This window comes from Rattus norvegicus, chromosome 3, assembly GCF_036323735.1.
Source record: "Rattus norvegicus strain BN/NHsdMcwi chromosome 3, GRCr8, whole genome shotgun sequence".
In the NCBI taxonomy this organism is placed as follows: Eukaryota; Metazoa; Chordata; class Mammalia; order Rodentia; family Muridae; genus Rattus; species Rattus norvegicus.
This window is the reverse complement of record NC_086021.1, coordinates 10,187,722-10,259,810: the sequence shown is the minus strand read 5'-3', so window position 1 is coordinate 10,259,810 and position 72,089 is coordinate 10,187,722.

The following is a 72,089-nucleotide window of genomic DNA, read 5'->3' as shown; positions in this document are numbered from 1 at the left end:
TTTGCATCGATATTCATAAGGGAAGTTGGTCTGAAGTTCGATTTCTTTGTTGGGTCTTTGTGTGGTTTAGGTATAAGAGTAATTTTGGCTTCATAGAAGGAATTTGGTAGTGCTCCATCTGTTTCAATTTTAGAATAGATTGGATAGTATTGGTATGATGTTCTATGGAGGTCTGATAAAATTCTGCACTAAACCTGTCTGGACCTGGGTACTTTTTGGTTGGGAGACCTTTAATGACTCCTTCCATTGCCTTAGGAGTTATGGGTTTGTTTAACTGGTTTATCTGTTCCTGATTTAACTTCAGCGCCTGGTATCTGTCTAGGAAATTGTCCATTATTAATCTGTAAGTGCGCCAACACATACACAAACACACACACACACACACAAACACACACACACACAGAGGACAAAGGACAACTTGTGAGGGTCAGCTCTCTCCTTACACCATGTGGGTCCTGGGTATCAAATTTAGGTTGTCATACTTGGGACAAGCCTGGGTCAAGCATATTCAAACCATGATGATGCCTTTATCACTATAGCCTAGTTTTTGCTTCCTGGAATATACAGATTGATTCAGGATACAAGCTCTTGTCCCTACTCTCTTCTTTCAAGATTTCAAGTTCAGTCCTAGCTTATGCCTGGCTGTATGGTGGCTATGATCTTTCTTTTGGCTCCTTCCAGGCAGAGTCATAGAGCAGGATCAATAACAGCTATAATCATAGAAAGATTATTTGTCCTTAACATTTATGGTTTCATGTCAGAACAGGATTCAATGTACAATGGTCTTAACACTCTTCCAGGCAAGCCACACATCCAGGGAGGGACTGATGTGAGCAGATCCACACTGAGTTGTAATATCCTAAATCTGAGCATGTCCCTTTGGGGACTCACTGAATTCGCCTAGAAATTTTGATTACATTCGTGAAAATTTTTCTTGATCCCGAACAGTCCACTTATTACTACTGCGGCCTTGGGAACTTCCGAATTCACCATGTTACTCAGATTCGGCTCAGGAAATTTTGATAAATCTTTAAGTACACATATTACAAGAGCCTGCTAATGGGAATAACTGAATTCACAAAGAAACAGTGTTTCAGTTCATTAAAACGTTGCTCTATCTTGAATAACAAGCTTTTTACATGCAAATCGTATTTGGAACCTACTGAATTCACCATGATACTTAGATTCCGTTCCATAAAATTTTGCTATATATTGAAAAGCACACTCATACAAGCATATCCCTTTGGGAACTCAATGATTCGCCTAGAAATTTTGATTCCATTCGTGAAAATTTTTCTATATCCCGAACAGTCCACTTATTACTACTGTGGCCAATTGGGAACTAAGCGAATTCACCAAATTACTCAGATTCGGCTCACCAAATTTTGATATATCTTTAAAAGTACACATATTACAAGAGCTTGCTACTGGGAACTAACTGAATTCACAAAGAAACTGTGTTTCTGTTCGTTAAAACGTTGCTCTATCTTGAATAACAAGCTTATGACATGCGAATCCTGTTGGGAACCTACTGAATTCACCATGATCCTTAGATTCCGTTCCTTAAAATGTTGCTATATATTGAAAAGCACCCTCATACAAGCATGTCCCATTTGGAACTCCCTGAATTCGCCTAGAAATTTTGATTCCATTGGTGAACATTTTTCTATATCCGAAACAGTCCACTTATTACTACTGCGCCCTATTTGGAACTAACCGAATTCACCAAGTTACTGAGATTCGGCTCACCAAATTTTTATAAATCTTTAAAGTACACATATTACAAGATCCTGCTACTGGGAACTAACTTAATTCACAAAGAAACAGTGTTTCAGTTCGTTAAAACGTTGCTATATCTTGAATAACAAGCTTATTACATGCAAATCCTATTGGCAACCTACTGAATTCGCCATGATACTTACATTCGGTTCCTTAAAATGTTGCTATATATTGAAAAGCACACTCATACAAGCATGTCCCATTGGGAACTCAGTGAATTCGCCTAGAAATTTTGATTACATTCGTGACAATTTTTCTATACCCCGAACAGTACACTTATTACTACTGCGGCCTATTGGGAACTAACCGAATTCACCAAGTAACTGAGATTTGGCTCACCAAATTTTGATAAATCTTTAAAATTACACATATTACGAGAGCCTTCTACTGGGAACTAACGGAATTCATATAGAAACAGTGTTTCAGTTCGTTAAAACGTTCCTCTATCTTGAATAACAAGCTTATTACATGTGAATCCTATTGGGAACCTACTGAGTTCACCATTATCCTTAGATTCCGTTCCTTAAAATGTTGCTATATACTGAAAAGCACACTCATACAAGCATGTCCCATTGGGAACTCACTGAATTCGCCTAGAAATTTTAATTCCATTCGTGAAGATTTTTATGTATCCCGACAGTCCACTTATTACTACTGCGGCCTATTTGGAACTTACCGAATTCACTAATGTACTGAAATTCGGCTCACCAAATTTTGATAAATCTTTAAAAGTACACATATTACAAGAGCCTGCTACTGGGAACTAACTGAATTCACAAAGAAACAGTGTTTCATTTCGTTAAAACGTTGCACCATCTTGAATAACAAGCATACTACATGTGAATCCTAATGGGAACCTACTGAATTCACAATGATACTTAGATTCCGTTCCTTCAAATGTTGCTATATATTGAAAAGCACACTCATACAAGCATTTCCCATTGGGAACTCACTGAATTCGCCTAGAAATTTTGATTCCATTCGTGAAAAATTTTCTATATCCCGAACAGTCCACTAATTACTACTGCGGCTTATTGCGAACTAACCGAATTCACCAAGTTACTGAGATTCGGCTCACCTTATTTTGATAAATCTTTATCAGTACACATATTTCAAGAGCCTGCGACTGGGAACTAACTGAATTCACAAAGAAAAAGTGTTTCTGTTCGTTAAAACGTTGCTCTATCTTGAAAAACTAGCTTATTACATGCGAATCCTGTTGGGAACCTACTGAATTCACCATGATACTTAGATTCCGTTCCTTAAAATGTTGCTCCATATTGAAAAGCACACTCATACAAGCATGTCCCATTTGGAACACACTGAATTCGCCTAGAAATTTTGATTCTATTCGTGAAAATTTTTCTATATCGTGAACAGTCCACTCATTACTACTGCGGCCTAAAGGGAACTAACCGAATTCAACATGTTACTGAGATTCGGCTCACCAAATTTTGATAAGTCTTTAAAAGTACACATATTACAACAGCCTGCTACTGGGAACGAACTGAATTCACAAATTAACAGTGGTTCAGTTCGTTAAAACGTTGCTCTATCTTGAATAACAAGCTTATTACATGCGAATCCTATTGGGAACCTACTGAATTCACATTGATACTTATTCGGTTCCTTAAAATGTTGCTATATATTGAAAAGCACACTCATACAAGCATGTCCCATTGGGAACTTACTGAATTCGCCTAGAAATTTTGATTCCATTCCTGAAAATTTTTCTATATCCCGAACAGACAACTTATTATTACTGCGGCCTATTGGGAACTAACCGAATTCACCAAGTTACTGAGATTCGGCTCACCAATTTTGATAAATCTTTAAAAGTACACATATTACAAGAGCCTGCGACTGGGAAGTAACTGAATTCAAAAAGAAACAATGTTTCAGTTCGTTAAAACGTTGCACTATCTTGAATAACAAGCTTATTACATGCGAATCCTATTGGGAACCTACTGAATTCACCAAGATACTTAGATTCCGTTCCTTTAAAAGTTGGTATATATCGAAAAGCACACTCATACAAGCATGTCCCATTGGGAACTCACTGAATTCTCCTAGAAATTTTGATTCCTATCGTGAAATATTTTCTATATCCCGAACTGTCCACTTATTAATACTGTGGCCTATTGGGAACTAACCGAATTCCCCAAGTTACTGAGATTCGGCTCACCAAATTTTGATAAATCTTTAAACGTAGATATATTACAAGAGCCTGCTACTGGGAACTAACTGAATTGACAAAGAAACAGTGTTTCAGTTCGTTAAAACGTTCCTCTATCTTGAAAAACAAGCTGAATAAATGTGAATCCTATTGGGAACCTACTGAATTCACCATGATATTTAGATTCCGTTCCTTCACATGTTGCTATATATTGAAAAGCACACTCATACAAGAATGTCCCATTGGGAACTCACTGAATTCGCCTAGAAATTTTGATTCCATTCGTGAAAATTTTTCTATATCCCGAACAGTCCACTTATTACTACTGCGTCCTATTGGGAACTATCCGAATTCACCAAGATACTGAGATTCGGCTCACCAAATTTTGATAAATCTTTAAAAGTACACATATTATAAGAGCCTGCGACTGGAAAATAACTGAATTCACAAAGAAACAGTGTTTCAGTTCGTTAAAACTATGCTCTATCTTGAATAACAAGCTTATTACATGTGAATCCTATTGGGAAACTACTGAATTCACCATGAATCTTAGATTCCGTTTCTTAAAATGTTGCTATATATTGAAAAGCACACTCATACAAGCATGTCCCATTGGGAACTCACTGAATTCGCCTAGAAATTTTGAATCCATTCTTAAAAATTATTATATCCCGAACAGTACACTTATTACTACTGCGGCCTATTGGGAACTAATCGAATTCACCAAGAGACTGAGATTCGGCTCACCAGATTTTGATAAATCTTTAAAAGTACACATATTACAAGAGCCTGCTACTGGGACCTAACTGAATTCACAAAGAAACAGTGTTTCAGTTCGTTAAAACGTTGCTCTATCTTGAATAACAAGCTTATTACATGCAAATCATATAGGGAAGCTACTGAATTCACCCTAATACTTAGATTGCGTTCTTAAAATATTTCTATATATTGAAAGCACACTCATACAAGCATGTCCCATTTGGAACACACTGAATTCGCCTAGAAATTTTGAATCCATTCGTAAAAATTTTTCTATATCGTGAACAGTCCACTTATTACTACTGCGGCCTATTTGCAACTAACCGAATTCACCAAGTTACTGAGATTCGGCTCACCAAATTTTGATAAATATTTAAAAGTTTACATATTACAGGAGCCTCCTACTGTGTATTAACTGAATTCACAAAGAAACAGTGTTTCAGTTCGTTAAAACGTTGCTCTATCTTGAAAAACAAGCTTATGACGTGCGAATCATATTGGGAACCTACTGAATTCAACATGATACTTAGATTCCGTTCATTAAAATGCTGCTATATATTGAAAAGCACATTCAAATAAGCATGTCCCATTGGGAACTCACTGAATTCACGTAGAAACTTTGATTCCATTCGTGAAAATTTTTCTATATCCCGAACAATCCACTTATTACTACTGTGGCCTATTGGGAACTAAGCGAATTCAACATGTCATTGAGATTCTGCTCACCAGATTTTGATAAATCTTTAAAAGTACACATATTACAAGAGCCTGCTACTGGGACCTAACTGAGTTCACAAAGAAACAGTGTTTCAATTCGTTAAAATGTTGCTCTATCTTGAATAACAAGCTTATTATTTGCAAATCCTATTGGGAACCTACTGCATTCACCATGATACTTAGATTGCGTTCCTTAAAATGTTGCTATATTTTGAAAGCACACTCATACAAGCATGTCCCATTTGGAACACACTGAATTCACCTAGAAATTTTGATTCTATTCGTGAAAATTTTTCTATATCGTGAACAGTCCACTAATTACTACTGCGGCCTATTGGGAACTAACCGAATTCACCAAGTTACTGAGATTCGGCTCACCAAATTTTGATAAATCTTTAAAGTACACGTATTACAAGAGCCTGCTACTGTGTACTAACTGAATTGACAAAGAAACAGTGTTTCAGTTCGTTAAAAAGTTGCTCTATATTGAAATACAAGCTTATTACGTGCGAGTCCTATGGGGAACCTACTGAATTCACCATTAAACTTAGATTACGTTCCTTAAAATGTTGCTATATATTGAAAAGCACACTCATACAAGCATGTCCCATTGGGAACTCAGTGATTTCGCATAGAAATTTTGATTCCATTGGTGAAAATTTTTCTGTATCCCGAACAGTCCACTTATTACTACTGCGGCCTATTTCGAACTACCGAATTGACCAATATACTGAGATTCGGCTCACCAAATTTTGATAAATCTTTAAACATACATATATTACAAGAGCCTGCTCCTGGGAACTAACTGAATTGACAAAGAAACAGTGTTTCAGTTCGTTAAAACGTTCCTCTATCTTGAATAACAAGCTTATTAAATGTGAATCCTATTGGGAACCTACTGAATTCACAATGATATTTAGATTCCGTTCTTCACATGTTGCTATATAGTGAAAAGCACAATCATACAAGCATGTCCCATCGGGAACTCACTGAATTCGCCTAGAAATTTTGATTCCATTCGTGAAAATTTATCTATATCCTGAACAGTCCACTTATTACTACTGCGTCCTATTGGGAACTAACCGAATTCACCAAGAAGATACTGAGATTCGGCTCACCAAATTTTGATAAATCGTTAAAAGTACACATATTATAAGAGCCTGCGACTGGAAACTAACTGATTCACAAACAAACAGTGTTTCAGTTCGTTAAAACTTTGCTCTCTCTTGAATAACAAGCTTATTACATGCGAATCCTATTGGGAACCTACTGAATTCACCATGAATCTTAGATTCCGTTTCTTAAAATGTTGCTATATATTGAAAAGCACACTCATACAAGCATGTCCCATTGGGAACTCACTGAGTTCGCCTAGAAATTTTGATTCCATTCGTGAAAATTTTTCTATATCCCGAAGAGTCCACTTATTACTACTGCGGCCTATTGCGAACTAACCGAATTAACCAAGTTGCTGAGATTCGGCTCACCAAATTTTGATAAATCTTTAAAAGTACACATATTATAAGAGCCTGCGACTGGAAACTAACTGAATTCACAAAGAAACAGTGTTTCAGTTCGTTAAAACGTTGCTCTATCTTGAATAACAAGCTTATTACATGCGAATCCTATTGGGAACCTACTGAATTCACCCTGATACATAGATTGCGTTCGTTAAAATGTTGCTATGTATTGAAAGCACACTCATACAAGCATGTCCCATTTGGAACTCCCTGAATTAGCCTAGAAATTTTGATTCCATTCGTAAAAATTTTTCTATATCGTGAACAGTCCACTTATTACTACTGCGGCCTATTTGCAACTAACAGAATTCACCAAGTTACTGAGATTCGGCTCACCAAATTTTGATAAATCTTTAAAAGTTTACATATTACAGGAGCCTCCTACTGTGTATTAACTGAATTCACAAAGAAACAGTGTTTCAGTTCGTTAAAACCTTCCTCTATCTTGAACAACAAGCTTATTTCATGAGAATACTATTGGGAACCTTAAGATTTCACAATGATACTTAGATTCCTTTCCCTAAATGTTGCTCTATATTGAAAAGCACACTCAAATAAGCATGTCTCATTGGGAACTCACTGAATTCGCCTAGAAATTTTGATTCCATTCGTGAAAATTTTTCTATGTCCCGAACAGTCCACTTATTACTATTGTGGCCTTTGGGAACTAAGCGAATTCACCAAATTACTGGGATTCGGCTCACCAAATTTTGATAAATCTTTAAAAGTACACACATTACAAGAGCCTGCTACGGGGAACTAACTTAATTCACAAAGAAACAGTGTTTCAGTTCGTTAAAACGTTGCTCTATCTTGAAAAACAAGCTTATGACATGCGAATCCTATTGGGAACCTACTGAATTCACCATGATCCTTAGATTCCGTTCCTTAAAATGTTGCTATATATTGAAAAGCACACTCAAACAAGCATGTCCCATTGGGAACTCACTGAATTCGCCTAGAAATTTTGATTCCATTCGTGAAAATTTTTCTATATCCCGAACAGTCCACTTATTACTACTGTGGCCTATTGGGAACTAAGCCAATTCAATATGTTATTGAGATTCTGCTCACCAAATTTTGATAAATCTTTAAAAGTACACATATTGCATGAGCCTGCTAATGGTAACTAACTGAATACACAAAGAAACAGTCTCTCCCTTCGTTAAAACGTTGCTCTATCTTGAATAACAAGCTTATTACATGCGAATCCTATTCGATACCTACTGAATTCACAATGATCCTTAGATTCCGTTCTTTAAAATGTTGCTATATATTGAAAGCACACTCATACAAGCATGTCCCATTGAGAACTCACTGAATTCGACGAGAAATTTTGATTCCATTCGTGAAAAGTTTTTCTATATCCCGAACAGTACACTTATTACTACTGCGGCCTATTAGGAACTAACCAAATTCACCAACATACTGAGATTCGGCTCACCAGATTTTGATAAATCTTTAAAAGTACACATATTACAAGAGCCTGCTACTGGGACCTAACTGAATTCAAAAAGAAACAGTGTTTCAATTCGTTAAAACGTTGCTCTATCTTGAATAACAAGCTTATTACATGCGAATCCTATTGGGAACCTACTGAATTCACTATGACACTTAGATTGCGTTCCTTAAAATGTTGCTATTTATTGAAAGCACACTCATACAAGCATGTCCCATTTGGAACACACTGAATTCGCCTAGAAATTTTGATTCTATTCGTGAAAATTTTTCTATATCGTGAACAGTCCACTTATTACTACTGCGGCCTATTGGGAACTAACCGAATTCACCAAGTTACTGAGATTCGGCTCACCAAATTTTGATAAATCTTTAAAAGTACACATATTACAAGAGCCTGCTACGGGGAACTAACTTAATTCACAAAGAAACAGTGTTTCAGTTCGTTAAAACGTTGCTCTATCTTGAAAAACAAGCTTATGACATGTGAATCCTATTGGGAACCTACTGAATTCACCAAGATACTTAGATTCCGTTCCTTTAAAAATTTGTATATATTGAAAAGCACACTCATACAAGCATGTCCCATTGGGAACTCACTGAATTCTCCTAGAAATTTTGATTCCTATCGTGAAAAATTTTCTATATCCCGAACCGTCCACTTATTAATACTGTGGCCTATTGGGAACTAACCGAATTCCCCAAGTTACTGAGATTCGGCTCACCAAATTTTGATAAATCTTTAAACGTAGATATATTACAAGAGCCTGCTACTGGGAACTAACTGAATTGACAAAGAAACAGTTTTTCAGTTCGTTAAAACGTTGCTCTATCTTGAATAACAAGCTTATTAAATGTGAATCCTATTGGGAACCTATTGAATTCACCATGATATTTAGATTCCGTTCCTTCACATGTTGCTATATATTGAAAAGCACACTCATACAAGAATGTCCCATTGGGAACTCACTGAATTCGCCTAGAAATTTTGATTCCATTCGTGAAAATTTTTCTATATCCCGAACAGTCCACTTATTACTACTGCGTCCTATTGGGAACTATCCGAATTCACCAAGATACTGAGATTCGGCTCACCAAATTTTGATAAATCTTTAAAAGTACACATATTATAAGAGCCTGCGACTGGAAACTAACTGAATTCACAAAGAAACAGTGTTTCAGTTCGTTAAAACTTTGCTCTATCTTGAATAACAAGCTTATTACATGTGAATCCTATTGGGAAACTACTGAATTCACCATGAATCTTAGATTCCGTTTCTTAAAATGTTGCTATATATTGAAAAGCACACTCATACAAGCATGTCCCATTGGGAACTCACTGAATTCGCCTAGAAATTTTGAATCCATTCTTAAAAATTATTATATCCTGAACAGTGCACTTATTACTAGTGCGGCCTATTGGGAACTAACCGAATTCACCAAGTGACTGAGATTCGGCTCACCAGATTTTGATAAATCTTTAAAAGTAGACATATTACAAGAGCCTGCTACTGGGACCTAACTGAATTCACAAAGAAACAGTGTTTCAGTTCGTTAAAACGTTGCTCTATCTTGAATAACAAGCTTATTACATGCGAATCCTTTTGGGAACCTACTGAATTCACCCTGATACTTAGATTGCGTTCGTTAAAATGTTGCTATATATTGAAAAGCACACTCATACAAGCATGTCCCATTTGGAACACACTGAATTCGCCAAGAAATTTTGATTCCATTCGTAAAAACTTTTCTATATCGTGAACAGTCCACTATTACTACTGCGGCCTATTTGCAACTAACCGAATTCACCAAGTTACTGAGTTTCGGCTCACCAAATTTTGATAAATCTTTAAAAGTTTACATATTACAGGAGCCTCCTACTGTGTATTAACTGAATTCACAAAGAAACAGTGTTTCAGTTTGTTAAAACATTCCTCTATCTTGAACAACAAGCTTATTTCATGAGAATCCTATTGGGAACCTAAAGAATTCACAATGATACTTAGATTCCGTTCCCTAAATGTTGCTCTATATTGAAAAGCACACTCATACAAGCATGTCTCATTGGGAACTCACTGAATTCGCCTAGAAATTTTGATTCCATTCGTGAAAATTTTTCTATATCCCGAACAGTCCACTTATTACTATTGTGGCCTTTGGGAACTAAGCGAATTCACCAAATTACTGAGATTCGGCTCACCAAATTTTGATAAATCTTTAAAAGTACACATATTACAAGAGCCTGCTACGGGGAACTAACTTAATTCACAAAGAAACAGTGTTTCAGTTCGTTAAAACGTTGCTCTATCTTGAAAAACAAGCTTATGACATGCGAATCCTATTGGGAACCTACTGAATTCACCATGATCCTTAGATTCCGTTCCTTAAAATGTTGCTATATATTGAAAAGCACACTCAAACGAGCATGTCCCATTGGGAACTCACTGAATTCGCGTAGAAATTTTGATTCCATTCGTGAAAATTTTTCTATATCCCGAACAGTCCACTTATTACTACTGTGGCTATTGTGAACTAAGCGAATTCAACATGTTATTGAGATTCTGCTCAACAAATTTTGATAAATCTTTAAAAGTACACATATTACATGAGCCTGATAAAGGGAACTAACTGAATACACAAAGAAACAGTCTCTCCCTTCGTTAAAACGTTGCTCTATCTTGAATAACAAGCTTATTACATGCGAATCCTATTCGGAACCTACTGAATTCACAATGATCCTTAGATTCCGTTCTTTAAAATATTGCTATATATTGAAAAGCACACTCATACAAGCATGTCCCATTGAGAACTCACTGAATTCGACTAGATATTTTGATTCCATTCGAGAAAATTTTTCTATATCCCGAACAGTCCACTTATTACTCTTGCTGCCTATTGGGAAATAACTGAATTCACCAAGTTACTGATATTCAGCTCACCAAATTTTGATAAATCTTTAAAAGTACACATATTACAAGAGCCTGCGACGGGGAACTAACTGAATTCACAAAGAAACAGTGTTTCAGTTCGTTAAAACGTTGCTCTATTTTGAATAACAAGCTTATTACAGGCAAATCCTATTAGGAACGTACTGAATTCACCATGATACTTAGATTCCGTTCCATAAAATGCTGCTATATATTGAAAAGCACACTATACAAGCATGTGCCATTGGGAAATCACTGAATTCGCCTAGAAATTTTGATTCCATTCGTGAAAATTATTCTATATCCCGAACAGTCCACGTATTACTACTGTGGCCTATTCGGAACTAAGCGAATTCACCATGTTATTGAGATTCAGCTCACCAAATTTTGATAAATCTTTAAAAGTGCACATATTACAAGAGCCTGCAACTGGGGACTAACTGAATTCACAAAGAAACAGTCTCTCAGTTCGTTAAAACGTTGCTCTATCTTGAATAACAAGCTTATTACATGCGAATCCTATTCGGAACCTACTGAATTCACCATGATCCTTAGCTTCCGTTCCTTAAAATGTTGCTAAATATTGAAAAGCACACTCATACAACCATGTCCCATTGGGAACTCACTGAATTAGCCTAGACATTTTGATTCCATTCGTGAAAATTTTTCTATATCCCGAACAGTACACTTATTACTACTGCGGCCTATTTCGAACTAACCGAATTCACCAAGATACTGAGATTGGGCTCACTAAATTTTGATCAATCTTTAAAAGGACACATATTACAGGAGGCTGCGACTGTGAACTAACTGAATTCACAAAGAAACAGTGTTTCAGTTCGTTAAAACGTTGCTCTATCTTGAAAAAAGCTTATTACATGCGAATCCTATTGAGAACCTACTGAATTCAACATGATACTTAGATACCGTTCCTTAAAATGTTGCTATGTATATGAGAAACACACTCATACAAGCATGTCCCAAAGGGAACTCACTGAATTCGCATAGAAAATTTGCTTCCATTCGGGAAAATTTTTCTATATCCCGAACAGTCCACTTATTACTACTGCGGCCTATTGGGAACTAACCGAATTCACCAAGTTACTGAGATTCGGCTCACCAAAATTTGATAAATTTTTAAAAGTACACACATTACAGGAGCCTGCTACTGGGAACTAACTGAATTCACAAAGAAACAGTGTTTCAGTTCGTTAAAACGTTGCTCTATCTTGAATCTCAAGCTTATTACATGCAAATCCTAATGGGAAACTACCGAATTCACCATGATACTTAGATTCGGTTCCTTAAAATGTTGCTATATATTGAAAAGCACACTCATACAAGCATGTCCCATTGGGAAGTCACTGAATTCACCTAGAAATTTTGATTCCATTCGTGAAAATTTTTCTATATCCCGAACAGTCCACTTATTACTACTGCGGCCTATTGGGAACTAACCGAATTCACCAAGTTACTGAGTTTCAGCTCACCAAATTTTGATAAATCTTTAAAAGTACACATATTCCAAGAGCCTGCTACTGGGAACTAACTGAATTCACAAAGAAATAGTGTTCCAGTTCGTCAAAACGTTGCTCTATCTTGAATAACAAGCTTATTACATGCGAATCCTATTGGGAAACTACTATATTCACCATTATACTTAGATTCCTTTCCTTCAAATGTTGCTATATATTGAAAACTACATTCATACAAGCATGTCCCATGGGGAACTCACTGAATTCGCGTAGAAATTTTGATGCCATTCGTGAAATTTTTTCCATATCCCGAACAGTCCACTTATTACTACTGCGGCCTATTGGGAACTAACCGAATTCACCAAGGTACTGAGATTCGTATCAACAAATTTTGATAAATCTTTAAAAGTACACATATTACAAGAGCCTGCGACTGTGAACTAACTTAACTCACAAAGAAAAGTGTTTCAGTTCGTTAAAACGTTCCGCTATCTTGAATAACACACTTATTACATGCGAATCCTTTTGGAAACCTACTGAATTCACCATTTTCCTTAGATTCCGTTCCTTAAAATGTTGCTATGTATATGAAAAACACACTCATACAAGCATGTCCCAAAGGGAACTCACTGAATTCGCATAGAAAATTTGATTCCATTCGGGAAATTTTTTCTATATCCCGAACAGTCCACTTATTACTACTGCGGCCTATTGGGAACTAACCGAATTCACCAAGTTACTGAGTTTCGGCTCACCAAAGTTTGATAAATCTTTAAAAGTACACATATTACAAGAGCCTGCTACTGGGAACTAACTGAATTCACAAAGAAAAAGTGTTTCAGTTCGTTAAAACGTTGCTCTATCTTGAATCACAAGCTTATTACATGCAAATCCTAATGGGAACCTACTGAATTCACCATGATACTTAGATTCGGTTCCTTAAAATGTTGCTATATATTGAAAAGCACACTCATACAAGCATGTCCCATTGGGAACTCACTGAATTCACCTAGAAATTTTGATTCCATTCGTGAAAATATTTCTATATCCCGAACAGTCCACTTATTACTACTGCGGCCTATTGGGAACTAACCGAATTCACCAAGTTACTGAGTTTCGGCTCACCAAATTTTGATAAATCTTTAAAAGTACACATATTACAAGAGCCTGCAACTGGAAACTAACTGAATTCACAAAGAAACAGTGTTTCAGTTCGTTAAAACTTTGCTCTATCTTGAATAACAAGCTTATTACATGTGAATCCTATTGGGAAACTACTGAATTCACCATGAATCTTAGATTCCGTTTCTTAAAATGTTGCTATATATTGAAAAGCACACTCATACAAGCATGTCCCATTGGGAACTCACTGAATTCGCCTAGAAATTTTGAATCCATTCTTAAAAATTATTATATCCTGAACAGTGCACTTATTACTAGTGCGGCCTATTGGGAACTAACCGAATTCACCAAGTGACTGAGATTCGGCTCACCAGATTTTGATAAATATTTAAAAGTAGACATATTACAAGAGCCTGCTACTGGGAACTAACTGAATTCCCAAAGAAACAGTCTCTCCCTTCGTTAAAATGTTGCTCTATCTTGAATAACAAGCTTATTATATGCGAATCCTATTAGGAACCTACTGAATTCACAATGATCCTTAGATTCCGTTCCTTAAAATGTTGCTATATTTTGAAAGCACACTCATACAAGCATGTCCCATTTGGAACACACTGAATTCACCTAGAAATTTTGATTCTGTTCGTGACATTTTTCTATATCGTGAACAGTCCACTTATTACTACTGCGGCCTTTGGGAACTAAGCGAATTCACCAAATTACTGGGATTCGGCTCACCAAATTTTGATAAATCTTTAAAAGTACACATATTACAAGAGCCTGCTACGGGGAACTAACTTAATTCACAAAGAAACAGTGTTTCAGTTCGTTAAAACGTTGCTCTATCTTGAAAAACAAGCTTATGACATGCGAATCCTATTGGGAACCTACTGAATTCACCATGATCCTTAGATTCCGTTCCTTAAAATGTTGCTATATATTGAAAAGCACACACAAACAAGCATGTCCCATTGGGAACTCACTGAATTCGCGTAGAAATTTTGATTCCATTCTTGAAAATTTTTCTATATCCCGAACAGTCCACTTATTACTACTGTGGCCTATTGGGAACTAAGCCAATTCAATATGTTATTGAGATTCTGCTCACCAAATTTTGATAAATCTTTAAAAGTACACATATTGCATGAGCCTGCTAATAGTAACTAACTGAATACACAAAGAAACAGTCTCTCCCTTCGTTAAAACGTTGCTCTATCTTGAATAACAAGCTTATTACATGCGAATCCTATTCGATACCTACTGAATTCACAATGATCCTTAGAATCCATTCTTTAAAATGTTGCTATATATTGAAAGCACACTCATACAAGCATGTCCCATTGAGAACTCACTGAATTCGACGAGAAATTTTGATTCCATTCGTGAAAAGTTTTTCTATATCCCGAACAGTACACTTATTACTACTGCGGCCTATTAGGAACTAACCAAATTCACCAACATACTGAGATTCGGCTCACCAGATTTTGATAAATCTTTAAAAGTACACATATTACAAGAGCCTGCTACTGGGACCTAACTGAATTCACAGAGAAACAGTGTTTCAATTCGTTAAAACGTTGCTCTATCTTGAATAACAAGCTTATTACATGCGAATCCTATTGGGAACCTACTGAATTCACTATGACACTTAGATTGCGTTCCTTAAAATGTTGCTATTTATTGAAAGCACACTCATACAAGCATGTCCCATTTGGAACACACTGAATTAGCCTAGAAATTTTGATTCTATTCGTGAAAATTTTTCTATATCGTGAACAGTCCACTTATTACTACTGCGGCCTATTGGGAACTAACCGAATTCACCAAGTTACTGAGATTCGGCTCACCAAATTTTGATAAATCTTTAAAAGTACACATATTACAAGAGCCTGCAACGGGGAACTAACTTAATTCACAAAGAAACAGTGTTTCAGTTCGTTAAAACGTTGCTCTATCTTGAAAAACAAGCTTATGACATGTGAATCCTATTGGGAACCTACTGAATTCACCAAGATACTTAGATTCCGTTCCTTTAAAAATTTGTATATATTGACAAGCACACTCATACAAGCATGTCCCATTGGGAACTCACTGAATTCTCCTAGAAATTTTGATTCCTATCGTGAAAAATTTTCTATATCCCGAACTGTCCACTTATTAATACTGTGGCCTATTGGGAACTAACCGAATTCCCCAAGTTACTGAGATTCGGCTCACCAAATTTTGATAAATCTTTAAACGTAGATATATTACAAGAGCCTGCTACTGGGAACTAACTGAATTGACAAAGAAACAGTGTTTCAGTTCGTTAAAACGTTGCTCTATCTTGAATAACAAGCTTATTAAATGTGAATCCTATTGGGAACCTATTGAATTCACCATGATATTTAGATTCCGTTCCTTCACATGTTGCTATATATTGAAAAGCACACTCATACAAGAATGTCCCATTGGGAACTCACTGAATTCGCCTAGAAATTTTGATTCCATTCGTGAAAATTTTTCTATATCCCGAACAGTACACTTATTACTACTGCGTCCTATTGGGAACTATCCGAATTCACCAAGATACTGAGATTCGGCTCACCAAATTTTGATAAATCTTTAAAAGTACACATATTATAAGAGCCTGCGACTGGAAACTAACTGAATTCACAAAGAAACAGTGTTTCAGTTCGTTAAAACTTTGCTCTATCTTGAATAACAAGCTTATTACATGTGAATCCTATTGGGAAACTACTGAATTCACCATGAATCTTAGATTCCGTTTCTTAAAATGTTGCTATATATAGAAAAGAACACTCATACAAGCATGTCCCATTGGGAACTCACTGAATTCGCCTAGAAATTTTGAATCCATTCTTAAAAATTATTATATCGTGAACAGTCCACTTATTACTACTGCGGCCTATTTGCAACTAACCGAATTCACCAAGTTACTGAGTTTCGGCTCACCAAATTTTGATAAATCTGTAAAAGTTTACATATTACAGGAGCCTCCTACTGTGTATTAACTGAATTCACAAAGAAACAGTGTTTCAGTTTGTTAAAACATTCCTCTATCTTGAACAACAAGCTTATTTCATGAGAATCCTATTCGGAACCTACTGAATTCACAATGATCCTTAGATTCCGTTCTTTAAAATATTGCTATATATTGAAAAGCACACTCATACAAGCATGTCCCATTGAGAACTCACTGAATTCGACTACAAATTTTGATTCCATTCGTGAAAAATTTTCTATATCCCGAACAGTCCACTTATTACTCTTGCGGCCTATTGGGAAATAACTGAATTCACCAAGTTACTGATATTCAGCTCACCAAATTTTGATAAATCTTTAAAAGAACACATATTACAAGAGCCTGCGACGGGGAACTAACTGAATTCACAAAGAAACAGTGTTTCAGTTCGTTAAAACGTTGCTCTGTTTTGAATAACAAGCTTATTACATGCAAATCCTATTAGGAACGTACTGAATTCACCATGATACTTAGATTCCGTTCCATAAAATGCTGCTATATATTGAAAAGCACACTATACAAGCATGTGCCATTGGGAAATCACTGAATTCGCCTAGAAATTTTGATTCCATTCGTGAAAATTATTCTATATCCCGAACAGTCCACGTATTACTACTGTGGCCTATTCGGAACTAAGCGAATTCACCATGTTATTGAGATTCAGCTCACCAAATTTTGATAAATCTTTAAAAGTGCACATATTACAAGAGCCTGCAACTGGGGACTAACTGAATTCACAAAGTAACAGTCTCTCAGTTCGTTAAAACGTTGCTCTATCTTGAATAACAAGCTTATTACATGCGAATCCTATTCGGAACCTACTGAATTCACCATGATCCTTAGCTTCCGTTCCTTAAAATGTTGCTAAATATTGAAAAGCACACTCATACAACCATGTCCCATTGGGAACTCACTGAATTAGCCTAGACATTTTGATTCCATTCGTGAAAATTTTTCTATATCCCGAACAGTACACTTATTACTACTGCGGCCTATTTCGAACTAACCGAATTCACCAAGATACTGAGACTGGGCTCACTAAATTTTGATCAATCTTTAAAAGGACACATATTACAGGAGCCTGCTATTGGGAACTAACTGAATTCACAAAGAAACAGTGTTTCAGTTCGTTAAAACGTTGCTCCATCTTGAAAAACTAGCTTATTACATGCGAATCCTATTGAGAACCTACTGAATTCACCATGATACTTAGATACCGTTCCTTAAAATGTTGCTATGTATATGAGAAACACACTCATACAAGCATGTCCCAAAGGGAACTCACTGAATTCGCATAGAAAATTTGCTTCCATTCGGGAAAATTTTTCTATATCCCGAACAGTCCACTTATTACTACTGCGGCCTATTGGGAACTAACCGAATTCACCAAGTTACTGAGATTCGGCTCACCAAAATTTGATAAATTTTTAAAAATTCACACATTACAGGAGCCTGCTACTGGGATCTAACTGAATTCACAAAGAAACAATGTTTCAGTTCGTTAAAACGTTGCTCTATCTTGAATCACAAGCTTATTACATGCAAATCCTAATGGGAAACGACTGAATTCACCATGATACTTAGATTCGGTTCCTTAAAATGTTGCTATATATTGAAAAGCACACTCATACAAGCATGTCCCATTGGGAACTCACTGAATTCACCTAGAAATTTTGATTCCATTCGTGAAAATTTTTCTATATCCCGAACAGTCCACTTATTACTACTGCGGCCTATTGGGAACTAACCGAATTCACCAAGTTACTGAGTTTCAGCTCACCAAATTTTGATAAATCTTTAAAAGTACACATATTCCAAGAGCCTGCTACTGGGAACTAACTGAATTCACAAAGAAATAGTGTTCCAGTTCGTCAAAACGTTGCTCTATCTTGAATAACAAGCTTATTACATGCGAATCCTATTGGGAAACTACTATATTCACCATGATACTTAGATTCCGTTCCTTCAAATGTTGCTATATATTGAAAACTACATTCATACAAGCATGTCCCATGGGGAACTCACTGAATTCGCGTAGAAATTTTGATGCCATTCGTGAAATTTTTTCTATATCCCGAACAGTCCACTTATTACTACTGCGGCCTATTGGGAACTAACCGAATTCACCAAGGTACTGAGATTCGTATCAACAAATTTTGATAAATCTTTAAAAGTACACATATTACAAGAGCCTGCGACTGTGAACTAACTTAACTCACAAAGAAAAGTGTTTCAGTTCGTTAAAACGTTCCGCTATCTTGAATAACACACTTATTACATGCGAATCCTTTTGGAAACCTACTGAATTCACCATTTTCCTTAGATTCCGTTCCTTAAAATGTTGCTATGTATATGAAAAACACACTCATACAAGTATGTCCCAAAGGGAACTCACTGAATTCGCATAGAAAATTTGATTCCATTCGGGAAATTTTTTCTAAATCCCGAAACGTCCACTTATTACTACTGCGGCCTATTGGGAACTAACCGAATTCACCAAGTTACTGAGTTTCGGCTCACCAAAATTTGATAAATCTTTAAAAGTACACATATTACAAGAGCCTGCTACTGGGAACTAACTGAATTCACAAAGAAATAGTGTTCCAGTTCGTCAAAACGTTGCTCTCTCTTGAATAACAAGCTTATTACATGCGAATCCTATTGGGAAACTACTATATTCACCATGATACTTAGATTCCTTTCCTTCAAATGTTGCTATATATTGAAAACTACATTCATACAAGCATGTCCCATGGGGAACTCACTGAATTCGCCTAGAAATTTTGATGCCATTCGTGAAAATTTTTCTTTTCCCGAACAGTCCACTTATTACTATTGCGGCCTATTTGGAACTAACTGACTTAACCAAGTTACTGAGATTCGGCTCACCAAATTTTGATAAATCTTTAAAAGTACACATATTACAAGAGCCTGCTATTGGGAACTAACTGAATTAACAAAGAAACAGTGTTTCAGTTCGTTAAAACGTTGCGCTATCTTGTATAACAAGCTTATTACATGTGAATCCTATTGGGAACCTAATGAATTCACCATGATACTTAGATTCCGTTCTTTAAAATGTTGCTATATATTGAAAAGCACACTCATACAAGCATGTCCATTGGAAACTCACTGAACTCGTCTAGAAATTTTGATTGCATTCGTGAAAATTTTTCTATATCCCAAACAGTCCACTTATTACTACTGCGGCCTTTTGGGAACTAACCGAATTCACCAAGGTACTGAGATTCGGCTCACCAAATTTTGATAAAGCTTTAAAAGTACACATATTACAAGAGCCTGCTCCTGGGAACTAACTGAATTCACAAAGAAACAGTGTTTCAATTCGTTAAAACGTTGATCTATCTTGAATAACAAGCTTATTACATGCAAATCCTATTGGGTACCTACTGAATTCACCATGATACTTAGATTCGGTTCCTTAAAATGTTGCTATATATTGAAAAGCACACTCATACAAGCATGTCCCATTGGGAACTCACTGAATTCACCTAGAAATTTTGATTCCATTTCTGAAAATTTTTCTATATCCCGAACAGTCCCCTTATTACTACTGCGGCCTATTGGGAACTAACCGAATTCACAAAGTTACTGAGTTTCGGCTCACCAAATTTTGATAAATCTTTAAAAGTACACATATTACAAGAGCCTGCTACTGGGAACTCACAAAGAAACAGTGTTTCAGTTCGTTAAAACGTTGCTCTATCTTGAATAACAAGCTTATTGCATGCGAACAGTATTGGGAACCGACTAAATTCACCATTATACTTAGATTCCGTTCCTCCAAATGTTGCTATATATTGAAAACTACATTCATACAAGCATGTCCCATGGGGAACTCAGTGAATTCGCCTAGAAATTTTGATTCCATTCGTGAAAATTTTTCTTTTCCCGAACAGTCCACTTATTACTACTGCGGCCTATATGGAACTAACTGAATTAACCAATTTACTGAGATTTGGCTCACCAAATTTTGATAAATCTTTAAAAATACACCTACTACAAGAGACTGCTATTGGGAACTAACTGAATTAACAGAGAAACAGTGTTTCAGTTCGTTAAAACGTTTCTCTATCTTGTATGACAAGCATATTACATGCGAATCCTATTGGGAACCTAATGAATTCACCATGATACTTAGATTCTGTTCTTTAAAATGTTGCTATATATTGAAAAGCACCTTCATACAAGCATGTCCATTGTAAACTCACTGAATTCATCTAGAAATTTTGATTGCATTCGTGAAAATTTTTCTATATCCCGAACAGTCCACTTTTTACTACTGCGGCCTATTGGGAACTAACCGAATTCACCAAGTTACTGAGTTTCGGCTCACCAAATTTTGATAAATCTTTAAAAATACACATATTACAAGAGCCTGCTACTGGGAACTAACTGAATTCACATAGAAACAGTGTTTCAGTTCGTTAAAACGTTGCTCTCTCCTGAATAACAAGCTTATTACATGCGAATCCTATTGGGAAACTACTAAATTCACCATGATACTTAGATTCCGTTATTTCAAATGTTGCTATATATTGAAAACTACATTCATACAAGCATGTCCCATGGGGAACTCACTGAATTCGCCTAGAAATTTTGATGCCATTTGTGAAAATTTTTCTTTATCCCGAACAGTCCACTTATTACTACTGCGGCCTATTTGGAACTAACCGAATTCACCAAGTTACTGAGATTCGGCTCACCAAATTTTGATAAATCTTTAAAGTACACATATTACAAGAGCCTGCTACTGGGAACTAACTGAATTGACAAAGAAACAGTGTTTCAGTTCGTTAAAACATTGCTCTATCTTGAATAACAAGCTTATACGTGCGAATCTAATTTGGGAACCTACTGAATTCACCATGATACTTAGATTACGTTCCTTAAAATGTTGCTATATATTAAAAAGCACCTTCATACAAGCATGTCCCATTGGGGACTCACTGATTTCGCCTAGATTTTGATTCCATTCGTGAAAATTTTTCTATATCCCGAACAGTCCACTTATTACTACTGCGGCCTATTGGGAACTAACCGAATTCACCAAGGTGCTGAGATTCGGCTCACCAAAATTTGATAAATCCTTAAAAGTACATATATTACAAGAGACTGCTACTGTGAACTAATTGAATTCACAAAGAAACAGTGTTGCAGTTCGTCACAACGTTGCTCTATCTTGAATAACAATCTTATTACATGCGAATCCTATTGGGAACCTAATAAATTCACCATTATACTTAGAATCCGTTCCTTCAAATGTTGCTATATATTGAAAACTACATTCATACAAGCATGTCCCATGGGGAACTCACTGAATTAGCCTAGAAATTTTGATGCCATTCGTTAAAATTTTTCTTTATACCGAACAATCCACTTATTACTACTGCGGCCTATTTGGAACTAACCGAATTCATTAATTTACTGAGATTCGGCTCACCAAATTTGATAAATCTTTAAAGCACACATATTACAAGAGCCTGCTACTGGGAACTAACTGAATTGACAAAGTAACAGTGTTTCAGTTCGTTAAAACGTTGCTCTATCTTGAATAACAAGCTTATTACGTGCGAATCTAATGGGGAACCTACTGAATTCACCATGATACTTAGATTACGTTCCTTAAAATGTTGCTATATATTGAAAAGCACCTTCATACAAGCATGTCCCATTGGGAACTCACTGATTTCGCCTAGAAATTTTGATTCCATTCGTGAAAATTTTTCTATATCGTGAACAGTCCACTTATTACTACTGCGGCCTATTGGGACCTAACCGAATTCACCAAGATACTGAGATTCGGCTCACCAAATTTTGATAAATCTTTAAAAGTACACATATTACAAGAGCCTGCTACTGGGAACTCACAAAGAAACAGTGTTTCAGTTCGTTAAAACGTTGCTCTATCTTGAATAACAAGCTTATTGCATGCGAACAGTATTGGGAACCGACTAAATTCACCATTATACTTAGATTCCGTTCCTCCAAATGTTGCTATATATTGAAAACTACATTCATACAAGCATGTCCCATGGGGAACTCAGTGAATTCGCCTAGAAATTTTGATTCCATTCGTGAAAATTTTTCTTTTCCCGAACAGTCCACTTATTACTACTGCGGCCTATATGGAACTAACTGAATTAACCAATTTACTGAGATTCGGCTCACCAAATTTTGATAAATCTTTAAAAATACACCTACTACAAGAGACTGCTATTGGGAACTAACTGAATTAACAGAGAAACAGTGTTTCAGTTCGTTAAAACGTTTCTCTATCTTGTATGACAAGCATATTACATGCGAATCCTATTGGGAACCTAATGAATTCACCATGATACTTAGATTCCGTTCTTTAAAATGTTGCTATATATTGAAAAGCACCTTCATACAAGCATGTCCATTGTAAACTCACTGAATTCATCTAGAAATTTTGATTGCATTCGTGAAAATTTTTCTATATCCCGAACAGTCCACTTTTTACTACTGCGGCCTATTGGGAACTAACCGAATTCACCAAGTTACTGAGATTCGGCTCAACAAATTTTGATAAATCTTTAAAAATAAACATATTACAAGAGCCTGCTACTGGGAACTAACTGAATTCACATAGAAACAGTGTTTCAGTTCGTTAAAACGTTGCTCTCTCTTGAATAACAAGCTTATTACATGCGAATCCTATTGGGAAACTAATAAATTCACCATGATACTTAGATTCCGTTATTTCAAATGTTGCTATATATTGAAAACTACATTCATACAAGCATGTCCCATGGGGAACTCACTGAATTCGCCTAGATATTTTGATGCCATTCGTGAATATTTTTCTTTATCCCGAACAGTCCACTTATTACTACTGCGGCCTATTTGGAACTAACCGAATTCACCAAGTTACTGAGATTCGGCTCACCAAATTTTGATCAATCTTTAAAAGGAAACATATTACTGGAGCCTGCTACTGTTAACTAACTGAATTCACAAAGGAACAGTGTTTCAATTCGTTAAAACGTTGATCTATCTTGAATAACAAGCTTATTACATGCAAATCCTATTGGGTACCTACTGAATTCACCATGATACTTAGATTCGGTTCCTTAAAATGTTGCTATATATTGAAAAGCACACTCATACAAGCATGTCCCATTGGGAACTCACTGAATTCACCTAGAAATTTTGATTCCATTTCTGAAAATTTTTCTATATCCCGAACAGTCCCCTTATTACTACTGCGGCCTATTGGGAACTAACCGAATTCACAAAGTTACTGAGTTTCGGCTCACCAAATTTTGATAAATCTTTAAAAGTACACATATTACAAGAGCCTGCTACTGGGAACTCACAAAGAAACAGTGTTTCAGTTCGTTAAAACGTTGCTCTATCTTGAATAACAAGCTTATTGCATGCGAACAGTATTGGGAACCGACTAAATTCACCATTATACTTAGATTCCGTTCCTCCAAATGTTGCTATATATTGAAAACTACATTCATACAAGCATGTCCCATGGGGAACTCAGTGAATTCGCCTAGAAATTTTGATTCCATTCGTGAAAATTTTTCTTTTCCCGAACAGTCCACTTATTACTACTGCGGCCTATATGGAACTAACTGAATTAACCAATTTACTGAGATTTGGCTCACCAAATTTTGATAAATCTTTAAAAATACACCTACTACAAGAGACTGCTATTGGGAACTAACTGAATTAACAGAGAAACAGTGTTTCAGTTCGTTAAAACGTTTCTCTATCTTGTATGACAAGCATATTACATGCGAATCCTATTGGGAACCTAATGAATTCACCATGATACTTAGATTCTGTTCTTTAAAATGTTGCTATATATTGAAAAGCACCTTCATACAAGCATGTCCATTGTAAACTCACTGAATTCATCTAGAAATTTTGATTGCATTCGTGAAAATTTTTCTATATCCCGAACAGTCCACTTTTTACTACTGCGGCCTATTGGGAACTAACCGAATTCACCAAGTTACTGAGTTTCGGCTCACCAAATTTTGATAAATCTTTAAAAATACACATATTACAAGAGCCTGCTACTGGGAACTAACTGAATTCACATAGAAACAGTGTTTCAGTTCGTTAAAACGTTGCTCTCTCTTGAATAACAAGCTTATTACATGCGAATCCTATTGGGAAACTACTAAATTCACCATGATACTTAGATTCCGTTATTTCAAATGTTGCTATATATTGAAAACTACATTCATACAAGCATGTCCCATGGGGAACTCACTGAATTCGCCTAGAAATTTTGATGCCATTTGTGAAAATTTTTCTTTATCCCGAACAGTCCACTTATTACTACTGCGGCCTATTTGGAACTAACCGAATTCACCAAGTTACTGAGATTCGGCTCACCAAATTTTGATAAATCTTTAAAGTACACATATTACAAGAGCCTGCTACTGGGAACTAACTGAATTGACAAAGAAACAGTGTTTCAGTTCGTTAAAACATTGCTCTATCTTGAATAACAAGCTTATTACGTGCGAATCTAATTTGGGAACCTACTGAATTCACCATGATACTTAGATTACGTTCCTTAAAATGTTGCTATATATTAAAAAGCACCTTCATACAAGCATGTCCCATTGGGGACTCACTGATTTCGCCTAGATTTTGATTCCATTCGTGAAAATTTTTCTATATCCCGAACAGTCCACTTATTACTACTGCGGCCTATTGGGAACTAACCGAATTCACCAAGGTGCTGAGATTCGGCTCACCAAAATTTGATAAATCCTTAAAAGTACATATATTACAAGAGACTGCTACTGTGAACTAATTGAATTCACAAAGAAACAGTGTTGCAGTTCGTCACAACGTTGCTCTATCTTGAATAACAATCTTATTACATGCGAATCCTATTGGGAACCTAATAAATTCACCATTATACTTAGAATCCGTTCCTTCAAATGTTGCTATATATTGAAAACTACATTCATACAAGCATGTCCCATGGGGAACTCACTGAATTAGCCTAGAAATTTTGATGCCATTCGTTAAAATTTGTCTTTATACCGAACAGTCCACTTATTACTACTGCGGCCTATTTGGAACTAACCGAATTCATTAATTTACTGAGATTCGGCTCACCAAATTTGATAAATCTTTAAAGCACACATATTACAAGAGCCTGCTACTGGGAACTAACTGAATTGACAAAGTAACAGTGTTTCAGTTCGTTAAAACGTTGCTCTATCTTGAATAACAAGCTTATTACGTGCGAATCTAATGGGGAACCTACTGAATTCACCATGATACTTAGATTACGTTCCTTAAAATGTTGCTATATATTGAAAAGCACCTTCATACAAGCATGTCCCATTGGGAACTCACTGATTTCGCCTAGAAATTTTGATTCCATTCGTGAAAATTTTTCTATATCGTGAACAGTCCACTTATTACTACTGCGGCCTATTGGGACCTAACCGAATTCACCAAGATACTGAGATTCGGCTCACCAAATTTTGATAAATCTTTAAAAGTACACATATTACAAGAGCCTGCTACTGGGAACTCACAAAGAAACAGTGTTTCAGTTCGTTAAAACGTTGCTCTATCTTGAATAACAAGCTTATTGCATGCGAACAGTATTGGGAACCGACTAAATTCACCATTATACTTAGATTCCGTTCCTCCAAATGTTGCTATATATTGAAAACTACATTCATACAAGCATGTCCCATGGGGAACTCAGTGAATTCGCCTAGAAATTTTGATTCCATTCGTGAAAATTTTTCTTTTCCCGAACAGTCCACTTATTACTACTGCGGCCTATATGGAACTAACTGAATTAACCAATTTACTGAGATTCGGCTCACCAAATTTTGATAAATCTTTAAAAATACACCTACTACAAGAGACTGCTATTGGGAACTAACTGAATTAACAGAGAAACAGTGTTTCAGTTCGTTAAAACGTTTCTCTATCTTGTATGACAAGCATATTACATGCGAATCCTATTGGGAACCTAATGAATTCACCATGATACTTAGATTCCGTTCTTTAAAATGTTGCTATATATTGAAAAGCACCTTCATACAAGCATGTCCATTGTAAACTCACTGAATTCATCTAGAAATTTTGATTGCATTCGTGAAAATTTTTCTATATCCCGAACAGTCCACTTTTTACTACTGCGGCCTATATGGAACTAACCGAATTCACCAAGTTACTGAGATTCGGCTCAACAAATTTTGATAAATCTTTAAAAATAAACATATTACAAGAGCCTGCTACTGGGAACTAACTGAATTCACATAGAAACAGTGTTTCAGTTCGTTAAAACGTTGCTCTCTCTTGAATAACAAGCTTATTACATGCGAATCCTATTGGGAAACTAATAAATTCACCATGATACTTAGATTCCGTTATTTCAAATGTTGCTATATATTGAAAACTACATTCATACAAGCATGTCCCATGGGGAACTCACTGAATTCGCCTAGATATTTTGATGCCATTCGTGAATATTTTTCTTTATCCCGAACAGTCCACTTATTACTACTGCGGCCTATTTGGAACTAACCGAATTCACCAAGTTACTGAGATTCGGCTCACCAAATTTTGATCAATCTTTAAAAGGAAACATATTACTGGAGCCTGCTACTGTTAACTAACTGAATTCACAAAGGAACAGTGTTTCAGTTCGTTAAAACGTTGCTCTATCTTGAAAAACTAGCTTATTACATGCGAATTCTATAGGGAACCTACTGAATTCAGCATGATACTTAGATTCCGCTCCTTCAAATGTTGCTATATATTGAAAAGGACACTCATACAAGCATGTCCCATTGGGAACTCACTGAATTCGCCTGGAAATTTTGATTCCATTCGTGAAAATTTTTCTATATCCCGAACAGTCCACTTATTACTACTGCGGCCTATTGGGAACTAAGCGAATTCACCAAGGTACTGAGATTTGGCTCACCAAATTTTGATAAATCTTTAAAAGTACACCTATTACAAGAGCCTGCTATTGGGAACTAACTGAATTTACAAAGAAACAGTGTTTCCGTTCGTTAAAACTTTGGTCTATCTTGTATAACAAGCTTATTACATGCGAATCCCATTGGGATCCTAATGAATTCACCATGAAATTTAGATTCCGTTCTTTAAAATGTTGTTATATATTGAAAAGAACACTCATACAAGCATTTCCATTGGAAACTCACTGAATTTGTCTAGAAATTTTGATTGCATTTGTGAAAATTTTTCTATATCCCGAACAGTCCACTTATTATTACTGCGGCCTATTGGGAACTAACAGAATTCACCAAGTTACTGAGTTTCGGTTCAACAAATTTTGATAAATCTTTAAAAGTACATATATGGGCTGGGGATTTAGCTCAGCGGTAGAGCGCTTGCCTAGCGAGCGCAAGGCCCTAGGTTCGGTCCCCAGCTCCGAAAAAAAAAAAGAAAAAAAAAAAAGAAAAAGAAAAAGAGAAAAAAAAAGTACACATATTAGAAGAGCCTGCTACTGGGAACTAACTGAACTCACAAAAAACAGTGTTTAAGTTCGTTAAAACTTTCCTGTATCTTGAAAAACAAGATTATTACATGCGAATCCTATTGGGAATCTACTGAATTCACCATTTTCCTTAGATTTCGTTCCTTAAAATGTTGCTATGTATCTGAAAAACACACTCAAACAAGCAGGTCCCATTGGGAACTCACTGAATTCGCCTGGAAATTTTGATTCCATTCGTGAAAATTTTTCTATATCCCGAACAGTCCACTTATTACTACTGCGGCCTATTGGGAACTAACCGAATTCACCAAGGTACTGAGATTCGGCTCACCAAATTTTCATAAATCTTTAAAAGTACACATATTACAAGAACCTGCTACTGGGAACTAACTGAATTCAGAAAGAAACAGTGTTTCAATTCGTTAAAACGTTGATCTATCTTGAATAACAAGCTTATTACATGCAAATCCTATTGGGTACCTACTGAATTCACCATGATACTTAGATTCGGTTCCTTAAAATGTTGCTATGTATTGAAAACTACATTCATACAAGCATGTCCCATGGGGAACTCAGTGAATTCGCCTAGAAATTTTGATGCCATTCGTGAAAATTTTTCTTTTCCCGAACAGTCCACTCATTACTACTGCGGCCTATATGGAACTAACTGAATTAACCAATTTACTGAGATTCGGCTCACCAAATTTTGATAAATCTTTAAAAATACACATATTACAAGAGACTGCTATTGGGAACTAACTGAATTAACAAAGAAACAGTGTTTCAGTTCGTTAAAACGTTTCTCTATCTTGTATAACAAGCATATTACATGCGAATACTATTGGGAACCTAATGAATTCACCATGATAGTTAGATTCCGTTCTTTAAAATGTTGCTATATATTGAAAAGCACCTTCATACAAGCATGTCCATTGGAAACTCTCTGAATTCGTCTAGAAATTTTGATTGCATTCGTGAAAATTTTTCTATATCCCGAACAGTCCACTTATTACTACTGCGGCCTATTGGGAACTAACCGAATTCACCAAGGTACTGAGATTCGGCTCAACAAATTTTGATAAATCTTTAAAAGTACACATATTACAAGAGCCTGCTACTGGGAACTAACTGAATTGAAAAAGAAACAGTGTTTCAGTTCGTTAAAACGTTGCTCTACCTTGAATCACAAGCTTATTACATGCAAATCCTATTGGGAACCTACTGAATTCACCATGATACTTAGATTCGCTTCCTTAAAATGTTGCTATATATTGAAAAGGACACTCATACAAGCATGTCCCATTGGGAACACACTGAATTCGCCTGGAAATTTTGATTCCATTCGTGAAAATTTTTCTATATCCCGTACAGTCCTCTTATTGCTACTGTGGCCTATTGGGAACTAAACGGAATTCACCAAGGTACAGAGATTCGACTCACCAAATTTTGATAAATCTTTAAAAGTACACATATTACAAGAGCCTGCTACTGGGAACTAACTGAATTCAGAAAGAAACGGTGTTTCAATTCGTTAAAACGTTGATCTATCTTGAATAACAAGCTTATTACATGCAAATCCTATTGGGTACCTACTGAATTCACCATGATACTTAGATTCGGTTCCTTAAAATGTTGCTATATATTGAAAAGCACACTCATACAAGCATGTCCCATTGGGAACTCACTGAATTCACCTAGAAATTTTGATTCCATTTCTGAAAATTTTTCTATATCCCGAACAGTCCACTTATTACTACTGCAGCCTATTGGGAACTAACCGAATTCACCAAGTTACTGAGTTTCGGCTCACCAAATTTTGATAAATCTTTAAAAGTACACATATTACAAGAGCCTGCTACTGGGAACTAACTGAATTCACAAAGAAACAGTGTTTCAGTTCGTTAAAACGTTGATCTATCTTGAATAACAAGCTTATTACATGCGAAAACTATTGGGAACCTACTAAATTCACCATTATACTTAGATTCCGTTCCTCCAAATGTTGCTATATATTGAAAACTACATTCATACAAGCATGTCCCTTCGGGAACTCAGTGAATTCGCCTAGAAATTTTGATGCCATTCGTGAAAATTTTTCTTTTCCCGAACAGTCCACTTATTACTACTGCGGCCTATATGGAACTAACTGAATTAACCAATTTACTGAGATTCGGCTCACCAAATTTAGATAAATCTTTAAAAGTATACATATTACAACAGCCTGCTATTGGGAACTAACTGAATTAACAAAGAAACAGTGTTTAAGTTCGTTAAAACTTTTCTCTATCTTGTATAACAAGCATATTAATGCGAATCCTATTGGGAACCTAATGAATTCACCATGATACTTAGATTCCGTTCTTTAAAATGTTGCTATATATTGAAAAGCACCTTCATACAAGCAGTCCATTGGAAACTCACTGAATTCGTCTAGAAATTTTGATTGCATTCGTGAAAATTTTTCTATATCCCGAACAGTCCACTTATTACTACTGCGGCCTATTGGGAACTAACCGAATTCACCAAGGTACTGAGATTCGGCTCAACAAATTTGATAAATCTTTAAAAGTACACATATTACAAGAGCCTGTGACTGTGAACTAACTGAACTCACAAAGAAACAGTGTTTCAGTTCGTTAAAAGGTTGCTCTATCTTGAATAACAAGCTTATTACATGCGAATCCTATTGTGAACCTACTGAATTCACCATGATACTTAGATTCCGTTCCTTAATATGTTGCTAAATTTTGAAAAGCACACACATACAAGCATGTCCCATTGGGAACTCAATGAATTCGCCTAGCAATTTTGTTGCCATTCGTGAAAATTTTTCTTTATCCTGAACAGTCCACTTATTACTACTGCGGCCTATTTGGAACTAACCGAATTCACCAAGTTACTGAGATTCGGCTTACCAAATTTTGATAAATCTTTAAAGTACACATATTACATGAGCCTGCTACTGGGAACTAACTGAATTGACAAAGAAACAGTGTTTCAGTTCGTTAAAACGTTGCTCTATCTTGAATAACAAGCTTATTACGTGCGAATGTAATGGGGAACCTACTGAATTCCCCATGATACTTAGATTACGTTCCTTAAAAAGTTGCTATATATTGAAAAGCACCTTCATACAAGCATGTCCCATTGGGAACTCACTGATTTCGCCTAGAAATTTTGATTCCATTCATGAAAATTTTTCTATATCCCGAACAGTCCACTTATTACTACTGCGGCCTATTGGCAACTAACCGAATTCACCAAGATACTGAGATTCGGCTCAACAAATTTTGATCAATCTTTAAAAGGACACATATTACAGGAGCCTGCTACTCTGAACTAACTGAATTCACAAAGAAACAGTGTTTCAGTTCGTTAAAACGTTGATCTATCTTGAAAAACTAGCTTATTACATGCGAATCCTATTGGGAACCTACTGAATTCACCATGATCCTTAGATTCCGTTCCTTCAAATGTTGATATATATTGAAAAGCACACTCATAGAAGCTTGTCCCATTGGGAACTCACCGATTTCGCCTAGAAATTTTGATGCCATTTGTGAAAATTTTTCTATATCCAGACAGTCCACTTATTACTACTGCGACCTACTAGTAACTAACCGAATTCACAAAGTTACTGAGATTTGGCTCACCAAATTTTGATAAATCTTTAAAAATACACATATTACAAGAGCCTGCTACTGGGAACTAACTGAATTCACAACGAAACAGTGTTTCAGTTCGTTAAAGCGTTGCTCTACCTTGAATCACAAGCTTATTACATGCAAATCCTATTGGGAACCTACTGAATTCACCATGAAACTTAGATTCGGTTCCTTAAAATGTTGCGATATATTGAAAAGGACACTCATACAAGCATGTCCCATTGGGAACTCACTGAATTCGCCTGGAAATTTTGATTCCATTCGTGAAAATTTTTCTATATCCCGAACAGTCCGCTTATTGCTACTGCGGCTTATTGGGAACTAAACGGAATTCACCAAGGTACTGAGATTCGGCTCACCAAATTTTGATAAATCTTTAAAAGTACACATATTACAAGAGCCTGCTACTGGGAACTAACTGAATTCACAAAGAAACAGTGTTTCAGTTCGTTAAAATTTTGCTCTTCCTTGAATCACAAGCTTATTACATGCAAATCCTATTGGGAACCTACTGAATTCACCATGATACTTAGATTCGGTTCCTTAAAATGTTGCTATATATTGAAGAGGACACTCTTCAAGCATGTCCCATTGGGAACTCACTGAATTCGCCTGGAAATTTTGATTCCATTCGTGAAAATTTTTCTATATCCCGAACAGTCCACTTATTACTACTGCGGCCTATTGGGAACTAACCGAATTCACCAAGGTACTGAGATTCGGCTCACCAAATTTTGATAAATCTTTAAAAGTACACCTATTACAAGAGCCTGCTATTGGGAACTAACTGAATTTACAAAGAAACAGTGTTTCCGTTCGTTAAAACTTTGGTCTATCTTGTATAACAAGCTTATTACATGCAAATCCTATTGGGTACCTACTGAATTCACCATGATACTTAATTTCGGTTCCTTAAAATGTTGCTATATATTGAAAAGCACACTCATACAAGCATGTCCCATTGGGAACTAACTGAATTCACAAAGAAACAGTGTTTCAGTTCGTTAAAACGTTGCTCTATCTTCAATAACAAGCTTATTACATGCGAATCCTATTGGGAACCTACTAAATTCACCATTATACTTAGATTCCGTTCCTCCAAATGTTGCTATATATTGAAAACTACATTCATACAAGCATGTCCCATGGGGAACTCAGTGAATTCGCCTAGAAATTTTGAGGCCATTCGTGAAAATTTTTCTTTTCCCGAACAGTCCACTTATTACTACTGCGGCCTATTTGGAACTAACTGAATTAACCAATTTACTGAGATTCGGCTCACCAAATTTTGACAAATCTTTAAAAGTACACATATTACAAGAGCCTGCTACTGGGAACTAACTGAATTCAAAAAGAAACAGTGTTTCAGTTCGTTAAAACGTTTCTCTATCTTGTATAACAAGCATATTACATGCGAATCCTATTGGGAACCTAATGAATTCACCATGATACTTAGATTCCGTTCTTTAAAATGTTGCTATATATTGAAAAGCACATTCATACAAGCAGTCCATTGGAAACTCACTGAATTCGTCTAGAAATTTAGATTGCATTCGGGAAAATTTTTCTTTATCCCGAACAGTCCACTTATTACTACTGCGGCCTATTGGGAACTAACCGAATTCACCAAGGTACTGAGTTTCGGCTCACCAAATTTTGATAAATCTTTAAAAGTACACATATTACAAGAGCCTGCGACTGTGAACTAACTGAACTCACAAAGAAACAGTGTTTCAGTTCGTTAAAACGTTGCTCTATCTTGAATAACAAGCTTATTACATACGAATCCTATTGTGAACCTACTGAATTCACCATGATACTTAGATTCCGTTCCTCAATATGTTGCTAAATATTGAAAAGCACACTCATACAAGCATGTCCCATTGGGAACTCAATGAATTCGCCTAGCAATTTTGTTGCCATTCGTGAAAATTTTTCTTTATCCTGAACAGTCCACTTATTACTACTGCGGCCTATTGGGAACTAACCGAATTCACCAAGTTACTGAGATTCGGCTTACCAAATTTTGATAAATCTTTAAAGTACACATATTACAAGAGCCTACTACTGGGAACTAACTGAATTGACAAAGAAACCGTTTTTCAGTTCGTTAAAAAATTGCTCTATCTTGAATAACATGCTTATTACGTGCGAATCTAATGGGGAACCTACTGAATTCCCCATGATATTTAGATTACGTTCCTTAAAAAGTTGCTATATATTGAAAAGCACCTTCATACAAGCATGTCCCATTGGGAACTCAGTGAATTCGCCTAGAAATTTTGATTCCATTCATGAAAATTTTTCTATATCCCGAACAGTCCACTTATTACTACTGCGGCCTATTGGCAACTAACCGAATTCACCAAGATACTGAGATTCGGCTCAACAAATTTTGATCAATCTTTAAAAGTACACATATTACAAGAGCCTGCTACTGGGAGGTAATGAATTCACAAAGAAACCGTTTTTCAGTTCGTTAAAACGTTGCTCTATCTTGAATAACAAGCTTATTACATGAGAATCCTATTGTGAACCTACTAAATTCACCATGATACTTAGATTCCGTTCCTTCAAATGTTGCTATATATTGAAAACTACATTCATACAAGCATGTCCCATGGGGAACTCAGTGAATTCGCCTAGAAATTTTGATGCCATTCGTGAAAATTTTTCTTTATCTCGAACAGTCCACTTATTACTACTGCGGCCTATTTGGAACTAACTGAATTAACCAATTTACTGAGTTTCGGCTCACCAAATTTTGATAAATCTTTAAAAGTACACATATTACAAGAGCCTGCTATTGGGAACTAACTGAATTAACAAAGAAACAGTGTTTCAATTCGTTAAAACGTTGCTCTATCCTGTATAACAAGCTTATTACATGCGAATCCTATTGGGAACCTAATGAATTCACAATGATACTTAGATTCTGTTCTTTAAAATGTTGCTATATATTGAAAAACACACTCATACAAGCATGTCCATTGGAAACTCACTGAATTCGTTTAGAAATTTTGATTGCATTCGTGAAAATTTTTCTATATCCCGAACAGTCCACTTATTACTACTGCGGCCTATTGGGAACTAACCGAATTCACCAAGGTACTGAGATTCGGCTCACCAAATTTTGATAAATCTTTAAAAGTACATATATTACAAGAGCCTGCTACTGGGAACTAACTGAATTCACAAAGAAACAGTGTTTCAGTTCGTTAAAACGTTGCAATTTCTTGAAAAACAAGCTTATTACATGCGAATCCTATTGGGAACCTACTGAATTCACCATGATCCTTAGATTCCGTTCCTTAAAATGTTGCTATATATTGAAAAGCACCGTCATACAAGCACGTCCCATTTGGAACACGCTGAATTCGCCTAGAACTTTTGACTCCATTGGTGAAAATTTTTCTATATCCCGGCCAGCCAGATTGTGTGTGTGTGTGTGTGTGTGTGTGTGTTTGTGTGTGTGTTCATGTGTTGGGTCATAGCAGGAAACAGGGTCGGTAGCTGGATGTCAAGAATCTCTGAAATATGAGTATTTTCTTGAGTTTCTGGGTAGAGATATGGCTGTGTGTGTCTGTTTGGTATCTGATCCCTTAAATAGAGAAGGGCTTACATGGGGAGCGTCCATCCCAAGCAAAATGGACAAATACCACTTGGTTTCCCTCACTTTGGGGGCCCTATAATTCTTTAAAGATTCATTGTGCTCATAGGAAATGGGAGAAGCAGGTCTGGGGCTGTAAGGGGGTTGGATAGACTTTGCTGGATGCAGAGGAAGAGGTGCTGCTCCTCTGTTAGCCAGCAGACTGGCCAGGACAGCATCAAGTGAACAGGCAAACCATGTTGTCATCCCTTGGGGGAACCATGGTGAATTAGGATTAAAAGCATCTCTCCTGTCCCAAGCCAGATTCCCCAGGGCCTCTGGGCCATCTCAGACACTGACTAACAAAGACATCAATATCAGAGCTGAGAGATCCACATGTGAAACTAGTCACATTCCTCAGTTTCCCCTCTGGAAGAAACAGATCAATTACAGTCAGGACCAGCTTAGGCACAGCCTAGGTTCCAGCTGCCTTTTCCAGTGCACCACTGCCCTTGTTAGTGAAGGTGATCTGGCACTGATGAGTGGGCTGCATTCTTGGGTTATGGTTATTCTAATACAACCACTTTAGGGAACATCTTTTGCTGGACATAGCACCGTAGGCATGTCCATGCCTGGTTGGTTTCTATTAATATCATTCATAAATCACAGGTTTAAGTGGATGGAGGGGTGAAAGGGTTTGTGGCTGTGAGACCACTTCACTACTGGGGACTTGGCAGGACTTAGTCTAACCTGGACTTTCTCCAGGATCCTCCCATTATTCCCTTTCCAATTAAGGTGTTAAATCAGAGAGAGAATGGGTCCAGGTGGTATCCTGGAGACCTTGGCTCTGACATCACGGAAACATCATGTGATCAGGCTGAATTAGCACACACTCGATGTTCTCATGCTCTTCTTCAAGCCAGTGACCTTTGCACTGAACCCCATGATTATTGATTAGTGAGTGAATGTAAGACAGAAAGGGGGTGGGGCTGCAGTATTGCCCTGTACAGGGCAGCCGGATGTCTTCCTGTTGGCATAGCCCACATCGGAATGACTGCGGCTCCAGACAGAGTGCCCAGGGCTGAGAATTTAAATTATGATCTTTGAATCCCTAACGTAATGAGCCATCTCCCAGCCCCTGGTGTTTTGTCTGATGAGTCTGCAAGTTGCATGTTTAATATGTAAGGAATGGGAACCATGAGGAATGGGAAAAAGAGAGTGTTTGTCTCCTCTGCCCACACTCTCTGCTCCCAGGGAGGTTGTGGCAATCGCAGGGTGCCCTCATCTTCTCAGTGAACTGGACTTCGTGGATGTTCTCAGGACCTTGGGGAGGGCCAGAGACGCTGCTTCGTTCTGCAGGATGTTTCTGACTCTTGAAGGTTCTGGATGAATTCCAGGTGAATGGATACCTTTACCTCACAGAGAGGGAAATCAAGAGGCTCGATTACTGCACCAGCATCTGGGGTCTGTGGGACCCGTGGGGAGGGCTCTGTCCTTTGTCAGCATTGGTGGGGACACTGGATACTGCAGTCACAGCCTGAGCAGTTCCTGTCCCACTCAGGGTCCTCCATTCAGGAAAAGCTGGATCCCCTACTAAACCACAGGGGGAAATCAGTGAGTTTATTACACAGAGAAGGTGACTGTCACTGTTTCTGATTTGAACATGGGCATTTAGAGAGAGCTTTATACACAATTCTGTGGCTTTTCGGGGACCATTGTTCAAAAGATATAATTTACAGCAAGGTTGAAGGATAAAGTGAAGTTTAAAAATTAGGTAAAATATAGTGATTGAATATACTTGTTTTGTATAAATTTTTTTTAGATTTATTTTGTTATTTTATATGTACCTGCACCTATGTGCGTGTGCTATATGCATATGGTACCCTTAGAGATCAGAAGAGGATGTCTGATCCATTAGAACTGGACTTATGGATGGTTGTGAGCTGCCACGTGGGTGCTGGGAATGGAACTCGGGTCCTCTGCAAGAGCAGCCATTGCTCTTTAGGACTGACCCATCTCTCTAGGCCATCACTTGTTTCTCTTCGGTGATTTTCTTTTTGTAAATAAAGTTCCAAGATGGTTTTATGAGTTACATCGTTTGGATCTAGGAATGAGAGTGGATTAGTAACAGCATGAAACCAGAGGCCATACACTTCCTGACCCTCAGTTAGAACAGTTTCAATTGTGTGTGTGCACACACACGCATACACGCGCATGCAGATTGTTTGCAGATTCCCTTGGCGGCCAGAAAAGGACCTCAAGTTCCCAGGAGATGATTTACAGGCAGCTATGAGCTGCTTAAGTGGATCCTAAGAACAGTATTTGGGTTCCCTGCGAGTTTGGAACATGCTCTTAACTGACAGGCTCTCTCTTCAGGCCCATGTGTTTCTCAACCTCGACTGAGATATCTTTAGGAAAACGTGCACTATCTCTGCAGGCATCCTTGGCCTGGTCGGTTGTGTTGATGTTTCTGATGCTCAGCCATCAGGTGACAAAGGCTAGACCCCAGAAGATACCTTCTCTCCATTTTAGCGTCACCCTTAACTCTCCAGTTCCTCTATCCTGTCTTGTTCGAACCACAAGCACAATGCTGCTTCCTCCAGGACTCTGGAGGTGTGTTCTCGTCCGTTGAGCAAGGACGTGAGGCTATGAATAAAGGTCAGCATGAAATGTTTTGGCTGGAATTAGGGCTGGGGCTGGTTCAGGTGTGTAAATTAGAGAGAATCTCAAAGTCTCTTGAGTTGAGCCTTTTTTATAACTTAGAGTCTCTCTGTGGAGCATGTCACCAACCACACCACCTTTACCCCCGAAAGGATGGCTGAACACAGGCTTTGGGGCCGAGATACTTCTGCAAGCTGTGAGACTGTGGAGTCAAACTGCTATCGGGTCCTCAGCTTCCCAGCGTCTGTCACATGCAGCTCTTCAGCTTGACATCACAGACTGGAGGGGAAGAGAGCTGGGAGCTCATTACCATGGGTGTCTTGGAAAGTTTGGGGGTGAGTTCTGCATTAAGTAGTCCTCATTTGAATAATGAGCATATGCTATTTATTTTCTTGGAGAGCTGCTCTGAGGGAAGCAGAGAGGCTTCACCTACAGGAAGCCTGGTGGCCTGTGTGCCCGCCGCCCATCACTTGGGGGAGTGAGGGGGAGGAAAGGGTGCTATTATAAACTCTCTGTTATTGAAGGAAACACCCATAACTGGAACATTGTGGGGCGATTGTCAGCTGTTTCTGTGAGAAAAGGCCTGGGGTCAGCCAACGTCTTCTCCAGTCCTTTCAACGCTGCTCTCTGCCGTGCATAGGAGATGGTCTAAAATCTGCCCATCTCATCTCCCCAAATCATGTGCTCTTCTTCATTTTTTATGGGAATGAGTAGAATGGTGGTGAACTTGGGATCATGTGGCTACCTTAGTGGTCATGAAGGGGACTACACAGGAAAAGAGGTGTTCTCACACCAAACACAGAGATCTGCCTGATCTTGCCCTGGGTGCTTAAAAAGGATGGCATCTCTGAACCAAGAAGCAATGATTCCTCTGTACATATGGATATTTAAATCTGATCGGGGCTCATGATCTAGTCTAGGTAAAACAAGCATCCTACGTGCCTTTTCTCTATGATTTTTTTTTTTTTGCAATTGGCTGGGCAGAGTGACTTCATCTCTCATGTGGTACAGGAAAAAATGAGCCAGATTCCTCCATCTCTGTAATTAAATCACATACCTTCATGCCTTTGGCTGCACCCAGCAGTCTTCCTTCCCAGAACTACTTGCCCATCAGTCTAGGCCAGAGTTCAGAGCCATAAAAAAAAGTACAGAAGGCTCATGCCTGATTCTGTTGAGTGTGCAGCTCAAGAATTCACACATGCCGGCTCTTACGAGGCTGCACACTGGTGCTGCACACACTTAACATTATGATATTGCAGAGGATGGGAGGGGCAGTGCACACATGCCAATTTCATACTTCAGGGTGATAAAGGACTTCATGTTCTTGGGGTTTTAGAGCCACCAAGACCCAACGAATGATCTTCACGCAAACATCATGAGTCTTTTAGCAAGACTTTATAACAACGGTGTAATTATCATATATGTGAAGAGACCCTGTGGTGGTTTGAATGTGCACTGCCCAGGAAATGGCACTATTAGGAGGCTGTCCTCCTTGGAGGAAGTGTCTCCATGTGGGGGTGAGTTCTTGAAATCCTCCTCCCAGCCATGTGGGAGACAGTCTGCTCCTGGATTCTTTTAGATAAGATGTAGAACTCTCAGCTCCGTCTCCAGCACCATGTCTGTCTGCACACTGCCATGCCCTGTGCCTTGATGATACTGGACTGACCCTCTAAACCTGTAAGCCAGCCCCGATTACATGTTGTCCTTGGTCATGGTGTCTCTTCTCCACTGTGGAAACCTAACTAAGACCCCAGACTGGATAGTTCATGGGATTGCTCAAATATCCTTGGCACCATCACTCTTTTATCTTCTGCAATGGCCCAACCCAATCTCTCTCCAGTCCAGGGTGCTCCTCCAGTCTTGGTTCTCACAGCATCCCCTATACAAGGCACTTTCCCTCAGAGTCTCCTAGTGTCTACAATACCACCAGCCATGGCATCCTCTTCATTGATAGGGTGAAGTCTATTCTCGAGGATGGTCACCAAGTCTCCATGTGGTTTTGTAGAGTAGCAAAGCATCTCCAGGGACAGGGCACAGATTCTGGGGCTTAGAGAGACGGCTGAGCCACGAAGAACACGTTTTAGTCTTGCAGAGGACCCAGGTTCTATTCCCAGCATCCATATGATGGCTCGCAATTGAACTGTTAGCCAGTTTCAGGAGATCTAATGCCTTCTCTTGGCCTCTTCAGACATCAGGCAGGCACGTGGTGCACACAGTTCCCTGTAGCCAGAACATTCACACATTCTATAATATAAACACATCTGATTTTTAAAAGGTATGAGCTTTGGGTTATGGGCATGGATGATGCTGAGCCTGGATCCCAACAGCTCACTTTTAAGGGGAGGAGGGACACCAGGAGTTGGGGACCCGGTGGCTGTAGGTGAGGGAGCAGCGTATGGTCATGTCAGTATAATGCCTCCTGGTTTGGAAGTGGTCATCTCAGGGCTCTGATGGTGCCCATGAGGCAGAGGTCTCAGCACTGAGCTTGGGAACAGTCAGCACTGGGGGGAGGCGGCAGGTGAATGACTATGTCTTTCTTCAAGTACAATGAAAGAGGTTCTTTTCCCCGTGTTTTCTGTCATCATAGAGTTATAAAAACCCCTGTGGTCCAGATGATCTTAATTTGAAAGTCATTACAATGGAGATGGGGGGTGTGTGAGCTGAAAGTTCATTAAAGAAATATTTGATGAGCCAAGAAAAAAGTGCCAGAGTTAATATTATAAACACGAATAATGAGCAGGGTGGCTGCAAAAATACATAAAAGAAAATAACAACACAACACGCAGGCCCTCCTCTCTGTTGGCCCGACAGGCTTCTGACAGTGTGTCCTGATTAGTTTGTGTTAAATGGTTGAGGCTCTAGGCTTGCCCACATGGCCGATGTTGTCTCTCATCTGAACTTGACAGGATAACTTTATGTTTCTGTGTACACACATTCCTAATGCCTTAATCGCTTTAGCTGATGTGGACTCGGGTGTTTGCCAGCCAGTCAGGGATGAAGAGGCTTAATGTGTTTCTTCTTTAAAAACAACAACAAAAACAACAACAACAGCAGCAGCAGCAGCAGCAACAAACCCCAAAACAAACAAACAAAAAACCAACAAGTTTGTATTTTTATTAAAACCACAACAACTTCATATTCACCAGAAAAGTAAACTGGAATTTATGTTGTCCTGTGGGTACTTGTTCCTCTCTCTAGAGCGCTATTGTATTAGGGTTTCCAGAGAAACAGAAATGGCAGAATGAATACACATTGTCTTAGTTAGATTTCCATTGCTGTGAACAGACAGCATTGGCAAGGTAACTCTTTTCTAATTTAAGGCTTGTTTTATTTTAATGACTGATCATGTGAGGCCACAGTGAGGTCACTATGCACAGACTTGAAGGAAGCTTTATTTCTTGGTCTCTTCCTCCTTGGACAGAGTCTTGATGGTCTCCTCCTTCTTGGCCTGGAGGTGCTCCTCCCACGCGTTTTTGTACTTCCCTGGTCTTAGACCTGTGAGCCTCAGCCTGGTCAGCCTGTAGCTTCTTGCGGGCCTCGTCTGCCTTCAGTTTGAGGATCTGCTCCCTAAGAATCCATTGGTTTTTGGATACATTCCTTTTAACCTTCAGGTACAGGCTGTGATATATATGGCTGTCAATCTTCTTAGATTCCCAGTATCTCCTGAGAAGCCGGTGCAGGATCCTCGTCCTTCTCATCCAGGTCACCCTCTCAGGCACCCAAGTGTTGGCAGTGCCCTTTCCCTTCCCTATGACCATATGCCTGCCCTTCAAGGTGTGTTTCTGTCAGTGAGTCTGAGGATTGTCAGTTACAGGCTTCCAGATGATCAGTCCATCTTCAATCAGCTTCCTGATCAGCTGACAGGAGTTGGCATTGGCGATTTTATTGGTCTCATTGGGGTCCAACTGGACCTTCTTTTTACCACAGTGGAGGACACTAGAGGCAAGCCTCTTCTGTAGTCGGAGCTAAATCCCCAACCCACAACTTTTTCTTTTCTTAACTTTTATAACATTTACACACAAACACACACACATTCACACAGAGGGAGAGAGAGAGAGACAGAGAGACAGAAAGACATAGAGATAGAGAGATCTAAAGGACTAAAATATACTCCTAAGTCAAAGATAAAGGCCAGACACTTGTCAACAGGATGGTGCAGAGTTAAGTGTGGAATGACCGTGGAGCCTCCAGAAGGCAGGAACGAGAGACAGAGGCTCTACAAGGTAGGGCATCTACTCTTTTTCAATGCATTCATGACCAGGATTAGTGAATTGCACACTAGCCCCGTGTATTTTAGCCTGCAAAGTACACTTTGTATGGAGACTGACGTGGGCTCCCTTGGTTCCCTCTCACGTCTAGGATTCCTAGGAGAGTACAAAATGTTTCACCAAGTTCAGTGGTATTATACAAACTGCAGTCATGGGTCATTTCCTATGCTGTAAACTGTCTGTGGAGATTGGCACCAAAATTCTTCAATAGCCTTGAAAGGGTTTAGGTTTAACTCATTCTAGGTTGATCTGTCTTTGTTTTCCATAAAGGTTCTTTGAGTTAGATAGTGATCTGCTCCCAGGAGTGAACCAATGTCTTGAGCTTCTGAATCTTCTGAATGGTGTCCTTGGATGAGGTTTGTTAGAATGTCAACCTCCTTCCAACAGATATCTGTGCCTGGAAATTTATCCTTTATGTAGTTCTATTCCTCTTGTGTGTGTGTGTGTGTGTGTGTGTGTGTGTGTGTGTGTGTGTGTGTGTACGTGATGGTATCACAGAGAAGGCTGTCAAATCTGCCATTTATTTTTTTACTGTGTGGTGCTTTCCTATTTAAAATTGTTCTTAAGTGTCGTAAGAGTTTCCATACAAGCTTCATTTTTAGGGAGAGGATCTTCCAAATGCTTCTTCCTCTGGTCTCAAGAGATGAGAGTGAGTCATTATCATGGAGGGCTGAATGAGAGCTGCTGGTTGGGTCCCAGGGATGCTTTGGGCCCTAACTTTGTAAGCTCGGCCCTGTGCACCAGCCAGAGCCTCTGTATTCTTTGAGCCCTCCTTTGGAGGTGAAGTATGCATTGTTTGTACTGTTTGCCCTAGCACTGAGCCTCTTTTCAAATTGTTTTCCTTGCCGCCCTAGACACAGTACATTGTAAAGTCCTTCCACATGGAAAATTGCTGGCAACATTGAACGGGGAGAAGGGAGATTCACAGTAAAATACAAATGAAGAAAGCAGGAGTGACAGCCATGTATGCGATACCCTGACAGCTAAGGGGGTGCAGAAACATGCAGGTGGCTGCAGAACTTGCAAAATTTGGTTTGCACTCATTCCTCCACAAAGCTCACACAATTTAGCACCAAATATTCGGGTCCTTTGATAGCTAAATTTCTGTAAACCCTCAATTGGCCTGGGTGTGTCTTCATGTATATCTCTGCATGTGTGTGTCTGTGTGTATGTCTCTGTGTCTGTCTCTCTTTCTGTGTCTGTCTCTCTCCTTCTCTCCCCCTTCCCCTCCCCTTACCTCTCCCCTTCTCCTCTCTCTCTCTCTCTCTCTCTCTCTTTCTCTTTGTGTGTGTGTGTGTGTGTGTGTGTGTGTGTGTGTGTGTGTGTGTGTGTGTGTACGTTCAGAGATTGTCCTCAGGGACAAGTGGTAATTTTGCTACCAGTCTTTGGCAATTTTGCTGTGATAAACTCTGAAAACGGGGACGGTCCTACGAGCCAATCCCTGTTCCTGGCCTTTCCCGTACAAGTCTTCTGAATTCTCCTTTCTTGGTTTTACAGATTTCCTCTAGTTTGTTTTACCACACCGCACCTCCATGCTTTTCTTAGTTTGCTGTCATATAGTGGGAATCTCCGAAGTTTCAAACTCACTACTTGTGCTCCATTCTTCTGCCTGAGAAACCACATAATCTGGAAGCTTGTGCTAAAACTGGACTCTTAAAAGTTACTAGTTATTAGAAATTGTGTTTAAATTTAAAAACCATTTCCTCATTTGTGTGGGCTCACCGACACGTGTAGGCAGTGCTTACTGAGTGATCATGGCGCCGTACACTTCCGACCTCACACAGACTCTGACAAGGATTACTTCCGGTGCTGTGTGACTTATTTCTTCTCCTTCCAATGAAGGTGCAGACTTGAGCCATTTCCGGTGTCAGCACTGAAATGACATAGTTCCGGTTTCTCACAGGCTTCCGGCATCTAGGTTGAGTCCTTGACATGGGACATCTGCGCCACGACACAGGGTTCCGTCGGACTGAGCAACAGGGATCTCTGATTCGGATTGTTTTCTCTGCCCAGAGCACATGGATTAAATTCGCAGACGCCATGAGTCTATAGTGGCTTCTGTGAACTCTGTGTGTTATTATCTTTTCAAATCCTCTTACTTCTTGGCCGAGTCGCTGACAGCTGCCTCGCTCTGTGAACTGGCTGCCGTCGTTCTACTACAGCGATTTGATCGATGTGTCGCCTTCATTTATTAGCTCTCCTACCTCCATTTTCTGAGAAAGGCTACGTCCCTCTATGCGCATGGCTTCAGGTGTTGGACGCTACCTCTTAGGAGGTCTCAGGCCCTTCCTTTGAGGCTCTGCATCCCTGCAGACAAGGTGCTAAAGTCTTTGAAACAAAATCCAGTAACTCCACGGTGGCTTTTTCATGCCTTTTGAGAAATCCGAGGACAAGTCTTTCCACTGGCAGCTATTTACACACGTTACACTTTTTTTTTTTGGTTCTTTTTTTAGGAGCTGGGGACCGAACCCAGGGCCTTGCGCTTCCTAGACAAGCGCTCTAACCACTGAGCTAAATCCCCAGCCCCACACGTGACACTCTTAAGTCGAGATATCCAACCTGCGTTTTCATCCTAATATCAACAAACACATGAGTTACCGGTAGATTTATGCAAAGAATCAAGTATGAGTTTGGACACTCCTTTGTCTCTCTCTCTCTGGAATACAATTTTTCCCTTTGAAAGCTAAAATTTCTAATTTTATTCAAGTCCATTAAAAATCCACATTATTCTTAATTTTTTGATGGGAATGACTTTAGTTATCTACAGAGTGACCTGCTCCACCCCCCTCTTTCCATGACTAAAATGAAGGCTATTTTAAAAACAGTCTGCCTAATGGAAACCTAGTTTTTTTTCTTTTGTCAAATATTATTTCTTGACTTCAGGATTTTTTTTTAATACCAATAAGGCACCAACTGTTCTCTAGATGTCTCCCCTCCCCCATATTACTTTATTCTTTGGTAAACATGGGGTGAGCCCCCTCTATGCTCATTATCAAATGCTTCAAATTCGATTCGTGGACAAAAGCAACCTACCGTCTGTCTTTTTCTAATGGTGATCCTTTTCAGGGAAAGAGAAATACCAAAGCCTGCCTGAGAACTAGGTTTTTTCAAAAGTCTCATCTCATTGTGGATTGCAATTTCCAAAGATGACATTCATTAAGGGGAACGGATATGAACTTCCCATCACGATTTGGATGTGTATTATTATTTCTTGTTATATTTATTTTCTTTTGTGACTTGATATGTAAGCTCCCCACAGACAAAAAGAGCTTTCGAACCAAGTTCCCATCTTCCCCTCTCTGTAAGTTGAGATTTCTAAAGCTGAAGAGGAGAATAAATCAAAATGAAGCGAATCTACAGATGTTGTCCATGTACTTCCTAGGACAAGAAACAGAGAGAGACATGTTCCAGGAACATGTGTATCAGATGGACCAGTGAAACTGCAGGGGCCCTTGCTAGAGCTAAAATCCCTGTAAATGGTGTGTGTGTGTGTGTGTGTGTGTGTGTGTGTGTGTGTGTGTAAACCTAGGTGTATATGTATATGTATATATGTATGTATGTCTTAGGGTTTAACTGCTATGAAAAGAAACCATGACCAATGCCAGTCTTACAAGGACATTTAGTTGGGGCTGGCTTGTAGGTTCATATGTTCAGTCTATTATCATCAAGGCAGGAGCATGGCAGCATCTAGGCAGGCCTGGTGCAGGAGGAGCTGAGCGTTCTACATCTTTCTCTGAAGGCTGCTAGAAGACTGGCTTCCAGGCAGCTAGGGTGAGGGTCTTAAAGCCCACGCCCACAGTGACACACCTACCCCAACAAGGGCACACCCACTCCAACAAGGCCAAACCCCCTAGCAGTGCCACTCCTAATTGTCACTATTTGTCTTAAAACTTGAAACTTATTCATAAAACTGTTCAATGGACAACAGGTAACTTTAATGAAATAAATACACAAGGATTAGAAAAATACACAGGAAGATGTGTGCCTTAGTTACTGTTCTATTGCTGTGAAGAGACACCGTGACCAAACCAATTCATTACAGGAAACATTTAATTGTGGTCTTACAGTTTCAGAATGTGAATCCGTGGACCATCGTGGTAGACACCATGACAGCAGGCTGGCAGGCAGGCAGGCCTGGCTGAGTAGTTCCTGAGAGCTCACATCCTGCTCCCCAGAGGGAGAGAGAGAGGGAGAGAGAGAGGAAGAGGGAGAGAGAGGGAGGGAAGGAGAGGGATAGGGAGAGAGAGAGGGAGAGGGGGGAGAGGGGGGAGGGAGAGGGAGGGAGAGAGAGAAAGAGAGGGAGGGAGAGGGAGAGGGAGGGAGAGAGTGAGAGGGAGGGAGGGAGAGGGAGAGAGGGAGAGAGAGGAAGAGAGAGGGAGGGAGGGAGGGAGGGAGAGAGAGAAGCCTGGTGGGCTTTTGAAATCTCAAGGCCCCACCTCCCATTGACACATCTCATTTAACAAAAACACAACTCCCAATCCTTTCTAAACAATCCACAAACAGGAAACCAAACACATTCAAGTATTTGAACCTCTGAGGGTCACAATTATTAAACATCCTAATGTATGTTTTTATTTTTCTTTTAAAAGAAATCAAGTAATGAGTGTCCATCCCATTTGGTACATTTCATTTCGTTTGTACATTACATTATTGTTACATTTCATTCCTCAGAGGTTAGGGTTATTTGCATAACATGTTTCCAATCAAGCCATCACTCTCACATAAGGCAAAGGCATCATACCTCCCCCCCCTTTCTACTTGATTATCCACATTGGCGTTACTTATCTGTACTTAAACATATCCCTTCATCCTGATTTAGTTCAAAGCATGGGGAGCTATTGATGCGCAATTAATTGCTATTCATAATGGGATAAAACAGAAGCCAACATGATTGAGTCTATTGTTGCTGGGAGCTGAAGATTTCCCTTCCATTTAATAAAATGTGATAAATATGATTTTAACGCAAGCCTAGAAACCCCAATGAAGCCTTTAGTTTATATTTGTTTCAGTATTTCCAGATCATTCTCTGTGACACACAGGAACCTAGAGGAGGAGAATTGTGTGGAGTCACTGACACACACTCAACCAAGGATTCGTTTGCACAATAAGGAGATATATCCTGTCCTCTGAGAGTTGGCCCCAGGCCTCCCAATGATCTAAAAGTCCTCAGGTTCCTTGGATAAAGCGACACTGCATTTGCATATAACCTATGCGAGCCTCTCGTATACTCTAGTCATATTTATATGTATGTGTGCGTGTGTGTGTGCATAGAGACATGTAAGTTCAGAGGTTGGGGGAGGGTAGAGCGTGTTCTGCTCCTTCACTACCTACTTTATTCCCTTGTGACAGGGTCCCCTGCTGAACCTGAGGTGAGGCTCACTGTCAGGAAACCCCGGTCATCCTCCTTTTCCCATATCAAGCACTGGTGTTTGCAAGTGTGACCACACACTTGGCTTTACACCTCTGCCGTCTCCCCAGACCCTCCTACATTTTAAATAATCTCTGCATTACTTTTGTACTTAATGAAATGAAATCATGAGGAGCTGTTACTTAGGAGATGACAAGAAAAATGGTTTGTATGTGTTCAGTACAGATGTGGTATTTTAAAAACCACTTTTATTAGTTCCTTGAGAACTTTGTACATTATATATTGATAGAATTTACTTCTCACATCTCTTCCTAACTCCTCCCAGATCCATCCCCACCTAACCCCTTCTCCCAAATTTAAGCTCTCTTTATGCCCTCTGTAACAACACACTCAAGTCATTTATGCTGCCCATAAATTCATGGGTCTTGGGCAAGCCCCTGGAGCCTGGCCAGCTTATCACCAGCCTTATCTTTGTAGAAAACTGACCCTCCCTTTCCTGTCAGCTAGGGCTGAGGGATAGTGGTCCTGTTGAGTATAGAAGACACTGCTTTGTTCTGGTTCTCGCTGACATCTGTATCTTCTATTTCCACTCCTTCTTCTTTGAGGGTTCCTAAGACTCAACTCCTTCCCTTTTTGCCTCTCTCTATGAGTCTGTGTATATGCGTGTGTGTCTATATTATATATGTCCCATTTTACATTCAAGCACACACATGGTCGGTGGCGTTTTTACAATTGACTGCTGACGGTATCTCATCCCAGACAAAATGCTGCAATGCAGACATGGTGTACCTCAGTCCCAGAAAGAAATAGGAGATGTTGAGAAACCTACCCAGCTGTTTCTAGTGTGAGGTGACGTTTAGACCTCTGACACAACCTTCTGGCCCTACCCTATGCGTTTAAGATACACATTGTCCCAGTACAATGTTCAAAGGTGGGACTATGAAAGGCGATTGGACCCTGTGGGCTGTAATCAATGAGATCATCTGTTGATGGATGTGAATGAAGGTGGCGGGAAATGAGGAGATAGGAAATTAAGGAACTTGGTCATTTAGGACATGTCTTGGAGGGTGTTTTTTTATCCTTGGTCTCTTCCTGTGTTGATGCTTCTTGGATGACAGTGAGGTTAGCAGTTGAGCTCTACCGTGCCCCTTTCATGGTCATGTGACCATGGACCGAAACCTATGAAACCATGAACCAAAATAAGTTTCTTTACTATGTGAGTTGCTAGGCAACGTGTAAGAGTGATGAATGGGATTAAAATGAAAGTAGCCAAAAGTGATGCTGACCACACCAGGTCAGGTCCGGATTTGATGTAGGAGGACCCATGACTTAATCCTTTAAACTCTTTGTCTGGAGGCTGCACGCTAAGAGAAGACCCAATGTTTCCTGAGTGGTTTTATCCAGACGATTCTGCCAATGCATCTGTCATTTAGCAAATCAAGAACTTCCTGCTTCCTGCTCTGGTCCTTCTGATTTCACTTCTGTGTTTTTAATAGACTTCGATATCGTATGAAATAGTGGGAAATGAGTATTTAAAAAAAGGGAAGGAAGCTATAAACTTTGCTGTAAAATCATTAAATTACACACTTAAAATAAATGGATTTTTAAGTATGTAAATTATACTTCAATAAAGCTGCAGAAAAGGCTTGGCCAACTGTGATGCTTGTCGTGTGATTTGCTATTTGTCATAGTTCCTTTGACTTTTATCTTAATAGTAGTGCGTTTTATTACAGATGACTCAGACACCAGGGTAACCATGCAGGGAGAACACTCCATTCTGTCAGGGAAAATAAATCAAGTCAAATTCATTGGCTTTATTAATGAGGGATTTTCTGGTCACAGCTGAGTTGGCTGGAAGTTGGACAGCTATTGGCTGAGGGCAAAGACGGAGAGAGCACAATGTCTATGGGGATAACTGAAGGTTGTGCTCACAAAAGGGTCTGAGTCTCATGGAGTGCATTTGTAGAGAAGCTCCAGTGGCTGGTGGAGCTGAGGCCTAGGAGCCTTGCAAGATGGCCATTATATGTTTTGTGATGTCATGGCCAAGTGTGAGACAAGACTAGATGAAGTAGAAACATTTTGGTATCTATGGAATCTCACTTGTGTCATAGGATGTTTATCTGGAAGCTATGTTAGGAGAGCATGTTTTGCTGAAGCAGACACATGAGAAGGCATGTGATATTTCGCTGGAGCACACGCTTGAAGGGTGACAGGATGTTTATGTAGAACATAAATGTAATCGCACAGAGAGGGAGAGGACATCTTTACATTGCTACACCTTGCAAGGTTTCGGTGGTCTTTGCTGGTCTTCATTCTGTAATGAGAAATTCACAAAAGAACCTGTGCTATCCGGGCTGCTTCTGGCTGCTTCTGATGCTTCTTGTTTGTTAGAGCCTTGTGGTCTCTGCCAGATCAAAGCACTGCTACTGATTCGTATTTTGCATTTGCTATTGGATCGTACTGCACAATGAAGATTGGAGTTACCCCAAAGAATTACTTCTAAATAGGTCCACAACTCTCTCTCTTTTCCTATCAACTTTCTCTGCTACCTCTGGTTGGTGGGCTAGAAGGTTTAAGAAACCTAAATAAAGTAGGTTTTGAAAAAATCTAAGTGTACAGATAGATTCATGGGTTTTGAGAAAGGGCTATGTCTCCTGCTGAGAGGAGATGATATGTAGGTTGTGATGTTTTGGTTCTGTGGTCTACTGTGACCCATGAAATGGCCAGTGACTGACAGTCTCCCAGTAAGTGTAGCACACACTAAAATGCTTTTGCTTGGTGTTGGGAGCTGTAGAATGTATTCATTTCTTGTCACTATCCTCAAGTATTCATGTTGGTGACAGTAGTTACTCTTCAGTTCTGCCATACAGGGAAGTGGGTCTATACACTGAGAGAAGAGAGTGGCTGGTGGTAAGAATGTAACATGGAGTAAGAGAGACATTACAGTGCTGGTTCTCTCTCTTTTTTTTCCCAATTTACAATCTGGAATCAACTGATTCCCACAAAACTATCTCCCCAGCTTGTACTTTATCACATGTTTCTGGCATGCTGGAGATCCTGTATTTTGTTTACTTGGCCCATAGCTAGACGCTCTTCCTTGGACTATAATTAAGTGATCTACCTTCCTAATGCTGTCACCCTTTAAGACAGTTCCTATGTTGTTACGTCCCTTGATGACAAAATTATTCTTGTTGCTTCTTCATAGTTGTAATTTCGCTACTGTAAAGAATCATAGTCGGTAATCATTTTGGAGACTGAAGTTTGTTAAAGGGATCATGACCCACACACAGGTTGTGAACCGCAGCTACAACGGGTTGGTGGCAAGATATATTTGAAGGACAAACTGGGGAAGACTACCACCAGCCCTGGGTCCTAAAACCATCGTTTTATGGACCTAGCTCACCTCTTTACCCCCTTAAATATGGAGTCATGGGAGGAGCGTTTGTCACTTTGAATAAAACAAACCTTAACAGAGATACACGATGGATTGTTCTTGCTACTATTTTGTAATTTACTTAACTCAAACCACAGATTGATTTTAAACATCATCAAAACCCAAGAAAATAGGCATAAAGATCTGTGTGAGGTACTGCACACAATTCATTTTGTTCACCTGGGCCTCAACTTTAGAAGACTGCAAGTATTAGGCATTTGAGAAATCCACTTCCTGCTCATGTTTTGTTGAAAAAAAATCAAGTAAATAGAAACATAGAAATGGAGTGTACAGGATGAGTTGTGTGTTTAGAGCTCTTAAGGAAAGCTCGCACAAATTGAGGTATGTCAACATACCTCAGCTGACTCAGTAGCAAACAGGTTAGGAAAATAGGAAGCCTTGGGCATGAATAAAAGGGATTTAGGAGCCTTTCCAAGGCAGAGAGACAGAGCAGAGCATCCTTCCTTGGTCTAGTTGAAGTGAGGAAGCTAGTGGTTCTCCACCTAAGTCATCGCACACTGAGCCGACTCGTGAAGTTCTGGACCCATCACTCTCCAGTGCCTGAGGTTGAAATGCAGCCGTCCTCCCCAACCCCCATAGGAACAAGCACTTGTTCCAAGGAGAGATACTTGGAGACTCCATTCTTTGAAGCCATCTCCTCTGAAGGGCAGGTCTCCAATTCCTTAGCAAGAAAGGCATCACGTCTTCAACCTTGTCGTCTTTCCAAATCTGCCATCTCTGTGAAGCCCCATCTCGAAGGCCTTGGCCAGGACATCTGGCTTCCTGAACTGATGACTCCAACAGTTTTCCTAAAGTCTCAGCTTAGCAGTTTTCGACGGATTACCTGTGCCTTATCTAGAGTGGAAACTGGGAATCAATTCTGGCTTATCTGAGTCCCTGGAGGTAGTAGATGCTTATAAAGAGCATGTGAAGGAATCATAAACATGAAAGTGCTAACCCATTCTTCGGGTGCGATTTTCCTAACTTTTTATACATTTTTTTATCATTTAATAAAGTAAGTCAGTATCTTCGACAGGGTTAATGTCTGGCTTGTGTACCACCCTCTCTTTTCATCCTAACTCCTGGCTGCTCAGGCTGTGATATCCATTGGAAGTAGAGTCATTGCAGATGTAAGTGGTTATAATGAAGGCCACCCTGGAGTGTGCTGGGCCCCTAATCCAATATGATCATCGACCCTATCAGAACAGAAGTGTTAATGGGCTGAATGGCAGGCAGGATGGATGGGTCCCGATGTCAGGCTGTGGTGGACTGGGAGCTGGTTTTATTTCCCAACCAGGAGTTTGGGCTTTAGCCTGAGGTTCTAGTAAGCACTGGGGAATTTTTATCAGGGATTTCCCTTCAGGGATCACTCAGGATGATCCCCTGGGGATGACAGAGGAGGACCTAGAGGAGGCTGCAAGGGCTGTCAGCTCAGGCAACACGGAAAGCTGTTGGCTTCACAGGAGGCACATGCTGCAGAGTGCAGGCCAGCAGAGACAGTGACTGAGCAGTTAGTGTAATGTTCCTCTTTGCATCAGAGCACACCCCCCACGCTATCCTTCTGCCTTGACGGACTTACATGTTCAACAGACCGTCAAAACCCAGTCTGACTGAAGGGACACCATTGCACTAAGGAACGAACACTGCATAGTACAAGACACAATGGATGGTGAGATGTTTCACAAATGATGGGAAACTGAAATAATGTCAGTTAAGATGGTTTGCATTCCTCTCAGAGGACCCGGGTTCAGTTCCCAGCAACTATATCAGATGGTCCCCAACTCTAGGGAGTCTGATGCCCTCTTCTGACCTCCGTGGGTCACTGCACATGGGTGTACATACATTCATACATACATACATACATACATACATACATAATACTACATATATATACACATATTACACACATACATACTACACACATACTACAGACATACGACATATATATTATGCAAGTGGGTTACTCAGTGATCTGCTATCCTTGGTCAGTGGATTACTCATGCCCTCAGGAACCCTCAGAGGAAGTGGAAGTCTCCGTTTCTTCTTCTCTGTCACTTCCCTTCTGGGGTCTAGGGCCCTCTTAATGACTGAAGCCTTTATATGATCTTTGAGTTTCTGAAGCATTTCTGTAACACGAGCATCAGGTTTTTGAATCTCTGGTCTTCATAGGGTTTTGAGCTTCTGAACTTGTGTCGAGTCCGTCTAAGTAGTCCCGGAGGTGCAAAGTAGCTCGGGTCTCTGCTGTTCAAGTGCTTCCCGCGTTGGGGTAGGATGTTATAATCCGGTTGGGGGAACCGGAAGGCGGTCTCAGGGGGCGGAGGCTGGGAACCCTCAAGTGCTTCCCCCATTGGAGTCCGTTGTTATAATCCGCTTGGGGGACACTGAATGGGCTTCCAGTCTGAGGAGGCTGCGGATCCTTCCACTGATTCCCCTGCTGCACTCCGGGGTTATAATCACCTCAGGGGACTCTGAAGGGGTTCCTAGGCCATGGAGGCTGGGAAATCGCTGGTGCATTGTCAGAGGGTAAAGTCCGGGATGAGGCTCTCTGTCCTCTCTAAACACTACCCCGTGAAGGGGCAGTGAAAGTACTCGGCAGTGGTGAGTCATGGTGAGCATCAGTCGAGCTGTATCCTTTGAGTATTTCTCTCTCTCCCAAGAACTGTGGATAAGTCCGGAAGGCAAAGCAGGGATATCTCGAGTGACCATTGATCTCAGGAAACAACCAAAGCTCGAGAGGGGCTGTCCTCAAGTTTGCACGAGGCAGTAGCGAGGTCTGAATGGGGCAGTCGTGAGGTCTGAACGGGGCAGTGGTGAGGTCTGCACGGGGCAGTAGCGAGGTCTGCACGGGGTATTCGTGAGGTCTGCACGGGGCAGTCGCGAGGTCTGCACGGGGCAATCTCGAGGTCTGTTCGGGGCAGTCGTGAGGTCTGCACGGGGCAGTAGCGAGGTCTGAACGGGGCAATCTCGAGGACTGCACGGGGCAGTCGTGAGGTCTGCACGGGGCAGTCGCGAGGTCTGCACGGGGCAATCTCGAGGTCTGTACGGGGCAGTTGCAAGGTCTGCACGGGGCAGTCGCGAGGTCTGCAACGGGGCAGTTGGGAGGTGTGAATGGGGCAGTCTCGAGGTCTGCACAGGGCAGTCTCGAGGTCTGAATGGGGCAGTTGCGAAGTCTGAATGGGGCAGTCGCCAGGTCTGCACGGGGCAGTTGCCAGGTCTGCACGGGGCAGTCGCCAGGTCTGCACGGCCCAGCCAGGAGCTGCCTCACTTGTCAGTTCTGCTTGTAGTAGCGCACGATCATCCAAGCTTTCTGAATGAGGAGGAACCATGTCGACTGTCTTCCTTTGAGTCCGGAGTGCTACCTGTTTTGTGCACACTGTCCGGGGTCGTGACAAGTGATTCCTGAAGGAGCTACATGAATGGAAAGGGCAAAGGGCGCTTCAGAGACTGTGCGGTCAAGCGCCTCTTACACCAGCTTTGGTGCAGGGATGTGTCTTGGAGCCTCATAACAGAGTGGGAAAGGCTGATCCAGACCCTTGCTCCTCAGAGACTGCAGGGACTAGAAAATCACTGGTGGACTGTGTTAGGGAATGAACATGTGATAGGATGTGAATAGAGCATAGAATGCATGGGATTGATATTAGAATTCCATGTGAGTTCCAGGTGTTACTGTGACGCTACTACCTTGATGTCTCACTCACTATTTTTTCTTGTCCTAAAGCTCTTAATATTCTTTCCGTGATGATATTTTTGAAATATTGAGTATGCTACACAATGGAAAGTATTTTCTCTAGTCACATATATTGAAATTCTAAATGTCTCTTGACATTGTATGCAGTTTCCTGGCCAGAAGTCCTGGGATGCTTTCAATTCTTGTAAGTTGATTGAATACAAACAGTTTGTGTTACAAGCTTTGCTTGTAAATAATTCTTTTGGTGACCCAAAATTAAATTGTACAAATGCCTCCTGCCTTTTACAGATATATCTACAATCACCTTTGCTTGGAGAAAGGAGTTAAGTGTTATGCCTTCTTTGAATGAAGAGGAAGATCTAAGTCTACACTCCTCAGAGAAACAAGAAATAATGAACTGTAGGAAGAAATACGCATCTAGGCAACAATAAATGATCCAAGCTAACCTGTGGAGTAAAATAATGTATGGAAAATACCACTCCTTTATTATTAGTATCATTAAACATTGTATTTGTTTATATATAAAATATTACCCTCTTTCCATAAACTCCACCTTCACATATTCCTCCTCTTTGTCTCTAAGAGCACACTCCGTAATCCCCATTCATTCTTTCCTCACCCTCTAGAATCACTCTTCTCTGGGACATCAAGCATCCAAAGGACCAAGTGCTTCCCCTTCCACTGGTGTGAGATGAGGCAGTCCTCTGCTACATACGTAGGGTACCAGACCATGTATAATCTATGGTTGGTGGTTAGGGCCATGGGAGCCCTGAGGGGTCTGGTTAATGGATATTGTTGTTAATTACAGTCTCCTTCAGCTCCCTCAGCCCTTCCCCTACATCGTGCATTGGGATCTCTAGGATCAGTTCAATGGTTGGCTGTGAATATCTGCGTCTGTGTCAGTCAGGTGCTGGCAGAGCCTCTCAGAGGACAGCCACACCAGACTCCTGTTTGCAAGCACATCTCAGCATCAGCAACAGTGTCCATTTTTGTGTCTGCAGATCTCCTGATGGCCTTTCCTTCAGCCTCTGCTCCATATTTACCCTGCATTTCAATAGACAGGGATAACTCTGATTTAATAAGAGATGGGTGAGTGGTCCCATCCTAACACAGTGGTCATGTCTATCTACTGCAGGTGGAGTCTTCAGGTTCAATCTCACTGTTGTTGTGTGTGTTGGCCAATGTCATCAGTGTTGGGTCCAGGGAACCTGTCGCATCCCTAGTATCTGGGACATTGTAGAGGTTACACCGTCCTCCACTGTTCCTTCTTTCTATACTCATTCTCCTGGTCCTCTGTGCTTCTCTCCTGTCTCTCCCCACATCTGATCCTGCTCTCCTGTATTTCCATTTCACTCCCCTCTCCCACACACGGTCCTTCCTCCATGTGCCTCCCATGATAATTTTCTTCCCCCTTCTAATTGGGATTGAAGCCGTCCCTCTTTGTCCTTTCTTGTTGAGTTGCAGAGTGTATGTGAGTTTATTGTGGATATTCTGAGATCTTGGGCTAATTTCCACTTACCAGTGAGTGCATGAAATGTATGTGCGTTTATTTGTGTTTGTGTTATTTCACTCAAGATGATATTTTCTAGTTTGATCCATTTGCCTATGAATTTCATGAAGTCATTCTGTTTAATAGCTGAGTCCCACACCATTGTGTAAATGGACCCCATTATATGAATCTGTGTCGCTTTTGAGGGACATCTGGGTTCTTTCCAGCTTCTGTCTGTTATAAATAAGGCTGCTATGAACATAGTGGAGCACGTGTCCTTGTTGTAGGTTGCAGCAAGTTTTGGGTATATGCCATCGAATGGTACAGCCGGGTCCTCAGGTAGTAAATACTATGTTCAATTCTCTGAGGACCCTCCAGCCTGGTTTGCAGAGTGGTTTTAAGAGCTTGCAATTTCAACAGGGACAGAGTGTTCCTTTCTCTCCACACCCTTGACAGAGTCTGTTGTCACCTGACTTTTTATCTTAGCCATTCTGACTGGTATGATGTAGGGTCTCAGGATTGTTTTGATTTGCATTTCCACAACGATTAGGGATGTTGAACATTTTTAGGTGCTTCTCAGCCATTCAGTATTCATCAGCTGAGAATTTTTTTGTTTAGAAATGTAGCCCACTATTAAATAGGATTATTTGATTCTCTGGAGTAAATCTTCTTGTGTTTTTTGTAAATATTGGATGTTAGCTCTCTATTGGATGTAGGATTGGGAAAAATCTTTTCCCAATCTGTTAGTTGTTGTATGAAACTAATGACAGTGTCCCTTGCCTTACAGAAACTTTGAAATTTTATGAAGTTCCATTTGTCGATTCTTGACCTTAGAGCAAAAGCCTTTGGTGTTCTATTCAGGAAATTTTCCCGAGTACCAATGTGTTCGAGGCTTTTCCCTGCTATTTCATCAGTTAGTTTCAGTGTATCTGGTTTTATGTGGAGGTCTTTAATGCACTTTTACTTGAAATTTGGACAAGGAGATAGGAATGGATTGATTTGCATTCTTCTACATTCTTCCCTTCAGTTGAAACAGCACATATTTTAAAAAATGCTATCTTTTTTTCCACTGGATGGTTTTAGATCCTTTATCAATTTTCAAGTGGCCATAGCTGTGTGTGTTCATTTCTGCGTCTTCAATTCTATTCCATTGATCTACCTGCCTGTCTCAATACCAATACAATACAGTTTTCGATCATACATTGATCTGTAATACAACTAGAGCTCAGGGATGGTGATTTCCCCAGAATGCTTTTATTTTTCAGAATAGTTTTCTCTATCATGGGATTAATTTTATTCCAAATAAATTTGCAAACTGCCATTTCTATGACTGTGAAGAATTGAGTCGGAATATTGATGGGGATTGCATTGAATCTGTAGGTTGCATTTGGCAAAATGGCCATTTATACAATATTGATCCTGCCAAAACACGAACATTGGAGATCTTTCTAATTTCTGAGATATTCAATTTATTTCTTCAGAGACATGTGTTCTTGTCTAATATATCTTTCACTTGCTTGGATAGAGTCACACTGAGGTATTTTATATGCTTTCTGACTATTGTCAAGGGTGTCATTTCCGTAATTTCTTTCTCAGCCTGTTTCTCTTTTGATAGAGGAAGGCTGCTGATTTGTTTGAATCAATTTTATACTCTGCCACTTTGCTAAAGTTGTTTACCAGGCTTAGAAGTTCACTGGTGTGATTTGTGGGGTCAGAACATCTGCATATAGTGACATATTGAATACTTCCTTAGCAATATGTATCCCTTTACCTCCATTTATTTTCTAACTACTCTGGCGAGGATTTCGAACACTATATTGAAAATGTAGGGAGAGAGTGGGTGTCCTTGTCTAGTTCCTGATTTTAGTGGGATTGCATTAAGTTTCTGTCAATTTAGTCTGATGTTGGCTACTGGTTTGCTGTATATTGTGTTTACTGTGCTTCAGTATGGTCCTTGAATTTCTGATATTTCCAAGACTTTTAACATGAAGGGGTAGGTTCTGTAAAATGCTTTCTCAGTATCTAATGAAATGATTGCTTGTTTTGTTTTCATTGAATTTGTATTTATAATGAGATTAGTTTGATTAGTGATCAGGTTCTGTATATAGAACCATCCCTGTATCTCCAGGATGAAGCCTACTTGACCATGATGGATCATTGTTTTGATGTCTTCTTGGATTTGGCTTGCATGTAATTTACTGAGAATTTTTGCAGGGATATTCATGAATAAATTGGTCTGAAATTCTCTTTCTTTGTTGGGTCTTTGCTTGCTTTAGTTATAAGCATAACTGTGGCATCAGAGAAGGAACTGTGTAGTGTTCCTTCTAATTCTAGTTTGTGGAATAGTTTGGAGAATATTGGTATTAGGTATTCTATAAACGTCTCAGAGAATTCTGTACTAAACCTTTCTGGTCCTGGGATCTTTGTTTGGGAGACATAATGAATGCTTCTACTACTTTACAAATTATGGGAGTATTTAGATGGTTTATCTGCTACTGATTCAACTTTGGTAACTTGTATCTGTCTAGAAAATTATCCATTTAATCCTTACTTTCCCGTTTTGTTAAGTATAGGGATCTGATAATTTTTTGAGCTTCCTCATTTTCTATGATTATATCTCTATTTCACTTCTGATTTTGTTATTTTTAATTTGAATATAAAGAATTTACCTATTTTTGGATTTTTCAAAGAGCCAGCTAGTGGTTTTGTTGATTCTTTATATAATTCCTTTTGTTTCTACTTGGTTGATTTCAGTCCGGAGTTTGATTATTTCCTGCTGTTTAGTCCTCTTGGTGTATTTGGAATTTTATTGGTTCTGAGATTTCAGGTGTTCTGTCAAACTGCTAGTGTATCATAGCTCATGTTTCTTTGTGGAGGCTCTCAGAGCTATGAGCTTTCCTCTTAGCATTGCTTTTTTGTGTTCCCAAGTTATGCCTTCATTTTCATTAAATTCTAAAAAGTCTTTAATTTTTTCTTTATTTCTTTGTTGAACAAGTTCTCATTGAGTAAATCATTCCTCAGTTACCATGTATATGTGGGTATTTGGTTGTTCTTGTTGTTATTGAAGACTATTCTTAGTCTGTAGTGATCTCATAGGATGCATGGGATTAATTCAATCTTCTTGTATCTGTTGAGGCCTGTTTTGTGATGGATCATATTATCAGTTTTGGAGAAGGTACGATGTGAGACTGAGAAGAAAGTGTCAGGAGCCATAACAGGACAAGTTAATAACTAGCATGTGATCATCCTGAGATGGACAGCCTCGGATTATTTTATAATCCACAACTGGTTCGCCCTTATTAAGAAAGGCTATAAGGGATTCATTTTGGGAATGTTTCCTGCTATTAAAATGCTATTCTTGTTGGTATTATTAGACATATATAACAATCATTGATTAAGAGCACACTCCTTTGGAGCAGATCTCTGCAGGCCTACGAAGTTGTACTGTCCCGTAGTGATGCTATACAGACAAATAGATGAATCTTTATTCTTAATAATGATCCTACAATAATTCCTAAAATTATATCAATGGTTATTAAGCTCTTTTATAGTGGGACTGCTATAAGTCTCTTTCTAATAGTCAGAATTGCAGTGACAACTCTGACAGTCTCCCACGTGTCACCAGTTAATTGTTCTGAGATAGTAAACAGACTTTCTCCTACTCAGAACACACTCAAAGAGGTTGTAAAACAGTCATCAAGAGTCATAAAAAGAGAACAAACGATTTGTTACAGGTGCAAGGACAGATGATAAGATACTGACTGGGTTTATCTGTAAATAACTTCTCTATCATCTATGGTTTTAGCTTCAGTGAACCTGTAGAGCTGACCCTGGTGATGAATGTTTAGCCAGATAATTACTCCTGATGGATATTCATGTAAAAATTCTCAGTTGTAAATTATATTTCAATTTATATTTGATTTTTCATATGAACTTCTGATGAAGATAGTAACACGGGATCATGTATTCTGAAATATGTTTAAGCGCTGAGGAGAAAGAGAAGACACACAGAAGAACTGAGGGAGAAGGACTGAATGGGAAGGACAGAGACAGATGGACTGAGCTGTAGAGGGGCTGAGCTGAAAAGTCCGGTTTGAGCTAAGGAGAACTGAGCTTAGGAGAACTGAGCCAAAAGATCTGGGCTGAGAAGAAATGTATAGAGGAATAACTTAGAGACTATAGGTAACATGAGAGAGCAATCTGCAGAGGAGAAGAGGAAAAGAGAAGAACTGGAAAGAACAGAAGGTGCAGGCAGGTTTCTCCTTACCGTGGGACAGAACAGGTCATTTTTTCATTTTCTTTTTTTTTTTTTTATTAACTTGAGTATTTCTTATTTACATTTCGAGTGTTATTCCCTTTCCCGGTTTATGGGCCAACATCCCCCTACCCCCTCCCCCTTCTTTATGGGTGTTCCCCTCCCCATTCTCCCCACATTTCCGCCCTCCCCCCAAAAATCACGTTTACTGTGGGTTCAGTCTTAGCAGGACCCAGAGCATTTGATTACATAATGCAATATTCTGTCATTTGTTTTTCGTTTAACAATGTGTCTTGAATACATGTGCATGGGGAATCTTCATGGAATATCATGCATTTAATAAATGGTAGTATACTAATTTGTTTAAATAATAACCTAATTGTGCCTTTCAGATTATTTTCATTTTCATTAGCTAAAGTTCGCTACAGAAAATCAGCATGGACACTGACTCAGGCACAGTACTCAATGGTGATTATTTACATTATATTTTGTATAAATTACAAAACACGTTGTTGGAATGATGTCAAGGCTGTTAAGTAATGGGATACTTGTATAAATATTGCCAAATTTCCATCTCAGAAGACTCTAATAAATATATATTGCCATCAATTTTATATTAGAACCCATACTATGCCATTCAAAATTAAATGGTACACATCTTTTAAAAAGGTATCAGTCTCTGACTTCTGTCAGTTCTTTAATTAGGGGAAGACTTGAAGAAGTTGAAGGGAGGACAACCTCTATAGGAAGACCAACAGTCTCAACTAATCCGGATCGCTGAGATCTCCCAGACACTGAGCCACCAACCAGGCAGGACACACAGGCTGGTGTGATGCCCTGACACATGTATAGCCGAGGACGGCCTTGTCTGGCCTAATCCTTGAGAGACTTGAGGTTCCAGGGATTATGGTGCCTGGCAGGGTCAGGGGAGCATCCTCTTCGAGTCAGGGGAGGAAGAGGTGGAATGGGATCAGGAACTGAGAAGGGGACATGGCACAATGGCAGGAATGTAAACAAAAATAAATTCAAATGCTAGTTACTATTTAACATCTATATTGCAATTCAATCGTGAAGTTTAGTGTTTTTGCTTACTGAACTGTGTAAGCATTAATCCTTAAGTTACTCTTCATACTATTTGTGATTTTTTCCAATCTTATTACTTTGCATCAATTGTATTTGCATATGTAGAAGGCTTACTATTCATAATATGTGCAGAAAATACATTCATGAATCTTTTTTATTTTAATGATCTGTTATGTGTGAACGTCTATGTATAGATTTGTTCACATGAACACAGACACCTGGGGAGACCAGAAGATGTCAGATCCCTGGAGCTGCTTTACAGCTGGTTGCAAGTGGCTTCATGGATGTTGGAAACTGAACATGTTTGCTCTTAAGTGCAGTAAGTGCTCTTAACTACTAAGCTAATACTACAGTACTTATTCCATAATAAAATCAACCTATTTATCATTTTCTCATGTATTTCAGGGTATCTTTGAACTTGAGACATCTTGCTACATTCTAGGTGCTGAGACTACATTCACGCATTATTTTTTCCAGTTTTCTTTCCTTTATCATAGTAAGATGTGTTGGATTAAATATGTTAATATTATGCACTAAATCCTTCAAATGTTTACTTATAGAACCTTGGTTTAGTGTCTGTTTCTTTCCTTTAGCAATGAGTATGTTAATTTTACAGTGTGCAGTTCTCTATTTCTTTACAAAATCCATCTCATGTATTTTTGCTTTCATATAGAATGAAGTAAAAGCCTTTTAGTTTTTCTTTTCATAGTTAATGTACTAAGAAAATGTGTTGAATTTCGTATTTTAAGGCCAATACAATACATTATTTCTTTAAAATGTTCCTAGAGTTTTGTTTTTACTTTTTCTTATTATTATTGTTCTCATTAATCTCATTATTAATATTCTGTGTAAGCTTTTATGTGTTCTGGTCATGTAGTGAATATAGAAGTCTTCCAAACATATATGTGTAGGTATCAAATTTAGGTTCTTGGTTTTTCATGGCATGAAATTTTATCTGATAAACCACCTCACTGGAACACACTATGACATTTTAAGGTGACATTTAGCTCCAGGCTGCTTTTATATATAAAATGTTTTCATCATTTGGCTTTTAATAAATATTTTTGATTATTATAATATATTTTTCCATGTCCACTTGGTAACTCTACTATGCTTATTTTAATATTTAATTAATAATTTAATCATAGTTATTATGCATTTGACACCTAGCTAATATGAAATTATCTTAGATACAGTTGAATACATGCAATTAGTTACCTAAAGCATGAAGTTTGGTACAAAATTTTGTTCATTATTACTATGCATTTGCATAAAACATAGAATATTTCATCGTCACAATCTTGATGCCAATTTTACACAATATGACAGCTAACAACTATCTGTGACTTTTAATCACTTAAAAGGAGTTAGTATTATATTGTTAAATGATATTTTCACACCATCAAGTAAATAGATTTTATTTTGCTTCAATTAATTAAACATGCTATAGCAGGAAAATTTTAATTTCCTCTTTTTGGTTAAGACTAAATTTAACTTTTAAATCCTCCTGCCTATCAGAAAGTCAATATTCTTATACAGGAAGATGTGCCAGGCACAGGTCTAATTTCTGGTATAACCTGTGATTACAATCATCATTCTTGTCAGGTTCAAGTGATTTTTCACATGATGCCTGTAAAATACAATGATCAACATGGCAGGATAACCATAAGGGCAGTGCAGTGGCATAAATACCTTGGTGATAGCCAACAGCTCTCTAATTTTGCTTATGTCCTGTTCAATGAACATGGATGGTGCTGGTAATTTACCCACGTATATAAGGCTATTGAAGCTGTGGTTATGGGGGAGAATGTACAGCCTCTTACTTACTTAAGCCAGTATCATACCTAACAACAATCAAAGCCATGTGTCCTTATATACAGAATTAATTACAGTCTCTGCAACAAAGATCACAGTGAAAATCCCAGCCATTCAAAATGCAGGATAGAAACTTCAAGTCCAGTGTCAATGACTCTGTCTACAAAACGTCACTTGATTCAAGGCTGAGGAACATTACAGAAGAGGGGCAAGTAGATTGTAAGAGACTAAAGTTTACTTTGAGATGGTGTCTCAAAGTAGCACCAGAAAATACACTTATAACGTCTCACTAACACGACTGCCTCAACAACAGCTGAGGAAGAGAGGGAATGGGGAGAATGAAAGTTTAGTTTTCTTTCTGTTTCAATTCCCTCGTCCTCTTCCTCTTCCTCTTCCTCTTCCTCTTCCTCTTCCTCTTCCTCTTCCTCTTCTTCTTCTTCTTCTTCTTCTTCTTCTTCTTCTTCTTCTTCTTCTTCTTCTTCTTCTTCTTCTTCTTCTTCTTCTTCTCCTCCTCCTCCTCCTCCTCCTCCTCCTTCTTCTTCTCCTTCTTCTCCTCCTCCATCTTCCTCCTCCTCCTCCTTCTCCTTTTTCTTCTTCTCTCCACCACCCCCTCTCCCTCCACCTCCCCCTCCTCCCCCCTTATCTTGTTTCCTCTCTGTCTCTGTCTCTGTCTCTGTCTCTCTCTCTCTCTCATTGTTGGGTATTTCCTGTTTACATTTCGAATGTTATTCCCTTTTCCAGGTTTCCAGTCCATAAGCCCCTTAACCCTTCCCCCTACCCTTCTATAAGGGAGTTCACATCCCCACACGGACTCCCCACCCCTCCCCACATTCCCCTTCACTGGGGGACAAACCATGTCAGAAAAAATGTTTCTCATTCCATTGTTTCCAGCAAGACCACCCTTTGCACCATGCAGTAGGAACCATGAGTCAGTCCATGTACAGTCTTTCTGTTGTGGTTTGATCCTTGGATGCTCTGGGTGGTTGACATTGTTATTATTATGGGGTTGAAAATCCCTTCAGCTCTTTCAGTCCTTTCTCTAATTCCTCCAACTGGGGTCTGGTTCTTGGTTCAGTGGTTTGCTGATGGCGTTTGCCTCCGTATTCGACATATTCTGGTTGTGTCTCTCAGGAGGGATCAATATCCAGTCATTGTCAGCCTGCACTTCTTAGCTTCATCCATCTTATCTGCTTTTGGTGTCTGTATATGTCTGGGCTACATGTGGTCCAGGCTCTGGATGGCAGGTCCTCAAGTCTCTGCTATAAAGTTTGCCTCCTTATCCCCTCCTCTGGGTATTTTGTTCCCCTTTTAAAGAAGGAGTGAAACATCTGCATTTTCGTCATCCTTCCTGAGTTTCATGTGGTCTGTGTATTGCATGATGGGTAATTCAAGCTTTTGATACTATCTGCTTATCAATGAATGCATATCAAGTGTGTTTTTCTGTGATTGAGTAACCTCACTCAGGATGATATTTTCTAGTTCATTCCATTTGCCTAGAATTTCATGAAGTCATTGTTTTTACAGCTGAGTAGTATTCCATAGTGTAGATGTACCACATTTCTGTATCCATTCCTCTGTTGAAGGGCATCTGGTTCTTTCCAGCTTCTGGCTATTACAAATAAGGCTGCTATGATCAGAGTAGAATATATTTCTCTGTTGTATGTTGGACCATATTTTGGGTATATGTTCAAGAGAGATATAGCTGGATCCTCATGTTCATGGAATGTCCAATTTTCTGAGGAAACTCCAGACTGATTTCCAGAATGGTTGTACAGTCTGCAATCCTATCAACAATGGAGTAGTGTTCCTCTTTCTCCACATCCTCGCCAGCACCTGCTGTCACCTAAGATTTATATCTTAGCCATTATCACTGGTGTGAGGTGGAATCTCAGATTTATTTTGATTTTAATTTCCCTGATGACTAAGGATGTTGAACATTTATTTAGGTGTTTTTTGGCCATTTGATAACCTTCAGCTGAGAATGTTTTGTAACTCACTGTACCCAATTTTATTAGTATATTTTTTGCTTTCTAGAATCTAACTTCTTAAGTTCTTTGTATATTTTGGATATTACCCACTATCAGATATAGGATTGGTAAAAATGTTTTCCCAATCTGTTGGTTGTAGTTTTGCCCTAATGACAGTGTCTTTTGCCTTACAGAACGTTGCTGTTTTATGAGGTCCTATTTGTCAATTCTTGATCTTAAAGCATAAGTCATTGGTGTTTTGTTCAGGAAATTTTCTCCAGTGCCCATGTGTTCAAGACTCTTTCCGACCTTTTCTTCTATTTGTTTGAGTGCATCAGGTTTGATGTGTAGGTCCTTGATTCACTTGTACTTAAGCTTTGTTCATGGTCATAAAAATGGTATAATTTGCATTCATCTACATGCTGACATCCTGTTGAACCAGCACTATTTTTGGAAAATGCTATGTTTCTTCATTTGGATGGTTTTATCTCCCTTGCCAAATATCAAATGATAGGTGTGTGGGTTCATTTCGGGGTCTTCAATTCTATTCCACTGGTCTATCCATCTGTCTCTGTATGAATGCCATACAGTTTTTATCACTATTGCTCTGTAATTCTGCTTGAATTCAGGGGTGATGATTCCCCTAGAAGTTCTTTTATTGTTGAGGATAGTTTTAGCTATCCTGGCTTTTTCTTATTCCAAATGAATTTGCAAATTGCTCTTTCTATCTCTATTAAAGAATTGAGTTGTAATTTTGATGGAGATTGCATTGAATGTGTATATTGCTTTTGGCAAAATGTTCATCTTTACCATATTAATCCTGTCAATCCATGAGCATGGAAGCTCTTTCTATCTTCTGAGATCTTCCTCAATTTCTTTCTTCAGAGACTTGATCTTCTTGTCATACAAATCATTCACCTGCTTGGTTAATCCCACACCAAGATATTTTATATTATTTGGGACTATTGTGAAGTGTGTGATTTCATTATTTTCTTTCTCAGCCTGTTTATCCATTAAGGAGAGGAAGGCTCCTGGTATGTTTGAGTTAATTTTATACCTGACACTTTGCTGAAGTTATTTATCAGGTTAAGAAGTTGTCTGGTGGAACTTTTGGGGTTACTTATATACTATCATGTCATCTGCAAATAGTGATATTTTGATATCTTCCCTTCCAATTTGAATCCCTTTGACCCCCTTTTGCTGTCTGGTTTCTCTGGCTATCACACGGAGTCCTGTTTTGAATAAATAGGGAGAGAGTGTGCAGCCTTGTCTGGGCCCTGATTTTAGTGGGATTGCTTCAAGTAACTCTCCATTTCGTTTGATGTTATCTAGAGGTTTGCTGTATATTTCTTTCACTATGTTTAGAAATGGGCCTTCAATTCCTGATCTTTCCACAACTTGTATTCTGAAGGTTCACGCCCACCTCGTCCGGCAAGGAAGACACCACACGGTCGGATTCTTCTCTACAGCCTTTCTGGCAGGACCACCTCTTTGCTGATACAGGGACCTCGAGTGGCAAAAGCGCTCGCCTTATATATACAACAGGCTGTGGCTATGCTAATTGTCCTTCAGTGATTGGCGGAGCACGAATCACCCCACTATCACCCCTGCTACTTTTCCTTCAGGGATAGGCGGAGCATGAATTCCTCATTAGCATATTACCATCCCATCGAACTGACGCCAGGTGCAAAACACGCTCATGTGCAATACCATTGATCACCACAGGAGGGCGCTGGATCACCTCATTATCCTACAGCCGCCCTGGCAAAGGGACAAGCCTGCACATGCGCAATAAATCGCTTACTACCAGACGAGACTGGATGTCGGCACCATTTATGTTTTACCGAGATGCTCCCTACACTGAAGGGGTGTTGAATTTTGTCAAATGCTTTCTCAGCATCTAATGAAATGGTCATGTGTCCTTATCTTTGAGTTTGTTTATATGTTGGATAACACTGATGGTTTTCTGTATATGAAAACATCTCTGCTTTCCTGAACATGATGGATGATTGTTTTTTAGATTCGGTTCGCAAGAATTTTATTGAGTATTTTTGCATCAATATTCATAAAGGAAATTGGTCTGAAGTTCTCTTTCCTTGTTGGGTCTTTGTGTGGTTTAGGTATAAGAGTAATTGTGGCTTCATAGAAGCATTTGGTAGTGCTCCATTTCCATTTTGTACACTAGTTTGCACAATATTTGTATGAAGTCTTCTATGAATGTGTAATAAAATTCTGCCCTGAACCCATCTGGAACTGGGTTCTTTTTGGTTGGGAGAGCTTTAATAACTGCCTCTATTTCTATAGGATTTATCTATCCTATCTAACTATCTTTGAGATAGTTTATTGATCCTGATTTAACCTTGCTACCTGGTATCTGTCTACAAAATTGTCCATTTCCTTCATATTTTCCAGTTTTCTTGTAGTGGACCTTTATAGTGGAATCTCCTGATTTTTGGAATTTCTTCAGATTCTGTCGCTGTGGATCCCTTTTCTTTTCTGATTTTGTTAATTTGGATAGATTCTCTGTGACCACGGGTTAGTCTGGCTAAGGGTTTATATATCTTCTTGTTTTTCTCAAAGATACAGCTTCTGGTGTTTTTGATTTTTTCTATGGTCCTTTTTGTTTGTACTTGGTTCATTTCAGCTCTGAGTTTGATTATTTCCTGCCTTCTACAACTCTTGGGTTCACTTATTTCTTTTTGTTCTAGAGATTTTACGTGTGCTGACAAGCTCCTGACATATGATCTCTCCTGTTTCTTCTCCCAAGCACTCAGAGCTATAAGTTTTCCTCTTAGCTCTGTTTCCTTGTGTCACATATGTTTGGGAATATTGTATCTTCATTTTCATTAAATCCTAAGAAGTCTTTAATTTCTTTCTTTATTTCGTCCTTGACCAAATTGTCATAGAGTAGAGAATTGTTCAACTTCAACGTATACGTGAGTTTTCTGTCATTATTGTTATTGTTGAAGACCAGTCTTAGTGTGTGGTCATCTGATAGAATGCATGGGATTATTTCTATCTTCCTGCATATGTTGAGGCCTGTTTAGTGACCGATTATATGGTTAATTTTGGAGAAGGTTCCATGAGGTTCTGAGAAAAGTGTATATCCTTTATTTGTAGGATGGAATGTTCTATAAATACCTGTTAAATCCATTTGGTTCATAATTTCTGTTATTTTCTCTACATCTCTGTTGAATTTCTGTTTCCATGATCTCTCCAGGGATGAGAGTTTGGTGTTGAAATCTCCTACTTTTATCATCTGCGGTGCAATGCATGCTTTGAGCTTTAGTAAGGTTTCTTTTATGAATGCAGGTGCCCTTTCATTTGGAGCATAGATACATATGATTGAGAGTTCATCTTGGTGGGTTTCTCCTTGGATGAATGTGAAGTCATCATCCTCTTTACCCTCCATGTCATTCCTTATCTTTTTTAAAGACTTTTGGTAGAAAGTCAATTTTATTTGACATTAGAATCCCACTTCAGCTTGCTTCTTCAGGAAATTCCCTTGGATATTTGTTTTCCAGCCATGTACTCTGAGGTAGTATCCGTCTTTGTCCGTGCGGTGTATTTACTGCCTACAGCGAAATGCTCGATACTGTTTATGTATCCATTCTGTGAGTCTATGTCTTTTCATTGGGGAATTGAGCACATTGATGTTGAGGGATATTAAGGTATAATGATGGTCACTTCCTTTTATTTTTCTTGTTAAAGGTTGAATTATGTTTGTTTGTCTCTGTTTTGAATTCATTACAAGGAAAGTATATTCTTGCTTTCAGTATGATATATTTTCTCTCCTTGTGTTGGAGTTTTCCATCTATTATCATTTGTAGGCCTGGATTGGCTGAAAGATATTTCATAAATTTGTTTTTTTTCATGGAATATCTTGATTTCTCTGTCTATATTAATTTAATATTTTACTGGATACAGTAACCTGGTCTGGCAATAGTGCCCTCTTAGGGTCTATTTGACATCTGTCCGGGAAATTCTCAATTTCATAGTCTCTAGTGAGTAGTCTGGTGTAATTCCTATAGGTCTGACTATATATGTCACTTCACCTTTTTCCCTTACTGCTTTTAATATCCTCTCTTTCTTTTGTGCAGTTGGTGTTCTGACTATTATGTGATGGGAGGTATTTTGTCCTGGTTTTCCTGTATGTTTTGGGCCAGGAACTTTTTGTTTTCCATTATCTTCATCAGTTGTGTTGATGATTTCTATGGAATCTTCTGCCCCTTAGATTCTCTCTTCTGTCTCTTGCATTCTGTTGGTGATTCTTGAATCTATCCCTCCTTGTCTCTTCCTTTGTTTTTCTATCTCCATATTTGTCAATTTTGGGCTTCCTTTATTCTTTCTATTTCTATTTTCAAGTCGTCCAAGTGTTTGGACATGTTTCCTGTAATTCTTTCATGGATTATTGTGTTTCCTCTCTAAGGGATTCTACTTGTTCACTTGGATTTTGCTGCATTCTTTTAAGGGGATTCTTTAGGTTTCTCTTAAATTCCTCCATCATTATCAACAATTGCAATTTTCAATCTAAATCTTGCTTTTCTGGTGAGTTTAAATATCTAGTATTTTCTTTGGTGGGATAACTGAACTCTGCTGATGCCAAGTAATATTGGTTTCTATTGCTTATGTTTCTACGCTTGCCCCTAGTCATTGGGTTGTCTCTGGTGTTTGCTTGTCTTGCTGCTTCTGAGAGTGACTTGTCAATGCTGTAGTCCTCTGTGTCATCACTGTTGTAGAACTGTTTTCCTGATTGCTTTCAGCCTTCCCTGGGAACAGGTGTTCTGATTTCCTGAGTGTAGGCTCTCCTACAGACCTTTCTCCAGCTCTAGGCACAGGCAGGAATCAAAGGTTACTGCCCCTGATTGCTCCTGTATGTCCTTGCCCTCTTAAGGGCAAAGTTCGCTCTGTGCGATACCCTCTTGGGTCTGTACTGTGGGGAGGTGGGTATTCTACCCTGACTTCTCCGGATTATCCACACCCCTGAGGGTCCAGCATTCTCCTCCATGGGATTTGGGTACAGGGAACTGTTTGGCCGTTCAGTGCTGTCCTGGGTGCAGAACAGAACCATGGGTACAGGGGGCTTCCTGTTCCTATATCCCAGTGTCCAGAGGCACTGTTCAATTTCTCCTTGCACCCGGGATGTGAGCTGAGGTGCGCAGATATATCAGTCTGTCCTGCGGCCTCAGGATTAATCGCAAATAATTTTTATTGTACAAAATTAAATGTAAATATAACATTTTTGTTCTTGAGTTGATTTTCTGGAAATTTAACTGTGATAGGCAAGGCCTCACTCTCTAACTAGAGAGCTACATATACAAATACAGAAACTACTAACGAAAAGGAAGATGCTTTAAAAATATTTCAAATTTAGAAAAGTATTTATTTTCTGTTTTGTCTGTGGGAAGGTGGTTTATTTGTTTTTTGTTTGTTTGTTTTAATATGGAGAAATATTTACAGTACATCAAAATAAGTGCGAAATTCATCACAATAGAATCCTCTTCATTCCAGCAATTTTTCTACAAGAGCAAAGTCTACTGAGTTGTCAAGCATGTACAACAGACCTCCTGCTTCATAATTGTCAGAGCTTTAAGTCTGTCGTATGTTCTCTACACTTAGATTTTTATAAGTTTTTCATGAATGGGTGCAGATCTAATCTAATAGATCTAATAAGCTAGTATACCTGACTATGTCGTCTGCTCCCATGAGAAATCTTTGTATTGTTTTGCTTTTTTGTTGTTGTTGTTTGGGGAGCTGTGTTTTCCATTATCCCCAATAGAAAATTAATCTAGTGATCAATTAGTGAATAGAAACGAAAATTATGTATTATGGTGAGAAATTCCCCAAAATAGAGTGTACACAAAGTTAAATCTGAAATGTTTGTGTGTAGACATGCACTCATGCTCATGTCCCATGTAGCTGACAAGCATTCAACACCAGATCAACTTAAGTGATTTGGGAAATTAACTTATTTCACACAGAAGCAAACTCATGGGGAATACATTTTTTTCTTAGTCGCATATTTAATGGACCAAATGGTGAAATGGGATGTAAACAAATACTGTTACCCTGCATTGTTGTTTATACTAACATTTTAATTCATGTACAATCTCCATGTGCACTTTCTCTATTCTGTTTCTCTGTGTCTGTGTTTTGCATGAATGTATAGGCACACATGTGTATGTGGCATACATGTGAGTGCTTGTCCATGTGTATGTGTAAGTGTGTGTGTGTGTGTGTGTGTCTTATATGGTATTTGGAAACCTAGGTAACATGTGTATTTATAATTTGGAAATACGGAGACTCACATTTGATTTGTGGATCAACCATGCGAC